The 66,629-nt window shown below is 37.4% G+C and overlaps 4 protein-coding genes across 10 annotated transcripts in view; all 4 read right to left on the reverse strand.

Moving 5' to 3' along the window:
* Positions 1-4,360, reverse strand: part of LOC135156171 (monocarboxylate transporter 9-like) — an 8,750-nt gene extending 4,390 nt beyond the window's left edge. The window contains exons 1-2 of the mRNA XM_064107781.1: positions 4,237-4,360; positions 1,521-1,661 (exon numbers count right to left, since the gene is read on the reverse strand). Coding sequence (XP_063963851.1) covers positions 1,521-1,661; positions 4,237-4,315 — 220 coding nt within the window. The 5' untranslated portion in view covers positions 4,316-4,360. The remainder of the gene's footprint in view (positions 1-1,520; positions 1,662-4,236) is intronic.
* Positions 4,361-23,597: 19,237 nt separating this feature from the next.
* LOC135156172 (monocarboxylate transporter 7-like) lies at positions 23,598-31,604 on the reverse strand. Of its 2 annotated transcripts, none has more exons than XM_064107782.1 (4): positions 31,237-31,604; positions 28,639-28,779; positions 25,621-26,637; positions 23,598-25,052 (listed from the first exon to the last, which is right to left on the reverse strand). In XM_064107782.1, the coding sequence occupies exons 1-4, from the start codon at positions 31,439-31,441 to the stop codon at positions 24,919-24,921; spliced, it is 1,497 nt and encodes a 498-aa protein (XP_063963852.1). In that variant the 5' UTR covers positions 31,442-31,604; the 3' UTR covers positions 23,598-24,918. The 2 variants fall into 2 exon arrangements, with proteins under 2 accessions (XP_063963852.1, XP_063963854.1); XM_064107784.1 differs by having other exon boundaries at positions 23,599-25,052; positions 25,621-26,529; positions 31,237-31,567.
* Positions 31,605-32,125: 521 nt separating this feature from the next.
* On the reverse strand, positions 32,126-42,275 carry LOC129272599 (monocarboxylate transporter 7-like). Of its 2 annotated transcripts, none has more exons than XM_064107566.1 (4): positions 40,933-42,275; positions 37,136-37,276; positions 34,126-35,034; positions 32,126-33,557 (listed from the first exon to the last, which is right to left on the reverse strand). In XM_064107566.1, the coding sequence occupies exons 1-4, from the start codon at positions 41,135-41,137 to the stop codon at positions 33,424-33,426; spliced, it is 1,389 nt and encodes a 462-aa protein (XP_063963636.1). In that variant the 5' UTR covers positions 41,138-42,275; the 3' UTR covers positions 32,126-33,423. The 2 variants fall into 2 exon arrangements, with proteins under 2 accessions (XP_063963636.1, XP_063963635.1); XM_064107565.1 differs by having other exon boundaries at positions 34,126-35,142.
* Positions 42,276-42,945: 670 nt separating this feature from the next.
* On the reverse strand, positions 42,946-60,283 carry LOC129272600 (monocarboxylate transporter 7-like). 5 transcript variants are annotated; one of them, XR_010295361.1, is made up of 7 exons: positions 60,076-60,283; positions 57,356-57,496; positions 54,341-55,249; positions 51,376-53,772; positions 48,651-48,791; positions 43,895-44,911; positions 42,946-43,324 (listed from the first exon to the last, which is right to left on the reverse strand). XR_010295361.1 is itself a non-coding variant. In XM_064107969.1 (5 exons), exons 2-5 carry the CDS (start codon positions 51,578-51,580, stop codon positions 43,191-43,193), a joined length of 1,389 nt encoding a protein of 462 aa, XP_063964039.1. In that variant the 5' UTR covers positions 51,581-53,772; positions 54,341-54,657; the 3' UTR covers positions 42,946-43,190. The 5 variants fall into 5 exon arrangements, 2 of the variants coding, with proteins under 2 accessions (XP_063964039.1, XP_063964038.1); XR_010295360.1 differs by having other exon boundaries at positions 43,895-44,803; positions 54,341-55,357; XR_010295359.1 differs by having other exon boundaries at positions 54,341-55,357.
* Between the last annotated feature and the right edge of the window lie 6,346 nt (positions 60,284-66,629).

A 66,629-nucleotide genomic window follows, 5' to 3' on the forward strand; every position in this document is an offset into this window, starting at 1 on the left:
AGCCTTTACGTCTTAACCAGGTACTATTCCAGTATTGATCGAATGGGATATATTCATCGATAGACACACAGATATTTAGAACTATGCAAATCTTCAAACAATGATGACAGTGGTTCCAACTCTGCATCAGTTCCTATCTCGTCTTCCTATCACGTCCTATACTCTGGCCTATCTATACTATTGTAAGTATATTTACCCAGGGAAGCCACTCCAGTTCTGAAAACTGTTCCCCCAGTGGGACCTGCCATTATTATTACCCCGGCTTTAGCTGGGCTGCCTATAGGCACTCAAGCATTCAAGGAATATCTTCCTACCGGGTACCCATTCACCTCACCTGGATTGAGTGCAGTACAATGTGGATTAATTTCTTGCTGAAGGAAATTACGCCATGGCTGGGATTCGAACCCATGACCCTCTGTTTCAAAGTCAGGAGACTAGTCCACTGGGCCATAACGCTCCACAAATCTATCATGGACTTCACAAAATACATTAAGCTTTAATATTTTAAGACCCGGTCCCACTGCTCTTACGGATGCAGAGAGGATTAAAACGGAAAAGAATCTTGCCATCCGTTGGAAAACGGTATGTATCTGCTGTCTACTCTTTGCATACTTGTTTCATACGCTCTATATTCATCGAGCACCCGTCCACTGTGATTTCATTCATTTCGCCCATTCTGTCCATTGTCTGGAGCGGATGAAAACGGATGGAAATTTTGCTTGTCCGCTGTATCCGTTATGAATACGTTTTGTGTCCATCGGCCAGTGGGACCAAGCCTTTACCAAGATTTCGGAGATCGCCATAAACTCATTTTCTCACTACTTTTTTAGAAATAGAGACGAGTCTACATGAATAAGGCAACCTTTTCAGTCGATCAGAACAAACCAGTTCTTCAGAACGTGGGCCCTGTTCTTAAGCTTCGTTTTTAAGCGATTCTGACTCTGGCCTTGAAATCAGAGGGTAGTGTGTTCTAATCCCAACGCTGCCGCGCGTCCTTTGGCAAAGAACGAATCCAACATTTGCCATTTTACACCCAGGTGTTAAATGGGTACCCGGTAGGATGCAAAAGCCCATGTTGTAAGCCCAGGCCAAGCACTAACAACTGAGTCTTAAAACTCGTGTTGGAATGATCCACAGGGAGTGGAAAAAGTGCTTTTTCTGCGGGCATGCTCGGATTCAAAGACCCGGTAATATATCTAAAGTGCTTAGAGACGTTGATCCGATGTATTAAGCGATATATTAAAAAAAACAGCATTATCATAATGACTTACGATCTTGGTCATTACAATCGTTAAATCATGTTTGCTGTACATTAGTGTATATATATATATATTATTTTGTCAAGTGCATCGTGTGTGAATATTGAGTGATCATAATGATATAGTTTCATACTTTTCATCCAATCAACATAAAACTGATCCATGATAGTTAATGAGTTCAATGGTTACGCTGTATTTTATTTTTGACGATGATGATAATGAAATGGTTTAAATATATTCATCGCCTGTAATCTCCCTTACCTGTTAATGCAAGACACACGCCCACAACTACAACATTAGTTGAAAAGGCACATATGAGCATGCAAGTCGAGCCGAGTATTGCTCCTCCTCCGGCGACCAGTCGGTCGTTCACCCTTTCTAGTATTAGAGATACAAGTGGACCTGCCAAAATAAATAAATAAACTTGTTCTTATTCTTCAAAAGGACGAATTAGGTGGTCTGTCATCATTTTTCATTCGGTGTCGGTTGATGTATGAAATGACTTATTTAGATAATTATTATTTACTTGATAATCTTGGTCATAGACATCATGGGAATCAACTTTGACCATGTTAAACGTGATTATTACAATTGTCATGATAATCGTGATGATTATCATGACAGGAAGATAGGATTTATGAAATGAAGTTTGAGGCACATAATATACTTTGATGAATTCCTCCAAAAGTTCAGACTATTTTACCCAAATTGGCTCGCTCAAAATTGCAAAATGCGCGCCTGAAATTTCACAGCAAGTACTTTTTACTTGTCAGTTCATTATTGATGTTTATCAATTAGAAAAAAAAATGGTGAGAAACTTTTGAAAGATTTGTGTAAAATTTTCGCAAATCTGCTAAATTTCAATAAAGTTTCCTGCAAGAATTGTAACAATGCCAGTAGGTTTCAATTTCCCAGCATTTACTTGAAAATTCATTGGTGATGTTTTTATTTTATGTAGATGTAATGCAAAATTTCCACAAAATTTCCAACCAAAATTTTTACGATAATTTCAATGGCTGTCAACTTTACATCATTTACTTGAAATATCATCGGTTATGTTTTTTAATGAAAAAAAAATCATATGGAAATATTTTATGTATTTTTTTGTAAAATTTCCGTAAACTTTCAGCAGAATTTACACGAAATTTCCGACAAGAATTTTCACGATGCCAGTGGGTATCAATTTCACAGCATTTATTTGAAAATTCATTGGTGTTGATTTTTAATGAAATATTATGTACAAACAAAATCGTATACAAATTTTTCCGCAAAATTTCGGTAAAATGTCCAAGAAATTTCACAAAGCTTCAAAAAAGAAAGAAAACTCTGGGAAATTCCGTAAAATGTCCAAAAAGAAATTTGTAACCCAAGAGCGTTTCAATGTCACATGACCTACATAAAAGTATGCAAAGCAAGTGGGCTTCAAATTCAAAGCTAGCACATAATGACGTTAAGCGTATACTTGTTGTTATTTGTCTATGGCTTAAAATGACCTAGATCGTACCCAAACTTAACCATGGTCGGTTTGAGGCATTTCAAATTTTTGACACGGGCGTGCGTGTGCGTCATGACCTTTGCATGACCTTTGATGTCATTTCCTGATGACCTGTAACCTGAGCTGGATATGATGTAAATATGAATGGTTTTTAACGATTTGTTACGATGATGTGATCAATTGTAATATTTTACAAAATGGCGTCTAGATGGTGTCAACATGATTTGTTGACCTTGAAAAGCTTCTTTAGACATGTCCATAATGACGTCTATCCATGACATGAAAATCAAGGGAATTAACGTGCCAGGATTCTAGATAAAGTGGGAATAACATTTTGCTATCAAAATAACTGGTGAAAGAAAGAAAATGCGAAAATTACGAAATTAATAGGTGGTATGTCATATACATGACAGACCACCTAATAAATAATGTATGATTTGTATAGTACACGTAATCACCTTGTTAGGAATCATGGCGCTCCTATATTTCCCCGACTTAGCTAGTCTACCGATTCCGGTGCTTACAGCTATTTGACAAGTTACGTCCTGCCCTTACCCATCATAATTTTAGAACATAAATAGGGATTTGACGTCTTGATTAAATTTCTCACTGAATATTTACAAATATTCAACACTCGGCAAAATGCGCCTTTGCATACATATAATAAAAATCATAAGTTACAATGAAATTGGGGGGGAAACCCACGATATTACAGTGAAACCCATGGATTGCATGATTATCAGAACTAAAACAGAGAGAAATTTGCCTTTAAAGGGATGTTCCGGGCTGAAACTTGTATGATTTAAACAGATGAAGAAAAATCAAAGAGAACACTGAAAACTTGATCAAAATCAGGAACAACAAAGTTATGGCAATTCAAAGATTTGCATTTTGTCCGGTGAAACAGTTCTAGGCATGTCTTCATGAATATTCAATGAGCAACTTGATGTCATATCCCCACGTGTTCTTTTGTATTTTATTATATGAAATTGGGTTTATTCAAACTTTTTTAACCAAGAACTGAAAAAATTGGATTGACAACTGATTAAGTGCATTAGATATTCATTGCTGCAACTTATTTCATTATAAAGCAGACTCATTATTCACACATGACTTGTATGAAAAATGAAACAATTATCATTTCATGTAATAATATAAAAACTTTTGCTAAACTTAAAAATTATATAACTTCGTTATTTGTTTTCCGATTTTGATAAAATTTTCATCATTTTACTCTGCGAATTCTGCTCTATCAATTTAAATGTAAATATTTTCAGCCCGGAGTACCCCCCCCCCCCCCCCCATTTAAGCGGTTCGGTTGTGGAGCACACTTTAATTCGCACACAAGTGGATAGGGGGATATTCAAATTGCATGTGGGCAAAATGACCGTCTCCAGCTTTGTGAGTAAACAAATGCAAGAACTTGCATTGTAGTATTTCGCTTTGGAGCTCATCGACATTCAAACATGAAAACCTACTTACTTGCGAGAAGTGAGAGGGTGGATGGCAGGCTGCAGATGAACCCAATAATGGCGTAGTTTGAGTTTAATCTCACCACCATCTCATGGAGAAGAACACCAAACGATTTCGTGATGCCTGCATCGAATACCAGCAGGGTAAACTTACAAAATATGATAACGTATCCCCACCGCCAATTCAAAATGCTTCCTTCCGTTGGAGGCTTCATTATTATGTATTGTTATAAATACGAATGATTAAATCAAAGAAAAAGAGGTTGGTGTAATATACACGTTTGCTCCGTCGGACTTGGTATTTATGTTGCTTTACTAGTAAGACCTCTATAAAAGAAAGAGTGAGAGGAAGGGAGAGATAGACAGAGAGAAACAAAGTGGGAGAGGGACACAGAGAAAGCATGACTTCATAATCATGACAGTTCAGAGAGATTCCATTGACCTTTAACAGGTGCGGTATCACAACAATCTACATTCGCTAAAAGTGATGCAAATCTATGTCTTCCTGCCAACAACTTAGAAACCATGCAGGTGTTTCACCAATCTGCATATATAATGATTTTTACACAATATCTGGACTCGTTTGCATACGTCACTTGTTGCTAGGTCCAGTAAGCATCTGGTAGAATTTCAGGTTGGCAAGAAAACCCTTTGTGTGAAAAGTATATAGGCCTGTGCATTTTTATTAATAAAAGATGCTACTCTAGATCTAATGTGAGAATGGAAACGCATCCAGTTTGCATTCTCACAAAAGACCTGGTGGGTGTTTCATAAAGCTGTTCGTAAGTTAGGAGCGACTTTAAGAACGACTGGTGAACCTTTCTTACGCGCTAAACCATTGTCAATGATGTATAGCATTTACCAAAAGAAAGGATCACCAGTCGTTCTTAAAGTCGCTCTTGTCTTACGAACAGCTTTATGAAACACCCACCAGTTTTTATATACTCATGAATAAAATTCAATAGTTGACTTTGAATGATCTGCATATATTTATTGGTGCTAATGAATGTGCTGAAGGCGATCAGACTTAACCGGGGGGGCGGTTCACGGCGGTTTGGCTCAGAGGTTGGATGCAATCAAAGCGCTTTCTCGTGTTTATTTTCTAATAGTTTGGGCAAATCACATTTAATGGGCAGTAAAGTGTTGTGTTTATTCCTTTCTTAGGCAAGCACGAAATTAAAACTTGCAAAACGTAAAAAGGTTAATGTCAATGGGATTGCAACTAGCTCGCCATTAGTTTGCGACTCCAGATTCTGCTGATTGCAGAGACGTCTCCGATACATCTATGAAACTTATTATTAACTTGTATTCTCCGAGGAGTCGCAAGAAAATCGAACATGCTCGATTTTTTCACGACATTTTCCAGTCGACGCACTGGCATTCAGATGAGCTTGGGGTGCCATGCCCCCTCCCCCTCCCCTGAAAAATGTTTAATTCCGAGAAAACAAATATTAACATTATTTTTTAAGTAATATGTCAAAAACTACCATAAAATTATAGTATCGAATGAGACGGGTCTTCTTTTTTTTTACTCGCTCGCTTCGCTCACTCGCAGATTCTTAGAAATATTGTCCGCTACCCCTACAGCATATTTGACCCTTTTAATTTGTGTGGGCTTGTTACGCTACGTCTCCAAGACATGACGATCAACTGCAGAAGCGTCGTGGAGACTAATTTCATCCCCGACTGCTAAGACGACTCCGATGTCTCTATGGAGTCTGTGCGAAATATTTTTTTAAAGAGTACATAAAATGTTATAGCGGCTTTTTTCGAGGAAATGTGACTGAGGTATTAATGAAATATGTCTGTTAACGTCTCAAGAGACTACAAACATTCTAAGATATTATTGTGAAGTTATTATTGGATTAAGCTAAACCTTGCAAAATTCTTCGAATTTATTTGTTCCTAAATTATATATTTTCCATTGAATTGGGGCAATTTATCATCCAATGTCTTGATTTTCTCCCCACCCCTCCTCAAAAAAGACCAGCTCGGCAAGTATTAAAGGGCAATGTGCCCGATATCAACTAAAATACAAAAAAAAAATTGTTCATTTTCTGACAAGAGTATTTAATATCTTTCTTAGGGGAGGGCAATCGATAGCTTAATGTCGTCCTATTAGTTGCCGGATTATCCAAGTGGAAATATTCATATCTACATAGATCACATCTTAGCCTCTAATTATGACACGATGTACGTATTCCTATTGTCCACGTCTACTCCTATTTGTGTTTATTCCACTGTAAGGTTCATAGTCACGGATCTTTTACGTATTAGGATGGTCAGATGACGTCACATGTTTCATTTCGTGTTGATCCTAGATTGAACTCTCAATAGGACAGCTGTGGTGGTCAAGATCACCAAAACAACAAAAAGAAGAACACCATTAACCATGAAGACTTTGGTGTAGGACTGGGTTAGGTCGAACAGAGATCCTGTTGGAGGAGGGGATAAAAAAAAAATGCTATTCGATAAATACCATCGTTGCAAGTTGAGTTTATCATCCTTTACTACTAGTATTTCATATCACATACCATATATACTGTCGAAGGAACGTAGTACATAATTGATTAAAATCATGTATTTTGAGTTTTTAATGTATTTTCGAATCGAAATGCATACCTGCCAGAAATTCATTCCTCGAAATGCATGTGCGCTGTAGAATACTTGCCGGGACTAATTCTATGGTAATAATCGCATAGAGACGTTAGATAATAACGTGATAATAATGCCTTTTTACGAGAACTGAACATTATCATTATAACTATTGTAATAGCATAATTATGAAAATTATCATCACAGTCACTTAAATGTAACTGGCATGACAGTAAATTTATTCAATACCGGGAGTCCTTTGTTAATCTTTATAATTATAACGTTAAAATGAAAATAAGTATATAAATACAAGTACCTGTCATATAGCCTGCTGAGGTAGCTCCTAATCCAGTAAAGAAAAACAGCATTGCATAAGCTCGTCTGAATTTGACTGGGTCAAATGTAATCTTCTTTACCACGGCAGAGGGCATAGTATCTTCAGTAAAGAAACAGATGCCTTGGACGAACGCCAAACCAGCCCGTACAGGATACCCTGATCCGACGAAGTCAAGGAGAAAAGTCAGGATGCAGACAATACTGACGGGGATGTATATCAGAAAAGGATCGACGTTTTTAGAAATGAGAATAATGAATACTGTTCTTCCTAAGATACCACCAATTCCTGCTAGAGTGGATAATAATACCGCATGGGAACTGATAATCCCAAGGGATTCGGCATGGGGTACCAAGAACAGCATCCAACCGTACAATGCATATGAGAAGAGGAAAATCGACGGCATGTTAAACAAGACCAGCCAGTCATGAAACGTAAGACCTCTGCAACAGAACTTGTACCAAGGTTCGGTATTGCCCTTCGATGTCCCTGCAGACGCCCCGGCCAGTTTGTCGTCGTCGTCTTCTTCTTCGGTGATCAATGGTAAGTGTTCGGTTAACACAGCAGTTTCGACGTCATCAAGCCCAATCTCTGAATGATCAGATCCTGTACTGCTTGACTGATGTTCCTTATGATTTTTTTCACCCCTTGATCCCAGAGCGCTGTTGTTTTTCGGTCGTGTAAGCTTACTTGTCATCTCGCTATCTGTTCGGACCAGTCCCATTGTCTTAGCTTCAGGACAATTAATTTTAATTTTCTTCATGATTGGTTTACGGATTACAGCAGCACACACCATGGCGTGAAGACCAATACCGGCTAAGATCAGAAAACTTCCGTGGTACCCGTAAGCCTCTTCCGATCTTTCTACGATGAACGGTATAAAGGTTGCACCTGCAGTCAGACCATACAAGGAAAGCGTATTCATCATGACAAAATCATCAGGGAAATAGTCGTTTATGATGAGCGTTGTGGGCAGGTGAATACAGGCAAAACCGGTCCCTAAAAGTAAAATGAAAATAGAGCGAGATGGGGGAATAGTAAACGATAGGTAAACTAAATAATAATAAAACTTATAATAGTAAAAGTATTTTTAAAAAAACATTTATAAACCGCTAAATAAATTAAAAAAACATTTATAAACCGCTAAATAAAATGTTTCTAATCATTGTATTACTACTATTCAGCTTAAGCACGGCTACCCTAATCAGGCGCTCGAGCATTCAAGTTTTTTTTCCCTACGCGGTACCCATTCACAACACTTGGGTGGAGAGTGGCAAGTGTAGATAAATGACTTGCCAGAAGACGCAAGTGCTGCAGCGGGGTTTGACCCCCAAGACACTGTGGTTAAATTTCTTATCTACTGAGCAACACCTTTACACGTATGGTATCGGTCCTTAAAAATTAATGAAGAAAACCAACAAGATTTACAAGTTGCATGAATCCTTCAAATAAAGTGAAATAAACTGATACATCGACCCAGTCTTAACCAGGTACTACTCCAGTATTGATCGAATGGGATATATTCATCGATAGACACACAGATATTTAGAACTATGCAAATCTTCAAACAATGATGACAGTGGTTCCAACTCTGCATCAGTTCCTATCTCGTCTTCCTATCACGTCCTATACTCTGGCCAATCTATACTATTGTATTAGAGTATATTTACCCAGGGAAGCCACTCCAGTTCTGAAAACTGTTCTCCCAGTGGGACCTGCCATTATTATTACCCCGGCTTTAGCTGGGCTGCCTAGGCGCTCAAGCATTCAAGGAATATCTCCTACCGGGTACCCATTCACCTCACCTGGATTGAGTCCAGTACAATGTGGATTAATTTCTTGCTGAAGGAAATTACGCCATGGCTGGGATTCGAACCCATGACCCTCTGTTTCAAAGTCAGGAGACTAGTCCACTGGGCCATAACGCTCCACAAATCTATCATGGACTTCACAAAATACATTAAGCTTTAATATTTTAAGACTCGGTCCCACTGCTCTTACGGATGCAGAGAGGATTAAAACGGAAAAGAATATTGCCATCCGTTAGAAAACGGTATGTATCTGTTGTCTACTCTTTGCATACTTGTTTCATACGCTCTATATCCATCGAGCATCCGTCCACTGTGATTTCATTCATTTCGCCCATTCTGCCCATTGTCTGGAGCGGATGAAAACGGATGGAAATTTTGCTTGTCCGCTGTATCCGTTATGACTACGTTTTGTGTCCATCGGCCAGTGGGACCAAGCCTTTACCAAGATTTCGGAGATCGCCATGAACTCATTTTCTCACTACTTTTTTAGAAATAGAGACGAGTCTACATGAATAAGGCAACCTTTTCAGTCGATCAGAACAAAGCAGTTCTTCAGAACTTGGGCCCTGTTCTTAAGCTTCGTTTTTAAGCGATTCTGATTCTGGCCTTGAAATCAGAGGGTAGTGTGTTCTAATCCCAACGCTGCCGCACGTCCTTTGGCAAAGAACGAATCCAACATTTGCCATTCTACACCCAGGTGTTAAATGGGTACCCGGTAGGATTCAAAAGCCCATGTTGTAAGCCCAGGCCAAGCACTAGCAACTGAGTCTTAAAACTCGTGTTGGAATGATTACAGGGAGTGGGAAAAGTGCTTTTTCTGCGAGCATGCTCGGATTCAAAGACCCGGTAATATATCTAAAGTGCTTAGAGACGTTGATCCGATGTATTAAGCGATATATTAAAAAAAACAGCATTATCATAATGACTTACGATCTTGGTCATTACAATCGTTAAATCATGTTTGCTGTACATTAGTGTATATATATATATATTATTTTGTCAAGTGCATCGTGTGTGAATATTGAGTGATCATAATGATATAGTTTCATACTTTTCATCCAATCAACATAAAACTGATCCATGATAGTTAATGAGTTCAATGGTTACGCTGTATTATATTTTTGACGATGATGATAATGAAATGGTTTAAATATATTCATCGCCTGTAATCTCCCTTACCTGTTAATGCAAGACACACGCCCACAACTACAACATTAGTTGAAAAGGCACATATGAGCATGCAAGTCGAGCCGAGTATTGCTCCTCCTCCGGCGACCAGTCGGTCGTTCACCCTTTCTAGTATTAGAGATACAAGTGGACCTGCCAAAATAAATAAATAAACTTGTTCTTATTCTTCAAGAGGACGAATTAGGTGGTCTGTCATCATTTTTCATTCGGTGTCGGTTGATGTATGAAATGACTTATTTAGATAATTATTATTTACTTGATAATCTTGGTCATAGACATCATGGGAATCAATTTTGACCATGTTAAACGTGATTATTACAATTGTGATGATAATCGTGATGATTATCATGACAGGAAGATAGGATTTATGAAATGAAGTTTGAGGCACATAATATACTTTGATGAATTCCTCCAAAAGTTCAGACTATTTTACCCAAATTGGCTCGCTCAAAATTGCAAAATGCGCGCCTGAAATTTCACAGCAAGTACTTTTTACTTGTCAGTTCATTATTGATGTTTATCAATTAGAAAAAAAAATTGTGAGAAACTTTTGAAAGATTTGTGTAAAATTTTCGCAAATCTGCTAAATTTCAATAAAGTTTCCTGCAAGAATTGTAACAATGCCAGTAGGTTTCAATTTCCCAGCATTTACTTGAAAATTCATTGGTGATGTTTTTCTTTTAATTATGAAGATGTAATGCAAAATTTCCACAAAATTTCCAATCAAAATTTTTACAATGTCAATGGCTGTCAACTTACATCATTTACTTGAAATATCATCGGTTATGTTTTTTAATGAAAAAAAATCATATGGAAAATTTTTTTTGTATTTTTTTTGTAAAATCTCCGTAAACTTTCAGCAGAATTTACACGAAATTTCCGACAAGAATTTTCACGATGCCAGTGGGTATCAATTTCACAGCATTTATTTGAAAATTCATTGGTGTTGATTTTTAATGAAATATTATGTACAAACAAAATCGTATACAAATTTTTCCGCAAAATTTCGGTAAAATGTCCAAGAAATTGCACAAAGCTTCAAAAAAGAAAGAAAACTCTGGGAAATTCCGTAAAATGTCCAAAAAGAAATTTGTAACCCAAGAGCGTTTCAATATCACATGACCTACATAAAAGTATGCAAAGCAAGTGGGCTTCAAATTCAAAGCTAGCACATAATGACGTTAAGCGTATACTTGTTGTTATTTGTCTATGGCTTAAAATGACCTAGATCGTACCCAAACGTAACCATGGTCGGTTTGAGGCATTTCAAATTTTTGACACGGGCGTGCGTGTGCGTCGTGACCTTTGAATGACCTTTGATGTCATTCGTCCTGATGACCTGTAACCTGAGCTGGATATGATGTAAAAATGAATGGTTTTTAACGATTTGTTACGATGATGTGATCAATTGTAATATTTTACAGAATGGCGTCTAGATGATGTCAACATGATTTGTTGACCTTGAAAAGCTTCTTTAGACATGTCCATAATGACGTCTATCCATGACATGAAATTCAAGGAAATTGACGTGCCAGGATTCTAGATAAAGTGGGAATAAACTTTTGCTATCAAAATAACTGGTGATAGAAAGAAAATGCGAAAATTACGAAATTAATACAGTCAGTCCGCAAGCCCCTGTGTTAATGAGCAAATGAGCAAGATTTATCCAAGTCCTCTCGTGGCTGAATTCATGTGCCTGCAAAATTTCGTGAATTGTGAGACTTTCTTTCTCAAAGAATTTAACCACTTTTTCCTTGAGAAATATTGATTATTTGAGTACCATAGGCAAGAGTAAATATTACTCTTTTATATTGGTCATTTCTTTTTAATGAAATATTTTGATAAATAAGTGAATTTTTTACCTGAAAAGATGCATCAAACAGAATTTTCTTCCTCTGTTTTCACTTGCAAATTGTGCAACATTTTGTGTTTTAGGCACCAACATTATTTATATCATCAGAAAGCTCAAACTCTATACTTTCTTACAATGTCACTCTTGATATGTGGCATCTTTTAGATGGGTCAGCAGCCAGCTTTTTCCATCAAGATGCAAGACGAGATTTCTGAAATTTCTGAGTAACATAAAATCCAGAGTTCTGATTGGCTGAATACTGTTTTCAAAACAAACAGGGGCGGGTAATTTGAAGAGATTACCACATGGTGAGTGTGACCTTGCAGAGGCCCAGTGTGGGGAACATTGGAATTTGCGTGGGTGTGTGGTCTCTATGACCAATCAGAGCGCAGTATTCTTGTTTTTGAGCTGCAAAATGTACTTGGCCTATGAAAAGCTGGCTGCTGACCCATCTAAAATACATCTTCTTATAGAAATTATATCATATTAAAGCTTAGATCTTCAGCTTTATCATGATTTAAAAATCATTTGTGCCCAAATAGAAATTAAGTGTGAAAACAACAACTTTTGTTGCATGAAAAAAAATATTTTGTTTCATGTTTTAGATCAAAAGTTTTTCCTATATTAGAACATTTTTTTAGAAATTCAAACACATGACCTGAAAGAATAATTCTTCTTCTTTACAAAGATACCAAAAACGTGAAATTTTGTCAATATTTAGAGCAGCAATGGCCGAATAAAAAGAGGTGTTTTGGTTCGCACCAAGCTCATTAACTATGCAAAAACCCTCTAGTAAAAGAAGCTACTTTTTCAGGGCTTGCGGACTGCCTGAATAGGTGGTATGTTATATACATGACAGACCACCTAATAAATAATGTACGATTTGTATAGTGCACGTAATCACCTTGTTAGGTGATCATGGCGCTCCTATATTTCCCCGACTAAGCTAGTCTACCGAATCCGGTGCTCACAGCTTTTTGACAAATTACGTCCTGCCCTTACCCATCATAATTTTAGAACATAAATAGGGATTTGACGTCTTGATTAAATTTCTTACCGAATATTTACAAATATTCAACAGTCGGCAAAATGCGCCTTTGCATATATATGATAAAAATCATACGTTACAATGAAATTTGGGGGGAAACCCACGATATTACAGTGAAACCCATGGATTGCATGATTATCAGAACTAAAACAGAGAGAAATTTGCCTTTAAAGGTATGTTCCGGGCTGAAACTTGTATGATTTAAACAGATGAAGAAAAATCAAAGAGAACACTGAAAACTTGATCAAAATCAGACAAGGAACAACAAAGTTATGGTAATTCAAATATTTGCATTTTGTCCGGTGAAACAGTTCTAGGCATGTCTTCATGAATATTCAATGAGCAACTTGATGTCATATCCCCACTTGTTCTTTTGTATTTTATTATATGAAATTGGGTTTATTCAAACTTTTTTTACCAAGAACTGAAAAAAATGGATTGACAACTGATTAAGTGCATTAGATATTCATTGCTGCAACTTATTTCATTATCAAGCAGACTCATTATTCACACATGACTTGTATGAAAAATGAAACAATTATCATTTCATGTAATAATATAAAAACTTTTGCTAAACTTAAAAATTCTATAACTTCGTTATTTGTTTTCCGATTTTGATAAAATTGTCATCATTTTACTCTGCGAATTCTGCTCTATCAATTTAAATGTTAATATTTTCAGCCCGGAATACCGCCCCCCCCCCCCCATTTAAGCGGTTCGGTTGTGGAGCACACTTTAATTCGCACACAAGTGGATAGGGGAATATTCAAATTGCATGTGGGCAAAATGACCGTCTCCAGCTTTGTGAGTAAACAAATGCAAGAACTTGCATTGTAGTATTTCGTTTTGGAGCTCATCGACATTCAAACATGAAAACCTACTTACTTGCGAGAAGTGAGAGGGTGGATGGCAGGCTGCAGATGAACCCAATAATTGCGTAGTTTGAGTTTAATCTCACCACCATCTCATGGAGAAGAACACCAAACGATTTCGTGATGCCTGCAGCGTATACCAGAAGGGTAAACTTACAAAATATGATAACGTATCCCCACCGCCAATTCAAAATGCTTCCTTCCGTTGGAGGCTTCATTATTATGTATTGTTATAAATACGAATGATTAAATCAAAGAAAAAGAGGTTGGTGTAATATACACGTTTGCTCCGTCGGACTTGGTATTTATGTTGCTTTACTAGACCTCTATAATAGAGAGAGTGAGAGGAAGGGAGAGATAGACAGAGAGAAACAATGTGGGAGAGGGACACAGAGAAAGCATGACTTCATAATCATGACAGTTCAGAGAGATTCCATTGTTTAACAGGTAGCTACATTCGCTAAAAGTGATGCAAATCTATGTCTTCCTGCCAACAACTTAGAAACCATGCAGGTGTTTCACCAATCTGCATATATAATGATTTTTACACAATATCTGGACTCGTTTGCATACGTCACTTGTTGCTAGGTCTGGCAAGCATCTGGTAGAATTTCAGGTAGGCAAGAAAACTCTTTGTGTGAAAAGTATATAGGCCTGTGCATTTTTATTAATAAAAGATGCTACTCTAGATCTAATGTGAGAATGGAAACGCATCCAGTTTGCATTCTCACAATAGACCTGGTGGGTGTTTCATAAAGCTGTTCGTAAGTTAGGAACGACTTTATGAACGACTGGTGAACCTTTCTTACGCACTAAACCATTGTCAATGATGTATAGCATTTACCAAAAGAAAGGATCACCAGTCATTCTTAAAGTCGCTCTTATCTTACGAACAGCTTTATGAAACACCCACCAGTTTTTATATACTCATGAATAAACTTCAATAGTTGACTTTGAATTGGTGCTAATGAATGTGCTGAAGGCGATCAGACTTAACCGGGGGGGGGGGCGGTTAACGGCGGTTTGACTCAGAAGTTGGATGCAATCAAAGCGCTTTCTCGTGTTTATTTTCTAATAGTTTGGGCAAATCACATTTAATGGGCTGTAAAGTGTTGTGTTTATTCCTTTATTAGGCAAGCAAAAAATTAAAACTTGCAAAACGTAAAAAGGTTAATGTCAATGGGATTGCAACTAGCTCGCCATTAGTTTGCGACTCCAGATTTTGCTGATTGCAGAGACGTCTCCGATACATCTCTGAAACTTATTATTAACTTGTATTCTCCGAAGAGTCGCAAGAAAATCGAACATGCTCGATTTTTTCACGACATTTTCTAGTCGACGCACTGGCATTCAGATGAGCTTGGGGTGCCATGCCCCCTCCCCCCCCCCCTGAAAAATTTTCAATTCCGAGAAAAAAAATATTAACATTATTTTTTAAGTAATATGTCAAAAACTACCATAAAATTATAGTATCGAATGAGACGGGTCTTCTTTTTTACTCGCTCGCTTCGCTCACTCGCAGATTCTTAGAAATATTGTCCGCTACCCCTACAGCATATTTGACCCTTTTAATTTGTGTGGGCTTGTTACGCTACGTCTCCAAGACATGACGATCAACTGCAGAAGCGTCGTGGAGATTAATTTCATCCCCGACTGCTAAGACGACTCCGATGTCTCTATGGAGTCTGTACTGTGCGAAATATTTTTTTAAAGAGTACATAAAATGTTATAGCGGCTTTTTTCGAGGAAATGTGACTGAGGTATTAATGAAATATGTCTGTTAACGTCTCAAGAGACTACAAACATTCTAAGATATCATTGTGAAGTTATTTTTGGATTAAGCTAAACCTTGCAAAATTCTTCGAATTTATTTGTTCCTAAATTATATATTTTCCATTGAATTGGGGCAATTTATCATCCAATGTCTTGATTTTCTCCCCACCCCTCCTCAAAAAAGACCAGCTCGGCAAGTATTAAAGGGCAATGTGCCCGATATCAACTAAAATACCAAAAAAAATTGTTCATTTTCTGACAAGAGTATTTAATATCTTTCTTAGGGGAGGGCAATCGATAGCTTAATGTCGCCCTATTAGTTGCCGGATTATCCAAGTGGAAATATTCATATCTACATAGATCACATCTTAGCCTCTAATTATGACACGATGTACGTATTCCTATTGTCCACGTCTACTCCTATTTGTGTTTATTCCACTGTAAGGTTCATAGTCACGGATCTTTTACGTATTAGGATGGTCAGATGACGTCACATGTTTCATTTCGTGTTGATCCTAGATTGAACTCTCAATAGGACAGCTGTGGTGGTCAAGATCACCAAAACAACAAAAAGAAGAACACCATTAACCATGAAGACTTTGGTGTAGGATTGGGTTAGGTCGAACAGAGATCCTGTTGGAGGAGGGGATAAAAAAAAATGCTATTCGATAAATACCATCGTTGCAAGTTGAGTTTATCATCCTTTACTACTAGTATTTCATATCACATACCATATATACTGTCGAAGGAACGTAGTACATAATTGATTAAAATCATGTATTTTGAGTTTTTAATGTATTTTAGAATTTAATGCATACTATTCTTTAGATTTGCTAATCGTATCATGAGTTGAGACCCTTAGTCCCCCGAGGGTTGAAACGGAGGGTCGTATTTTCGAATCGAAATGCATATACCTGCCAGAAATTCATTCCTCGAAATGCATGTGCGCTGTAGAAGACTTGCCGGGACTAATTCTATGGTAATAATCGCATAGAGACGTTAGATAATAACGTGATAATAATGCCTTTTTACGAGAACTGAACATTATCATTATAACTATTGTAATAGCATAATTATGAAAATTATCATCACAGTCACTTAAATGTAACTGGCATGACAGTAAATTTATTCAATACCGGGAGTCCTTTGTTAATCTATATAATTATAACGTTAAAATGAAAATAAGTATATAAATACAAGTACCTGTCATATAGCCTGCTGAGGTAGCTCCTAATCCAGTAAAGAAAAATAGCATTGCATAAGCTCGTCTGAATTTGACTGGGTCAAATGTAATCTTCTTTACCACGGCAGAGGGCATAGTATCTTCAGTAAAGAAACAGATGCCTTGGACGAACGCCAAACCAGCCCGTACAGGATACCCTGATCCGACGAAGTCAAGGAGAAAAGTCAGGATGCAGACAATACTGACGGGGATGTATATCAGAAAAGGATCGACGTTTTTAGAAATGAGAATAATGAATACTGTTCTTCCTAAGATACCACCAATTCCTGCTAGAGTGGATAATAATACCGCATGGGAACTGATAATCCCAAGGGATTCGGCATGGGGTACCAAGAACAGCATCCAACCGTACAATGCATATGAGAAGAGGAAAATCGACGGCATGTTAAACAAGACCAGCCAGTCATGAAACGTAAGACCTCTGCAACAGAACTTGTACCAAGGTTCGGTATTGCCCTTCGATGTCCCTGCAGACGCCCCAGTCAGTTTGTCGTCGTCGTCTTCTTCTTCGGTGATCAATGGTAAGTGTTCGGTTAACACAGCAGTTTCGACGTCATCAAGCCCAATCTCTGAATGATCAGATCCTGTACTGCTTGACTGATGTTCCTTATGATTTTTTTCACCCCTTGATCCCAGAGCGCTGTTATTTTTCGGTCGTGTAAGCTTACTTGTCATCTCGCTATCTGTTCGGACCAGTCCCATTGTCTTAGCTTCAGGACAATTAATTTTAATTTTCTTCATGATTGGTTTACGGATTACAGCAGCACACACCATGGCGTGAAGACCAATACCGGCTAAGATCAGAAAACTTCCGTGGTACCCGTAAGCCTCTTCCGATCTTTCTACGATGAACGGTATAAAGGTTGCACCTGCAGTCAGACCATACAAGGAAAGCGTATTCATCATGACAAAATCATCAGGGAAATAGTCGTTTATGATAAGCGTTGTGGGCAGGTGAATACAGGCAAAACCGGTCCCTAAAAGTAAAATGAAAATAGAGCGAGATGGGGGAATAGTAAACGATAGGTAAACTAAATAATAATAAAACTTATAATAGTAAAAGTATTTTAAAAAAAACATTTATAAACCGCTAAATAAATTTAAAAAAACATTTATAAACCGCTAAATAAAATGTTTCTAATCATTGTATTACTACTATTCAGCTTAAGCACGGCTACCCTGATCAGGCGCTCGAGCATTCAATTTTTGTTTTCCATACGCGGTACCCATTCACAACACTTGGGTGGAGAGTGGCAAGTGTAGATAAATGACTTGCCAGAAGACGCAAGTGCTGCAGCGGGGTTTGACCCCCAAGACACTGTGGTTAAATTTCTTATCTACTGAGCAACACCTTTACACGTATGGTATCGGTCCTTAAAAATTAATGAAGAAAACCAACAAGATTTACAAGTTGCATGAATCCTTCAAATAAAGTGAAATAAACTGATACATCGACCCAGCCTTTACGTCTTAACCAGGTACTATTCCAGTATTGATCGAATGGGATATATTCATCGATAGACACACAGATATTTAGAACTATGCAAATCTTCAAACAATGATGACAGTGGTTCCAACTCTGCATCAGTTCCTATCTCGTCTTCCTATCACGTCCTATACTCTGGCCAATCTATACTATTGTAAGTATATTTACCCAGGGAAGCCACTCCAGTTCTGAAAACTGTTCCCCCAGTGGGACCTGCCATTATTATTACCCCGGCTTTAGCTGGGCTGCCTATAGGCGCTCAAGCATTCAAGGAATATCTTCCTACCGGGTACCCATTCACCTCACCTGGATTGAGTGCAGTACAATGTGGATTAATTTCTTGCTGAAGGAAATTACGCCATGGCTGGGATTCGAACCCATGACCCTCTGTTTCAAAGTCAGGAGACTAGTCCACTGGGCCATAACGCTCCACAAATCTATCATGGACTTCACAAAATACCTTAAGCTTTAATATTTTAAGACCCGGTCCCACTGCTCTTACGGATGCAGAGAGGATTAAAACGGAAAAGAATCTTGCCATCCGTTGGAAAACGGTATGTATCTGTTGTCTACTCTTTGCATACTTGTTTCATACGCTCTATATTCATCGAGCACCCGTCCACTGTGATTTTATTCATTTCGCCCATTCTGTCCATTGTCTGGAGCGGATGAAAACGGATGGAAATTTTGCTTGTCCGCTGTATCCGTTATGAATACGTTTTGTATCCATCGGCCAGTGGGACCAAGCCTTTACCAAGATTTCGGAGATCGCCATAAACTCATTTTCTCACTACTTTTTTAGAAATAGAGACGAGTCTACATGAATAAGGCAACCTTTTCAGTCGATCAGAACAAACCAGTTCTTCAGAACGTGGGCCCTGTTCTTAAGCTTCGTTTTTAAGCGATTCTGACTCTGGCCTTGAAATCAGAGGGTAGTGTGTTCTAATCCCAACGCTGCCGCGCGTCCTTTGGCAAAGAACGAATCCAACATTTGCCATTCTACACCCAGGTGTTAAATGGGTACCCGGTAGGATGCAAAAGCCCATGTTGTAAGCCCAGGCCAAGCACTAGCAACTGAGTCTTAAAACTCGTGTTGGAATGATCCACAGGGAGTGGAAAAAGTGCTTTTTATGCGGGCATGCTCGGATTAAAAGACCCGGTAATATATCTAAAGTGCTTAGAGACGTTGATCCGATGTATTAAGCGATATATTAAAAAACAGCATTATCATAATGACTTACGATCTTGGTCATTACAATCGTTAAATCATGTTTGCTGTACATTAGTGTATATATATATATATTATTTTGTCAAGTGCATCGTGTGTGAATATTGAGTGATCATAATGATATAGTTTCATACTTTTCATCCAATCAACATAAAACTGATCCATGATAGTTAATGAGTTCAATGGTTACGCTGTATTTTATTTTTGACGATGATGATAATGAAATGGTTTAAATATATTCATCGCCTGTAATCTCCCTTACCTGTTAATGCAAGACACACGCCCACAACTACAACATTAGTTGAAAAGGCACATATGAGCATGCAAGTCGAGCCGAGTATTGCTCCTCCTCCGGCGACCAGTCGGTCGTTCACCCTTTCTAGTATTAGAGATACAAGTGGACCTGCCAAAATAAATAAATAAACTTGTTCTTATTCTTCAAAAGGACGAATTAGGTGGTCTGTCATCATTTTTCATTCGGTGTCGGTTGATGTATGAAATGACTTATTTAGATAATTATTATTTACTTGATAATCTTGGTCATAGACATCATGGGAATCAACTTTGACCATGTTAAACGTGATTATTACTATTGTCATGATAATCGTGATGATTATCATGACAGGAAGATAGGATTTATGAAATGAAGTTTGAGGCACATAATATACTTTGATGAATTCCTCCAAAAGTTCAGACTATTTTACCCAAATTGGCTCGCTCAAAATTGCAAAATGCGCGCCTGAAATTTCACAGCAAGTACTTTTTACTTGTCAGTTCATTATTGATGTTTATCAATTAGAAAAAAAAATTGTGAGAAACTTTTGAAAGATTTGTGTAAAATTTTCGCAAATCTGCTAAATTTCAATAAAGTTTCCTGCAAGAATTGTAACAATGCCAGTAGGTTTCAATTTCCCAGCATTTACTTGAAAATTCATTGGTGATGTTTTTAGTTTATGTAGATGTAATGCAAAATTTCCACAAAATTTCCAACCAAAATTTTTACAATAATTTCAATGGCTGTCAACTTTACATCATTTACTTGAAATATCATCGGTTATGTTTTTTAATGAAAAAAAAATCATATGGAAAAATTTTATGTATTTTTTTGTAAAATTTCCGTAAACTTTCAGCAGAATTTACACGAAATTTCCGACAAGAATTTTCACGATGCCAGTGGGTATCAATTTCACAGCATTTATTTGAAAATTCATTGGTGTCGATTTTTAATGAAATACTATGTAAAAAAATCGTATACAAATTCTTCCGCAAAATTTCGGTAAAATGTCCAAGAAATTGCACAAAGCTTAAAAAAAGAAAGAAAACTCTGGGAAATTCCGTAAAATGTCCATAAAGAAATTTGCAACCCAAGAGCGTTTCAATATCACATGACCTACATAAAAGTATGCAAAGCAAGTGGGCTTCAAATTCAAAGCTAGCACATAATGACGTTAAGCGTATACCTGTTGTTATTTGTCTATGGCTTAAAATGACCTAAATCGTACCCAAACTTAACCATGGTCGGTTTGAGGCATTTCAAATTTTTGACACGGGCGTGCGTGTGCGTCATGACCTTAGCATGACCTTTGATGTCATTTCCTGATGACCTGTAACCTGAGCTGGATATGATTTAAATATGAATGGTTTTTAACGATTTGTTACGATGATGTGATCAATTGTAATATTTTACAAAATGGCGTCTAGATGGTGTTAACATGATTTGTTGACCTTGAAAAGCTTCTTTAGACATGTCCATAATGACGTCTATCCATGACATGAAAATCAAGGGAATTAACGTGCCAGGATTCTAGATAAAGTGGGAATAACATTTTGCTATCAAAATAACTGGTGAAAGAAAGAAAATGCAAAAATTACGAAATTAATAGGTGGTATGTCATATACATGACAGACCACCTAATAAATAATGTATGATTTGTATAGTACACGTAAACACCTTGTTAGGAATCATGGCGCTCCTATATTTCCCCGACTTAGCTAGTCTACCGATTCCGGTGCTTACAGCTATTTGAAAAATTACGTCCTGCCCTTACCCATCATAATTTTAGAACATAAATAGGGATTTGACGTCTTGATTAAATTTCTCACCGAATATTTACAAATATTCAACACTCGGCAAAATGCGCCTTTGCATACATATAATAAAAATCATAAGTTACAATGAAATTGGGGGGGAAACCCACGATATTACAGTGAAACCCATGGATTGCATGATTATCAGAACTAAAACAGAGAGAAATTTGCCTTTAAAGGGATGTTCCGGGCTGAAACTTGTATGATTTAAACAGATGAAGAAAAATCAAAGAGAACACTGAAAACTTGATCAAAATCAGACAAGGAACAACAAAGTTATGGCAATTCAAAGATTTGCATTTTGTCCGGTGAAACAGTTCTAGGCATGTCTTCATGAATATTCAATGAGCAACTTGATATCATATCCCCACTTGTTCTTTTGTATTTTATTATATGAAATTGGGTTTATTCAAACTTTTTTTACCAAGAACTGAAAAAATTGGATTGACAACTGTTTAAGTGCATTAGATATTCATTGCTGCAACTTATTTCATTATAAAGCAGACTCATTATTCACACATGACTTGTATGAAAAATGAAACAATTATCATTTCATGTAATAATATAAAAACTTTTGCTAAACTTAAAAATTCTATAACTTCGTTATTTGTTTTCCGATTTTGATAAAATTTTCATCATTTTACTCTGCGAATTTTGCTCTATCAATTTAAATGTAAATATTTTCAGCCCGGAGTAACCCCCCCCCCCCCCCCATTTAAGCGGTTCGGTTGTGGAGCACACTTTAATTCGCACACAAGTGGATAGGGGGATATTCAAATTGCATGTGGGCAAAATGACCGTCTCCAGCTTTGTGAGTAAACAAATGCAAGAACTTGCATTGTAGTATTTCGCTTTGGAGCTCATCGACATTCAAACATGAAAACCTACTTACTTGCGAGAAGTGAGAGGGTGGATGGCAGGCTGCAGATGAACCCAATAATTGCGTAGTTTGAGTTTAATCTCACCACCATCTCATGGAGAAGAACACCAAACGATTTCGTGATGCCTGCATCGAATACCAGAAGGGTAAACTTACAAAATATGATAACGTATCCCCACCGCCAATTCAAAATGCTTCCTTCCGTTGGAGGCTTCATTATTATGTATTGTTATAAATACGAATGATTAAATCAAAGAAAAAGAGGTTGGTGTAATATACACGTTTGCTCCGTCGGACTTGGTATTTATGTTGCTTTACTAGACCTCTATAAAAGAAAGAGTGAGAGGAAGGGAGAGATAGACAGAGAGAAACAAAGTGGGAGAGGGACACAGAGAAAGCATGACTTCATAATCATGACAGTTCAGAGAGATTCCATTGACCTTTAACAGGTGCGGTATCACAACAATCTACATTCGCTAAAAGTGATGCAAATCTATGTCTTCCTGCCAACAACTTAGAAACCATGCAGGTGTTTCACCAATCTGCATATATAATGATTTTTACACAATATCTGGACTCGTTTGCATACGTCACTTGTTGCTAGGTCCAGTAAGCATCTGGTAGAATTTCAGGTTGGCAAGAAAACCCTTTGTGTGAAAAGTATATAGGCCTGTGCATTTTTATTAATAAAAGATGCTACTCTAGATCTAATGTGAGAATGGAAACGCATCCAGTTTGCATTCTCACAAAAGACCTGGTGGGTGTTTCATAAAGCTGTTCGTAAGTTAGGAGCGACTTTAAGAACGACTGGTGAACCTTTCTTACGCGCTAAACCATTGTCAATGATGTATAGCATTTACCAAAAGAAAGGATCACCAGTCGTTCTTAAAGTCGCTCTTATCTTACGAACAGCTTTATGAAACACCCACCAGTTTTTATATACTCATGAATAAACTTCAATAGTTGACTTTGAATGATCTGTATATATTTATTGGTGCTAATGAATGTGCTGAAGGCGATCAGACTTAACCGGGGGGGGGGGGCGGTTCACGACGGTTTGGCTCAGAAGTTGGATGCAATCAAAGCGCTCTCGTGTTTATTTTCTAATAGTTTGGGCAAATCACATTTAATGGGCTGTAAAGTGTTGTGTTTATTCCTTTCTTAGGCAAGCACAAAATTAAAACTTGCAAAACGTAAAAAGGCTAATGTCAATGGGATTGCAACTAGCTCGCCATTAGTTTGCGACTCCAGATTCTGCTGATTGCAGAGACGTCTCCGATACATCTATGAAACTTATTATTAACTTGTATTCTCCGAGGAGTCGCAAGAAAATCGAACATGCTCGATTTTTTCACGACATTTTCCAGTCGACGCACTGGCATTCAGATGAGCTTGGGGTGCCATGCCCCCCCCCCCCCTCCCCTGAAAAATGTTCAATTCCGAGAAAAAAAATATTAACATTATTTTTTAAGTAATATGTCAAAAACTACCATAAAATTATAGTATCGAATGAGACGGGTCTTCTTTTTAACTCGCTCGCTTCGCTCACTCGCATATTCTTATTGTCCGCTACCCCTACAGTATATTTGACCCTTTTAATTTGTGTGGGCTTGTTACGCTACGTCTCCAAGACATGACGATCAACTGCAGAAGCTTCGTGGAGACTAATTTCATCCCCGACTGCTAAGATGACTCCGATGTCTCTATGGAGTCTGTGCGAAATATTTTTTTAAAGAGTACATAAAATGTTATAGCGGCTTTTTTCGAGGAAATGTGACTGAGGTATTAATGAAATATGTCTGTTAACGTCTCAAGAGACTACAAACATTCTAAGATATTATTGTGAAGTTATTATTGGATTAAGCTAAACCTTGCAAAATTCTTCGAATTTATTTGTTCCTAAATTATATATTTTCCATTGAATTGGGGCAATTTATCATCCAATGTCTTGATTTTCTCCCCACCCCTCCTCAAAAAAGACCAGCTCGGCAAGTATTAAAGGGCAATGTGCCCGATATCAACTAAAATACAAAAAAAAATTGTTCATTTTCTGACAAGAGTATTTAATATCTTTCTTAGGGGAGGGCAATCGATAGCTTAATGTCGCCCTATTAGTTGCCGGATTATCCAAGTGGAAATATTCATATCTACATAGATCACATCTTAGCCTCTAATTATGACACGATGTACGTATTCCTATTGTCCACGTCTACTCCTATTTGTGTTTATTCCACTGTAAGGTTCATAGTCACGGATCTTTTACGTATTAGGATGGTCAGATGACGTCACATGTTTCATTTCGTGTTGATCCTAGATTGAACTCTCAATAGGACAGCTGTGGTGGTCAAGATCACCAAAACAACAAAAAGAAGAACACCATTAACCATGAAGACTTTGGTGTAGGACTGGGTTAGGTCGAACAGAGATCCTGTTGGAGGAGGGGATAAAAAAAAATGCTATTCGATAAATACCATCGTTGCAAGTTGAGTTTATCATCCTTTACTACTAGTATTTCATATCACATACCATATATACTATCGAAGGAACGTAGTACATAATTGATTAAAATCATGTATTTTGAGTTTTTAATGTATTTTAGAATTGAATGCATACTATTCTTTAGATTTGCTAATCGTATCATGAGTTGAGACCCTTAGTCCCCCGAGGGTTGAAACGGAGGGTCGTATTTTCGAATCGAAATGCATACCTGCCAGAAATTCATTCATCGAAATGCATGTGCGCTGTAGAAGACTTGCCGGGACTAATTATATGGTAATAATCGCATAGAGACGTTAGATAATAACGTGATAATAATGCCTTTTTACGAGAACTGAACATTATCATTATAACTATTGTAATAGCATAATTATGAAAATTATCATCACAGTCACTTAAATGTAACTGGCATGACAGTAAATTTATTCAATACCGGGAGTCCTTTGTTAATCTATATAATTATAACGTTAAAATGAAAATAAGTATATAAATACAAGTACCTGTCATATAGCCTGCTGAGGTAGCTCCTAATCCAGTAAAGAAAAATAGCATTGCATAAGCTCGTCTGAATTTGACTGGGTCAAATGTAATCTTCTTTACCACGGCAGAGGGCATAGTATCTTCAGTAAAGAAACAGATGCCTTGGACGAACGCCAAACCAGCCCGTACAGGATACCCTGATCCGACGAAGTCAAGGAGAAAAGTCAGGATGCAGACAATACTGACGGGGATGTATATCAGAAAAGGATCGACGTTTTTAGAAATGAGAATAATGAATACTGTTCTTCCTAAGATACCACCAATTCCTGCTAGAGTGGATAATAATACCGCATGGGAACTGATAATCCCAAGGGATTCGGCATGGGGTACCAAGAACAGCATCCAACCGTACAATGCATATGAGAAGAGGAAAATCGACGGCATGTTAAACAAGACCAGCCAGTCATGAAACGTAAGACCTCTGCAACAGAACTTGTACCAAGGTTCGGTATTGCCCTTCGATGTCCCTGCAGACGCCCCAGCCAGTTTGTCGTCGTCGTCTTCTTCTTCGGTGATCAATGGTAAGTGTTCGGTTAACACAGCAGTTTCGACGTCATCAAGCCCCATCTCTGAATGATCAGATCCTGTACTGCTTGACTGATGTTCCTTATGATTTTTTTCACCCCTTGATCCCAGAGCGCTGTTATTTTTCGGTCGTGTAAGCTTACTTGTCATCTCGCGATCTGTTCGGACCAGTCCCATTGTCTTAGCTTCAGGACAATTAATTTTAATTTTCTTCATGATTGGTTTACGGATTACAGCAGCACACACCATGGCGTGAAGACCAATACCGGCTAAGATCAGAAAACTTCCGTGGTACCCGTAAGCCTCTTCCGATCTTTCTACGATGAACGGTATAAAGGTTGCACCTGCAGTCAGACCATACAAGGAAAGCGTATTCATCATGACAAAATCATCAGGGAAATAGTCGTTTATGATAAGCGTTGTGGGCAGGTGAATACAGGCAAAACCGGTCCCTAAAAGTAAAATGAAAATAGAGCGAGATGGGGGAATAGTAAACGATAGGTAAACTAAATAATAATAAAACTTATAATAGTAAAAGTATTTAAAAAAAAACATTTATAAACCGCTAAATAAATTAATAAAACATTTATAAACCGCTAAATAAAATGTTTCTAATCATTGTATTACTACTATTCAGCTTAAGCACGGCTACCCTGATCAGGCGCTCGAGCATTCAAGTTTTTTTTTCCCTACGCGGTACCCATTCACAACACTTGGGTGGAGAGTGGCAAGTGTAGATAAATGACTTGCCAGAAGACGCAAGTGCTGCAGCGGGGTTTGACCCCCAAGACACTGTGGTTAAATTTCTTATCTACTGAGCAACACCTTTACACGTATGGTATCGGTCCTTAAAAATTAATGAAGAAAACCAACAAGATTTACAAGTTGCATGAATCCTTCAAATAAGGTGAAATAAACTGATACATCGACCCAGCCTTTACGTCTTAACCAGGTACTATTCCAGTATTGATCGAATGGGATATATTCATCGATAGACACACAGATATTTAGAACTATGCAAATCTTCAAACAATGATGACAGTGGTTCCAACTCTGCATCAGTTCCTATCTCGTCTTCCTATCACGTCCTATACTCTGGCCAATCTATACTATTGTAAGTATATTTACCCAGGGAAGCCACTCCAGTTCTGAAAACTGTTCCCCCAGTGGGACCTGCCATTATTATTACCCCGGCTTTAGCTGGGCTGCCTATAGGCGCTCAAGCATTCAAGGAATATCTTCCTACCGGGTACCCATTCACCTCACCTGGATTGAGTGCAGTACAATGTGGATTAATTTCTTGCTGAAGGAAATTACGCCATGGCTGGGATTCGAACCCATGACCCTCTGTTTCAAAGTCAGGAGACTAGTCCACTGGGCCATAACGCTCCACAAATCTATCATGGACTTCACAAAATACCTTAAGCTTTAATATTTTAAGACCCGGTCCCACTGCTCTTACGGATGCAGAGAGGATTAAAACGGAAAAGAATCTTGCCATCCGTTGGAAAACGGTATGTATCTGTTGTCTACTCTTTGCATACTTGTTTCATACGCTCTATATTCATCGAGCACCCGTCCACTGTGATTTTATTCATTTCGCCCATTCTGTCCATTGTCTGGAGCGGATGAAAACGGATCATGGAAATTTTGCTTGTCCGCTGTATCCGTTATGAATACGTTTTGTGTCCATCGGCCAGTGGGACCAAGCCTTTACCAAGATTTCGGAGATCGCCATAAACTCATTTTCTCACTACTTTTTTAGAAATAGAGACGAGTCTACATGAATAAGGCAACCTTTTCAGTCGATCAGAACAAACCAGTTCTTCAGAACGTGGGCCCTGTTCTTAAGCTTCGTTTTTAAGCGATTCTGACTCTGGCCTTGAAATCAGAGGGTAGTGTGTTCTAATCCCAACGCTGCCGCGCGTCCTTTGGCAAAGAACGAATCCAACATTTGCCATTCTACACCCAGGTGTTAAATGGGTACCCGGTAGGATGCAAAAGCCCATGTTGTAAGCCCAGGCCAAGCACTAGCAACTGAGTCTTAAAACTCGTGTTGGAATGATCCACAGGGAGTGGAAAAAGTGCTTTTTCTGCGGGCATGCTCGGATTCAAAGACCCGGTAATATATCTAAAGTGCTTAGAGACGTTGATCCGATGTATTAAGCGATATATTAAAAAACAGCATTATCATAATGACTTACGATCTTGGTCATTACAATCGTTAAATCATGTTTGCTGTACATTAGTGTATATATATATATATTATTTTGTCAAGTGCATCGTGTGTGAATATTGAGTGATCATAATGATATAGTTTCATACTTTTCATCCAATCAACATAAAACTGATCCATGATAGTTAATGAGTTCAATGGTTACGCTGTATTTTATTTTTGACGATGATGATAATGAAATGGTTTAAATATATTCATCGCCTGTAATCTCCCTTACCTGTTAATGCAAGACACACGCCCACAACTACAACATTAGTTGAAAAGGCACATATGAGCATGCAAGTCGAGCCGAGTATTGCTCCTCCTCCGGCGACCAGTCGGTCGTTCACCCTTTCTAGTATTAGAGATACAAGTGGACCTGCCAAAATAAATAAATAAACTTGTTCTTATTCTTCAAAAGGACGAATTAGGTGGTCTGTCATCATTTTTCATTCGGTGTCGGTTGATGTATGAAATGACTTATTTAGATAATTATTATTTACTTGATAATCTTGGTCATAGACATCATGGGAATCAACTTTGACCATGTTAAACGTGATTATTACTATTGTCATGATAATCGTGATGATTATCATGACAGGAAGATAGGATTTATGAAATGAAGTTTGAGGCACATAATATACTTTGATGAATTCCTCCAAAAGTTCAGACTATTTTACCCAAATTGGCTCGCTCAAAATTGCAAAATGCGCGCCTGAAATTTCACAGCAAGTACTTTTTACTTGTCAGTTCATTATTGATGTTTATCAATTAGAAAAAAAAATTGTGAGAAACTTTTGAAAGATTTGTGTAAAATTTTCGCAAATCTGCTAAATTTCAATAAAGTTTCCTGCAAGAATTGTAACAATGCCAGTAGGTTTCAATTTCCCAGCATTTACTTGAAAATTCATTGGTGATGTTTTTAGTTTATGTAGATGTAATGCAAAATTTCCACAAAATTTCCAACCAAAATTTTTACAATAATTTCAATGGCTGTCAACTTTACATCATTTACTTGAAATATCATCGGTTATGTTTTTTAATGAAAAAAAAATCATATGGAAAAATTTTATGTATTTTTTTGTAAAATTTCCGTAAACTTTCAGCAGAATTTACACGAAATTTCCGACAAAAATTTTCACGATGCCAGTGGGTATCAATTTCACAGCATTTATTTGAAAATTCATTGGTGTTGATTTTTAATGAAATACTATGTAAAAAAATCGTATACAAATTCTTCCGCAAAATTTCGGTAAAATGTCCAAGAAATTGCACAAAGCTTCAAAAAAGAAAGAAAACTCTGGGAAATTCCGTAAAATGTCCATAAAGAAATTTGCAACCCAAGAGCGTTTCAATATCACATGACCTACATAAAAGTATGCAAAGCAAGTGGGCTTCAAATTCAAAGCTAGCACATAATGACGTTAAGCGTATACCTGTTGTTATTTGTCTATGGCTTAAAATGACCTAAATCGTACCCAAACTTAACCATGGTCGGTTTGAGGCATTTCAAATTTTTGACACGGGCGTGCGTGTGCGTCATGACCTTAGCATGACCTTTGATGTCATTTCCTGATGACCTGTAACCTGAGCTGGATATGATTTAAATATGAATGGTTTTTAACGATTTGTTACGATGATGTGATCAATTGTAATATTTTACAAAATGGCGTCTAGATGGTGTCAACATGATTTGTTGACCTTGAAAAGCTTCTTTAGACATGTCCATAATGACGTCTATCCATGACATGAAAATCAAGGGAATTAACGTGCCAGGATTCTAGATAAAGTGGGAATAACATTTTGCTATCAAAATAACTGGTGAAAGAAAGAAAATGCAAAAATTACGAAATTAATAGGTGGTATGTCATATACATGACAGACCACCTAATAAATAATGTATGATTTGTATAGTACACGTAAACACCTTGTTAGGAATCATGGCGCTCCTATATTTCCCCGACTTAGCTAGTCTACCGATTCCGGTGCTTACAGCTATTTGAAAAATTACGTCCTGCCCTTACCCATCATAATTTTAGAACATAAATAGGGATTTGACGTCTTGATTAAATTTCTCACCGAATATTTACAAATATTCAACACTCGGCAAAATGCGCCTTTGCATACATATAATAAAAATCATAAGTTACAATGAAATTGGGGGGGAAACCCACGATATTACAGTGAAACCCATGGATTGCATGATTATCAGAACTAAAACAGAGAGAAATTTGCCTTTAAAGGGATGTTCCGGGCTGAAACTTGTATGATTTAAACAGATGAAGAAAAATCAAAGAGAACACTGAAAACTTGATCAAAATCAGACAAGGAACAACAAAGTTATGGCAATTCAAAGATTTGCATTTTGTCCGGTGAAACAGTTCTAGGCATGTCTTCATGAATATTCAATGAGCAACTTGATGTCATATCCCCACTTGTTCTTTTGTATTTTATTATATGAAATTGGGTTTATTCAAACTTTTTTTACCAAGAACTGAAAAAATTGGATTGACAACTGTTTAAGTGCATTAGATATTCATTGCTGCAACTTATTTCATTATAAAGCAGACTCATTATTCACACATGACTTGTATGAAAAATGAAACAATTATCATTTCATGTAATAATATAAAAACTTTTTAACCCCCCCCCCCCCCATTTAAGCGGTTCGGTTGTGGAGCACACTTTAATTCGCACACAAGTGGATAGGGGGATATTCAAATTGCATATGGGCAAAATGACCGTCTCCAGCTTTGTGAGTAAACAAATGCAAGAACTTGCATTGTAGTATTTCGCTTTGGAGCTCATCGACATTCAAACATGAAAACCTACTTACTTGCGAGAAGTGAGAGGGTGGATGGCAGGCTGCAGATGAACCCAATAATTGCGTAGTTTGAGTTTAATCTCACCACCATCTCATGGAGAAGAACACCAAACGATTTCGTGATGCCTGCATCGAATACCAGAAGGGTAAACTTACAAAATATGATAACGTATCCCCACCGCCAATTCAAAATGCTTCCTTCCGTTGGAGGCTTCATTATTATGTATTGTTATAAATACGAATGATTAAATCAAAGAAAAAGAGGTTGGTGTAATATACACGTTTGCTCCGTCGGACTTGGTATTTATGTTGCTTTACTAGACCTCTATAAAAGAAAGAGTGAGAGGAAGGGAGAGATAGACAGAGAGAAACAAAGTGGGAGAGGGACACAGAGAAAGCATGACTTCATAATCATGACAGTTCAGAGAGATTCCATTGACCTTTAACAGGTGCGGTATCACAACAATCTACATTCGCTAAAAGTGATGCAAATCTATGTCTTCCTGCCAACAACTTAGAAACCATGCAGGTGTTTCACCAATCTGCATATATAATGATTTTTACACAATATCTGGACTCGTTTGCATACGTCACTTGTTGCTAGGTCCAGTAAGCATCTGGTAGAATTTCAGGTTGGCAAGAAAACCCTTTGTGTGAAAAGTATATAGGCCTGTGCATTTTTATTAATAAAAGATGCTACTCTAGATCTAATGTGAGAATGGAAACGCATCCAGTTTGCATTCAATTGTCAATGATGTATAGCATTTACCAAAAGAAAGGATCACCAGTCGTTCTTAAAGTCGCTCTTATCTTACGAACAGCTTTATGAAACACCCACCAGTTTTTATATACTCATGAATAAACTTCAATAGTTGACTTTGAATGATCTGTATATATTTATTGGTGCTAATGAATGTGCTGAAGGCGATCAGACTTAACCGGGGGGGGGGGGGCGGTTCACGGCGGTTTGGCTCAGAAGTTGGATGCAATCAAAGCGCTCTCGTGTTTATTTTCTAATAGTTTGGGCAAATCACATTTAATGGGCTGTAAAGTGTTGTGTTTATTCCTTTCTTAGGCAAGCACAAAATTAAAACTTGCAAAACGTAAAAAGGCTAATGTCAATGGGATTGCAACTAGCTCGCCATTAGTTTGCGACTCCAGATTCTGCTGATTGCAGAGACGTCTCCGATACATCTATGAAACTTATTATTAACTTGTATTCTCCGAGGAGTCGCAAGAAAATCGAACATGCTCGATTTTTTCACGACATTTTCCAGTCGACGCACTGGCATTCAGATGAGCTTGGGGTGCCATGCCCCCCCCCCCCCTGAAAAATGTTCAATTCCGAGAAAAAAAATATTAACATTATTTTTTAAGTAATATGTCAAAAACTACCATAAAATTATAGTATCGAATGAGACGGGTCTTCTTTTTAACTCGCTCGCTTCGCTCACTCGCATATTCTTATTGTCCGCTACCCCTACAGTATATTTGACCCTTTTAATTTGTGTGGGCTTGTTACGCTACGTCTCCAAGACATGACGATCAACTGCAGAAGCTTCGTGGAGACTAATTTCATCCCCGACTGCTAAGACGACTCCGATGTCTCTATGGAGTCTGTGCGAAATATTTTTTTAAAGAGTACATAAAATGTTATAGCGGCTTTTTTCGAGGAAATGTGACTGAGGTATTAATGAAATATGTCTGTTAACGTCTCAAGAGACTACAAACATTCTAAGATATTATTGTGAAGTTATTATTGGATTAAGCTAAACCTTGCAAAATTCTTCGAATTTATTTGTTCCTAAATTATATATTTTCCATTGAATTGGGGCAATTTATCATCCAATGTCTTGATTTTCTCCCCACCCCTCCTCAAAAAAGACCAGCTCGGCAAGTATTAAAGGGCAATGTGCCCGATATCAACTAAAATACAAAAAAAAATTGTTCATTTTCTGACAAGAGTATTTAATATCTTTCTTAGGGGAGGGCAATCGATAGCTTAATGTCGCCCTATTAGTTGCCGGATTATCCAAGTGGAAATATTCATATCTACATAGATCACATCTTAGCCTCTAATTATGACACGATGTACGTATTCCTATTGTCCACGTCTACTCCTATTTGTGTTTATTCCACTGTAAGGTTCATAGTCACGGATCTTTTACGTATTAGGATGGTCAGATGACGTCACATGTTTCATTTCGTGTTGATCCTAGATTGAACTCTCAATAGGACAGCTGTGGTGGTCAAGATCACCAAAACAACAAAAAGAAGAACACCATTAACCATGAAGACTTTGGTGTAGGACTGGGTTAGGTCGAACAGAGATCCTGTTGGAGGAGGGGATAAAAAAAAATGCTATTCGATAAATACCATCGTTGCAAGTTGAGTTTATCATCCTTTACTACTAGTATTTCATATCACATACCATATATACTGTCGAAGGAACGTAGTACATAATTGATTAAAATCATGTATTTTGAGTTTTTAATGTATTTTAGAATTGAATGCATACTATTCTTTAGATTTGCTAATCGTATCATGAGTTGAGACCCTTAGTCCCCCGAGGGTTGAAACGGAGGGTCGTATTTTCGAATCGAAATGCATACCTGCCAGAAATTCATTCATCGAAATGCATGTGCGCTGTAGAAGACTTGCCGGGACTAATTATATGGTAATAATCGCATAGAGACGTTAGATAATAACGTGATAATAATGCCTTTTTACGAGAACTGAACATTATCATTATAACTATTGTAATAGCATAATTATGAAAATTATCATCACAGTCACTTAAATGTAACTGGCATGACAGTAAATTTATTCAATACCGGGAGTCCTTTGTTAATCTATATAATTATAACGTTAAAATGAAAATAAGTATATAAATACAAGTACCTGTCATATAGCCTGCTGAGGTAGCTCCTAATCCAGTAAAGAAAAATAGCATTGCATAAGCTCGTCTGAATTTGACTGGGTCAAATGTAATCTTCTTTACCACGGCAGAGGGCATAGTATCTTCAGTAAAGAAACAGATGCCTTGGACGAACGCCAAACCAGCCCGTACAGGATACCCTGATCCGACGAAGTCAAGGAGAAAAGTCAGGATGCAGACAATACTGACGGGGATGTATATCAGAAAAGGATCGACGTTTTTAGAAATGAGAATAATGAATACTGTTCTTCCTAAGATACCACCAATTCCTGCTAGAGTGGATAATAATACCGCATGGGAACTGATAATCCCAAGGGATTCGGCATGGGGTACCAAGAACAGCATCCAACCGTACAATGCATATGAGAAGAGGAAAATCGACGGCATGTTAAACAAGACCAGCCAGTCATGAAACGTAAGACCTCTGCAACAGAACTTGTACCAAGGTTCGGTATTGCCCTTCGATGTCCCTGCAGACGCCCCAGCCAGTTTGTCGTCGTCGTCTTCTTCTTCGGTGATCAATGGTAAGTGTTCGGTTAACACAGCAGTTTCGACGTCATCAAGCCCCATCTCTGAATGATCAGATCCTGTACTGCTTGACTGATGTTCCTTATGATTTTTTTCACCCCTTGATCCCAGAGCGCTGTTATTTTTCGGTCGTGTAAGCTTACTTGTCATCTCGCTATCTGTTCGGACCAGTCCCATTGTCTTAGCTTCAGGACAATTAATTTTAATTTTCTTCATGATTGGTTTACGGATTACAGCAGCACACACCATGGCGTGAAGACCAATACCGGCTAAGATCAGAAAACTTCCGTGGTACCCGTAAGCCTCTTCCGATCTTTCTACGATGAACGGTATAAAGGTTGCACCTGCAGTCAGACCATACATGGAAAGCGTATTCATCATGACAAAATCATCAGGGAAATAGTCGTTTATGATGAGCGTTGTGGGCAGGTGAATACAGGCAAAACCGGTCCCTAAAAGTAAAATGAAAATAGAGCGAGATGGGGGAATAGTAAACGATAGGTAAACTAAATAATAATAAAACTTATAATAGTAAAAGTATTTTTAAAAAAACATTTATAAACCGCTAAATAAATTAAAAAAACATTTATAAACCGCTAAATAAAATGTTTTAATCATGGTATTACTACTATTCAGCTTAAGCACGGCTACCCTGATCAGGCGCTCGAGCATTCAATTTTTGTTTTCCCTACGCGGTACCCATTCACAACACTTGGGTGGAGAGTGGCAAGTGTAGATAAATGACTTGCCAGAAGACGCAAGTGCTGCAGCGGGGTTTGACCCCCAAGACACTGTGGTTAAATTTCTTATCTACTGAGCAACACCTTTACACGTATGGTATCGGTCCTTAAAAATTAATGAAGAAAACCAACAAGATTTACAAGTTGCATGAATCCTTCAAATAAAGTGAAATAAACTGATACATCGACCCAGTCTTAACCAGGTACTACTCCAGTATTGATCGAATGGGATATATTCATCGATAGACACACAGATATTTAGAACTATGCAAATCTTCAAACAATGATGACAGTGGTTCCAACTCTGCATCAGTTCCTATCTCGTCTTCCTATCACGTCCTATACTCTGGCCAATCTATACTATTGTATTAGAGTATATTTACCCAGGGAAGCCACTCCAGTTCTGAAAACTGTTCTCCCAGTGGGACCTGCCATTATTATTACCCCGGCTTTAGCTGGGCTGCCTAGGCGCTCAAGCATTCAAGGAATATCTCCTACCGGGTACCCATTCACCTCACCTGGATTGAGTCCAGTACAATGTGGATTAATTTCTTGCTGAAGGAAATTACGCCATGGCTGGGATTCGAACCCATGACCCTCTGTTTCAAAGTCAGGAGACTAGTCCACTGGGCCATAACGCTCCACAAATCTATCATGGACTTCACAAAATACATTAAGCTTTAATATTTTAAGACTCGGTCCCACTGCTCTTACGGATGCAGAGAGGATTAAAACGGAAAAGAATCTTGCCATCCGTTAGAAAACGGTATGTATCTGTTGTCTACTCTTTGCATACTTGTTTCATACGCTCTATATCCATCGAGCATCCGTCCACTGTGATTTCATTCATTTCGCCCATTCTGCCCATTGTCTGGAGCGGATGAAAACGGATGGAAATTTTGCTTGTCCGCTGTATCCGTTATGACTACGTTTTGTGTCCATCGGCCAGTGGGACCAAGCCTTTACCAAGATTTCGGAGATCGCCATGAACTCATTTTCTCACTACTTTTTTAGAAATAGAGACGAGTCTACATGAATAAGGCAACCTTTTCAGTCGATCAGAACAAAGCAGTTCTTCAGAACTTGGGCCCTGTTCTTAAGCTTCGTTTTTAAGCGATTCTGATTCTGGCCTTGAAATCAGAGGGTAGTGTGTTCTAATCCCAACGCTGCCGCACGTCCTTTGGCAAAGAACGAATCCAACATTTGCCATTCTACACCCAGGTGTTAAATGGGTACCCGGTAGGATTCAAAAGCCCATGTTGTAAGCCCAGGCCAAGCACTAGCAACTGAGTCTTAAAACTCGTGTTGGAATGATTACAGGGAGTGGGAAAAGTGCTTTTTCTGCGAGCATGCTCGGATTCAAAGACCCGGTAATATATCTAAAGTGCTTAGAGACGTTGATCCGATGTATTAAGCGATATATTAAAAAAAACAGCATTATCATAATGACTTACGATCTTGGTCATTACAATCGTTAAATCATGTTTGCTGTACATTAGTGTATATATATATATATATTATTTTGTCAAGTGCATCGTGTGTGAATATTGAGTGATCATAATGATATAGTTTCATACTTTTCATCCAATCAACATAAAACTGATCCATGATAGTTAATGAGTTCAATGGTTACGCTGTATTATATTTTTGACGATGATGATAATGAAATGGTTTAAATATATTCATCGCCTGTAATCTCCCTTACCTGTTAATGCAAGACACACGCCCACAACTACAACATTAGTTGAAAAGGCACATATGAGCATGCAAGTCGAGCCGAGTATTGCTCCTCCTCCGGCGACCAGTCGGTCGTTCACCCTTTCTAGTATTAGAGATACAAGTGGACCTGCCAAAATAAATAAATAAACTTGTTCTTATTCTTCAAGAGGACGAATTAGGTGGTCTGTCATCATTTTTCATTCGGTGTCGGTTGATGTATGAAATGACTTATTTAGATAATTATTATTTACTTGATAATCTTGGTCATAGACATCATGGCAATCAATTTTGACCATGTTAAACGTGATTATTACAATTGTGATGATAATCGTGATGATTATCATGACAGGAAGATAGGATTTATGAAATGAAGTTTGAGGCACATAATATACTTTGATGAATTCCTCCAAAAGTTCAGACTATTTTACCCAAATTGGCTCGCTCAAAATTGCAAAATGCGCGCCTGAAATTTCACAGCAAGTACTTTTTACTTGTCAGTTCATTATTGATGTTTATCAATTAGAAAAAAAAATTGTGAGAAACTTTTGAAAGATTTGTGTAAAATTTTCGCAAATCTGCTAAATTTCAATAAAGTTTCCTGCAAGAATTGTAACAATGCCAGTAGGTTTCAATTTCCCAGCATTTACTTGAAAATTCATTGGTGATGTTTTTCTTTTAATTATGAAGATGTAATGCAAAATTTCCACAAAATTTCCAATCAAAATTTTTACAATGTCAATGGCTGTCAACTTACATCATTTACTTGAAATATCATCGGTTATGTTTTTTAATGAAAAAAAATCATATGGAAAATTTTTTTTGTATTTTTTTTGTAAAATCTCCGTAAACTTTCAGCAGAATTTACACGAAATTTCCGACAAGAATTTTCACGATGCCAGTGGGTATCAATTTCACAGCATTTATTTGAAAATTCATTGGTGTTGATTTTTAATGAAATATTATGTACAAACAAAATCGTATACAAATTTTTCCGCAAAATTTCGGTAAAATGTCCAAGAAATTGCACAAAGCTTCAAAAAAGAAAGAAAACTCTGGGAAATTCCGTAAAATGTCCAAAAAGAAATTTGTAACCCAAGAGCGTTTCAATATCACATGACCTACATAAAAGTATGCAAAGCAAGTGGGCTTCAAATTCAAAGCTAGCACATAATGACGTTAAGCGTATACTTGTTGTTATTTGTCTATGGCTTAAAATGACCTAGATCGTACCCAAACTTAACCATGGTCGGTTTGAGGCATTTCAAATTTTTGACACGGGCGTGCGTGTGCGTCGTGACCTTTGAATGACCTTTGATGTCATTCGTCCTGATGACCTGTAACCTGAGCTGGATATGATGTAAAAATGAATGGTTTTTAACGATTTGTTACGATGATGTGATCAATTGTAATATTTTACAGAATGGCGTCTAGATGATGTCAACATGATTTGTTGACCTTGAAAAGCTTCTTTAGACATGTCCATAATGACGTCTATCCATGACATGAAATTCAAGGAAATTGACGTGCCAGGATTCTAGATAAAGTGGGAATAAACTTTTGCTATCAAAATAACTGGTGAAAGAAAGAAAATGCGAAAATTACGAAATTAATACAGTCAGTCCGCAAGCCCCTGTGTTAATGAGCAAATGAGCAAGATTTATCCAAGTCCTCTCGTGGCTGAATTCATGTGCCTGCAAAATCTCGTGAATTGTGAGACTTTCTTTCTCAAAGAATTTAACCACTTTTTCCTTGAGAAATATTGATTATTTGAGTACCATAGGCAAGAGTAAATATTACTCTTTTATATTGGTCATTTCTTTTTAATGAAATATTTTGATAAATAAGTGAATTTTTTACCTGAAAAGATGCATCAAACAGAATTTTCTTCCTCTGTTTTCACTTGCAAATTGTGCAACATTTTGTGTTTTAGGCACCAACATTATTTATATCATCAGAAAGCTCAAACTCTATACTTTCTTACAATGTCACTCTTGATATGTGGCATCTTTTAGATGGGTCAGCAGCCAGCTTTTTCCATCAAGATGCAAGACGAGATTTCTGAAATTTCTGAGTAACATAAAATCCAGAGTTCTGATTGGCTGAATACTGTTTTCAAAACAAACAGGGGCGGGTAATTTGAAGAGATTACCACATGGTGAGTGTGACCTTGCAGAGGCCCAGTGTGGGGAACATTGGAATTTGCGTGGGTGTGTGGTCTCTATGACCAATCAGAGCGCAGTATTCTTGTTTTTGAGCTGCAAAATGTACTTGGCCTATGAAAAGCTGGCTGCTGACCCATCTGAAATACATCTTCTTATAGAAATTATATCATATTAAAGCTTAGATCTTCAGCTTTATCATGATTTAAAAATCATTTGTGCCCAAATAGAAATTAAGTGTGAAAACAACAACTTTTGTTGCATGAAAAAAAAAAATTTTGTTTCATGTTTTAGATCAAAAGTTTTTCCTATATTAGAACATTTTTTTAGAAATTCAAACACATGACCTGAAAGAATGATTCTTCTTCTTTACAAAGATACCAAAAACGTGAAATTTTGTCAATATTTAGAGCAGCAATGGCCGAATAAAAAGAGGTGTTTTGGTTCGCACCAAGCTCATTAACTATGCAAAAACCCTCTAGTAAAAGAAGCTACTTTTTCAGGGCTTGCGGACTGCCTGAATAGGTGGTATGTTATATATACATGACAGACCACCTAATAAATAATGTACGATTTGTATAGTGCACGTAATCACCTTGTTAGGTGATCATGGCGCTCCTATATTTCCCCGACTAAGCTAGTCTACCGAATCCGGTGCTCACAGCTTTTTGACAAATTACGTCCTGCCCTTACCCATCATAATTTTAGAACATAAATAGGGATTTGACGTCTTGATTAAATTTCTTACCGAATATTTACAAATTTTCAACAGTCGGCAAAATGCGCCTTTGCATATATATGATAAAAATCATACGTTACAATGAAATTTGGGGGGAAACCCACGATATTACAGTGAAACCCATGGATTGCATGATTATCAGAACTAAAACAGAGAGAAATTTGCCTTTAAAGGTATGTTCCGGGCTGAAACTTGTATGATTTAAACAGATGAAGAAAAATCAAAGAGAACACTGAAAACTTGATCAAAATCAGACAAGGAACAACAAAGTTATGGTAATTCAAAGATTTGCATTTTGTCCGGTGAAACAGTTCTAGGCATGTCTTCATGAATATTCAATGAGCAACTTGATGTCATATCCCCACTTGTTCTTTTGTATTGTATTATATGAAATTGGGTTTATTCAAACTTTTTTTACCAAGAACTGAAAAAAAAGGATTGACAACTGATTAAGTGCATTAGATATTCATTGCTGCAACTTATTTCATTATCAAGCAGACTCATTATTCACACATGACTTGTATGAAAAATGAAACAATTATCATTTCATGTAATAATATAAAAACTTTTGCTAAACTTAAAAATTCTATAACTTCGTTATTTGTTTTCCGATTTTGATAAAATTTTCATCATTTTACTCTGCGAATTCTGCTCTATCAATTTAAATGTAAATATTTTCAGCCCGGAGTACCCCCCCCCCCCCCCCATTTAAGCGGTTCGGTTGTGGAGCACACTTTAATTCGCACACAAGTGGATAGGGGGATATTCAAATTGCATGTGGGCAAAATGACCGTCTCCAGCTTTGTGAGTAAACAAATGCAAGAACTTGCATTGTAGTATTTCGCTTTGGAGCTCATCGACATTCAAACATGAAAACCTACTTACTTGCGAGAAGTGAGAGGGTGGATGGCAGGCTGCAGATGAACCCAATAATGGCGTAGTTTGAGTTTAATCTCACCACCATCTCATGGAGAAGAACACCAAACGATTTCGTGATGCCTGCAGCGTATACCAGAAGGGTAAACTTACAAAATATGATAACGTATCCCCACCGCCAATTCAAAATGCTTCCTTCCGTTGGAGGCTTCATTATTATGTATTGTTATAAATACGAATGATTAAATCAAAGAAAAAGAGGTTGGTGTAATATACACGTTTGCTCCGTCGGACTTGGTATTTATGTTGCTTTACTAGACCTCTATAATAGAGAGAGTGAGAGGAAGGGAGAGATAGACAGAGAGAAACAATGTGGGAGAGGGACACAGAGAAAGCATGACTTCATAATCATGACAGTTCAGAGAGATTCCATTGTTTAACAGGTAGCTACATTCGCTAAAAGTGATGCAAATCTATGTCTTCCTGCCAACAACTTAGAAACCATGCAGGTGTTTCACCAATCTGCATATATAATGATTTTTACACAATATCTGGACTCGTTTGCATACGTCACTTGTTGCTAGGTCTGGCAAGCATCTGGTAGAATTTCAGGTAGGCAAGAAAACTCTTTGTGTGAAAAGTATATAGGCCTGTGCATTTTTATTAATAAAAGATGCTACTCTAGATCTAATGTGAGAATGGAAACGCATCCAGTTTGCATTCTCACAATAGACCTGGTGGGTGTTTCATAAAGCTGTTCGTAAGTTAGGAACGACTTTATGAACGACTGGTGAACCTTTCTTACGCACTAAACCATTGTCAATGATGTATAGCATTTACCAAAAGAAAGGATCACCAGTCATTCTTAAAGTCGCTCTTATCTTACGAACAGCTTTATGAAACACCCACCAGTTTTTATATACTCATGAATAAACTTCAATAGTTGACTTTGAATTGGTGCTAATGAATGTGCTGAAGGCGATCAGACTTAACCGGGGGGGGGGGGGGCGGTTAACGGCGGTTTGACTCAGAAGTTGGATGCAATCAAAGCGCTTTCTCGTGTTTATTTTCTAATAGTTTGGGCAAATCACATTTAATGGGCTGTAAAGTGTTGTGTTTATTCCTTTATTAGGCAAGCAAAAAATTAAAACTTGCAAAACGTAAAAAGGTTAATGTCAATGGGATTGCAACTAGCTCGCCATTAGTTTGCGACTCCAGATTTTGCTGATTGCAGAGACGTCTCCGATACATCTCTGAAACTTATTATTAACTTGTATTCTCCGAAGAGTCGCAAGAAAATCGAACATGCTCGATTTTTTCACGACATTTTCTAGTCGACGCACTGGCATTCAGATGAGCTTGGGGTGCCATGCCCCCCCCCTGAAAAATGTTCAATTCCGAGAAAAAAAAAATTAACATTATTTTTTAAGTAATATGTCAAAAACTACCATAAAATTATAGTATCGAATGAGACGGGTCTTCTTTTTTTTTACTCGCTCGCTTCGCTCACTCGCAGATTCTTAGAAATATTGTCCGCTACCCCTACAGCATATTTGACCCTTTTAATTTGTGTGGGCTTGTTACGCTACGTCTCCAAGACATGACGATCAACTGCAGAAGCGTCGTGGAGATTAATTTCATCCCCGACTGCTAAGACGACTCCGATGTCTCTATGGAGTCTGTACTTTATTTTTGTATTTTTTTAAAGAGTACATAAAATGTTATAGCGGCTTTTTTCGAGGAAATGTGACTGAGGTATTAATGAAATATATCTGTTAACGTCTCAAGAGACTACAAACATTCTAAGATATTATTGTGAAGTTATTTTTGGATTAAGCTAAACCTTGCAAAATTCTTCGAATTTATTTGTTCCTAAATTATATATTTTCCATTGAATTGGGGCAATTTATCATCCAATGTCTTGATTTTCTCCCCACCCCTCCTCAAAAAAGACCAGCTCGGCAAGTATTAAAGGGCAATGTGCCCGATATCAACTAAAATACCCAAAAAAATTGTTCATTTTCTGACAAGAGTATTTAATATCTTTCTTAGGGGAGGGCAATCGATAGCTTAATGTCGCCCTATTAGTTGCCGGATTATCCAAGTGGAAATATTCATATCTACATAGATCACATCTTAGCCTCTAATTATGACACGATGTACGTATTCCTATTGTCCACGTCTACTCCTATTTGTGTTTATTCCACTGTAAGGTTCATAGTCACGGATCTTTTACGTATTAGGATGGTCAGATGACGTCACATGTTTCATTTCGTGTTGATCCTAGATTGAACTCTCAATAGGACAGCTGTGGTGGTCAAGATCACCAAAACAACAAAAAGAAGAACACCATTAACCATGAAGACTTTGGTGTAGGACTGGGTTAGGTCGAACAGAGATCCTGTTGGAGGAGGGGATAAAAAAAAATGCTATTCGATAAATACCATCGTTGCAAGTTGAGTTTATCATCCTTTACTACTAGTATTTCATATCACATACCATATATACTGTCGAAGGAACGTAGTACATAATTGATTAAAATCATGTATTTTGAGTTTTTAATGTATTTTAGAATTTAATGCATACTATTCTTTAGATTTGCTAATCGTATCATGAGTTGAGACCCTTAGTCCCCCGAGGGTTGAAACGGAGGGTCGTATTTTCGAATCGAAATGCATATACCTGCCAGAAATTCATTCCTCGAAATGCATGTGCGCTGTAGAAGACTTGCCGGGACTAATTCTATGGTAATAATCGCATAGAGACGTTAGATAATAACGTGATAATAATGCCTTTTTACGAGAACTGAACATTATCATTATAACTATTGTAATAGCATAATTATGAAAATTATCATCACAGTCACTTAAATGTAACTGGCATGACAGTAAATTTATTCAATACCGGGAGTCCTTTGTTAATCTATATAATTATAACGTTAAAATGAAAATAAGTATTTAAATACAAGTACCTGTCATATAGCCTGCTGAGGTAGCTCCTAATCCAGTAAAGAAAAATAGCATTGCATAAGCTCGTCTGAATTTGACTGGGTCAAATGTAATCTTCTTTACCACGGCAGAGGGCATAGTATCTTCAGTAAAGAAACAGATGCCTTGGACGAACGCCAAACCAGCCCGTACAGGATACCCTGATCCGACGAAGTCAAGGAGAAAAGTCAGGATGCAGACAATACTGACGGGGATGTATATCAGAAAAGGATCGACGTTTTTAGAAATGAGAATAATGAATACTGTTCTTCCTAAGATACCACCAATTCCTGCTAGAGTGGATAATAATACCGCATGGGAACTGATAATCCCAAGGGATTCGGCATGGGGTACCAAGAACAGCATCCAACCGTACAATGCATATGAGAAGAGGAAAATCGACGGCATGTTAAACAAGACCAGCCAGTCATGAAACGTAAGACCTCTGCAACAGAACTTGTACCAAGGTTCGGTATTGCCCTTCGATGTCCCTGCAGACGCCCCAGCCAGTTTGTCGTCGTCGTCTTCTTCTTCGGTGATCAATGGTAAGTGTTCGGTTAACACAGCAGTTTCGACGTCATCAAGCCCAATCTCTGAATGATCAGATCCTGTACTGCTTGACTGATGTTCCTTATGATTTTTTTCACCCCTTGATCCCGGAGCGCTGTTATTTTTCGGTCGTGTAAGCTCACTTGTCATCTCGCTATCTGTTCGGACCAGTCCCATTGTCTTAGCTTCAGGACAATTAATTTTAATTTTCTTCATGATTGGTTTACGGATTACAGCAGCACACACCATGGCGTGAAGACCAATACCGGCTAAGATCAGAAAACTTCCGTGGTACCCGTAAGCCTCTTCCGATCTTTCTACGATGAACGGTATAAAGGTTGCACCTGCAGTCAGACCATACAAGGAAAGCGTATTCATCATGACAAAATCATCAGGGAAATAGTCGTTTATGATGAGCGTTGTGGGCAGGTGAATACAGGCAAAACCGGTCCCTAAAAGTAAAATGAAAATAGAGCGAGATGGGGGAATAGTAAACGATAGGTAAACTAAATAATAATAAAACTTATAATAGTAAAAGTATTTTTTTTTAAATATTTATAAACCGCTAAATAAATTAAAAAAACATTTATAAACCGCTAAATAAAATGTTTCTAATCATTGTATTACTACTATTCAGCTTAAGCACGGCTACCCTGATCAGGCGCTCGAGCATTCAAGTTTTTTTTCCCTACGCGGTACCCATTCACAACACTTGGGTGGAGAGTGGCAAGTGTAGATAAATGACTTGCCAGAAGACGCAAGTGCTGCAGCGGGGTTTGACCCCCAAGACACTGTGGTTAAATTTCTTATCTACTGAGCAACACCTTTACACGTATGGTATCGGTCCTTAAAAATTAATGAAGAAAACCAACAAGATTTACAAGTTGCATGAATCCTTCAAATAAAGTGAAATAAACTGATACATCGACCCAGTCTTAACCAGGTACTACTCCAGTATTGATCGAATGGGATATATTCATCGATAGACACACAGATATTTAGAACTATGCAAATCTTCAAACAATGATGACAGTGGTTCCAACTCTGCATCAGTTCCTATCTCGTCTTCCTATCACGTCCTATACTCTGGCCAATCTATACTATTGTATTAGAGTATATTTACCCAGGGAAGCCACTCCAGTTCTGAAAACTGTTCTCCCATTGTGACCTGCCATTATTATTACCCCGGCTTTAGCTGGGCTGCCTAGGCGCTCAAGCATTCAAGGAATATCTCCTACCGGGTACCCATTCACCTCACCTGGATTGAGTCCAGTACAATGTGGATTAATTTCTTGCTGAAGGAAATTACGCCATGGCTGGGATTCGAACCCATGACCCTCTGTTTCAAAGTCAGGAGACTAGTCCACTGGGCCATAACGCTCCACAAATCTATCATGGACTTCACAAAATACATTAAGCTTTAATATTTTAAGACTCGGTCCCACTGCTCTTACGGATGCAGAGAGGATTAAAACGGAAAAGAATCTTGCCATCCGTTAGAAAACGGTATGTATCTGTTGTCTACTCTTTGCATACTTGTTTCATACGCTCTATATCCATCGAGCATCCGTCCACTGTGATTTCATTCATTTCGCCCATTCTCCCCATTGTCTGGAGCGGATGAAAACGGATGGAAATTTTGCTTGTCCGCTGTATCCGTTATGACTACGTTTTGTGTCCATCGGCCAGTGGGACCAAGCCTTTACCAAGATTTCGGAGATCGCCATAAACTCATTTTCTCACTACTTTTTTAGAAATAGAGACGAGTCTACATGAATAAGGCAACCTTTTCAGTCGATCAGAACAAAGCAGTTCTTCAGAACTTGGGCCCTGTTCTTAAGCTTCGTTTTTAAGCGATTCTGATTCTGGCCTTGAAATCAGAGGGTAGTGTGTTCTAATCACTGGCGTAAATCCGTGTTGAGGGGTGGGGGGGATGACTGAAATATTTTGGCATTTTTTTTGCATTCATGTTTTTAGATATGCAAGGAATTGTAATTGATATGTCCACAATGGCGTACCGTGGGTCACGGTATTGTGGGGGCACCAGCAAAATTTTTGAATCACTGAGTGAGCGCGCGAAGCGCGCTCAGTTGCTAGTTATTCTGACCTAATAGAGACATTTTAAGGACAATGTCATTGAACGGATATGTATCTCACTGATCAAATAATGCGAGCGCGAAGCGCGAGCTGAATTTTTTTATATTCACACCTAAAAAGGGACATTATAATCAAATTTGCGTAATCATGATAGTTACCTGTCTCGCTAAACAATGCGAGCGCGAAGCGCGAGCTGAAATTTTCGTATAATTTGACCCCAGCAAACAGCGAGATTTTAAGGAATATATTTTAGGAATCCATTAAGAGTATGCATATCTCACCATAGTCATCTAATGCGAGTGCCAAGCGCTTGCTGATTTTATTAGAATTACATCTGAACACATGAAACACTTTTTGTAGTCATTGCAATCATGATTATCATACGCACCTCACTAATCAAATATTGCGAGCGTGAAGCGTGAGCAGAAAATTTAGATAAGTTAGATAATTCAGACCTGAAGTGGGGCATTCTAAGGTTTCTTTGTAGGAATTAACTTGGACCATACGTATTTCATTAACCAAATGATGCGAGTGCGAAGCGCGAGCTGAAAATTTTTGATATTCAGATCAGAAAAAGGGACATTTTAAGGACTGATTTTAGGAATTCATGAAGAGCAGACATATCTCACCAATCCACTAATGCGAACGTAATCACAGACAGGAAATGTTTTTATATATACGAAGACCTTAACATGGGGCAATCACTTTTTGAGTTATGTAAAAGAAGCATATGCCTATGTCACTACATAAAACAATGATAACTCAAGTGCTAGGAAATATATTTGGTTTATATTGACTTGAAAACGGGATGTTTTAGTACAACAGGATTATATATCTCGTTGAACAGACAATGCGAGCACCAGGAACAATGAAGACGTAGGCCCTGGGCAAATTATGTTTCATAAAGTTATGATAAAAATGTTTCTTATGTAATGTAACATAACATAATTATAATATGATATAACATTATAATGAATAATACTTTCTTTTTTCCCACTACGTTTCTTTTCCTTTCTCCCTCTTTTCTCTTTTTCCCCATTTCCCCGGGGTTTTTTTTGTCAGCCGATGGGGGGAGCATGTGCCTCCCATGCCCCCCCCCCCCCCCCGTAGTTACGCCACTGTATGTCCATATGGCAAATACCCCTCCAATAGTATTATCTTTTACCCCATGATGGTTTAATGATTTTATTAGAGATTACATTCAAAAAATTTTGACATTCAATCTTAATCCCTTCCCAAAGACCCCAACATCGATGAATTGGAAGAAACGGGGGTTTCTCTTCAATGTTATAATAAGGACATAAGTATTTCGTTTGGAAATGGTGAACTGGCTCTTTATTTGCATTTTATGATTCAATAATATTGTTTTATTTGTTAAGCGGTATTTTAGGAAGAATTTTCACCAATAAAACAATTATCTCTTGTGATTTTTTTAAATTTCTTTCGTAAAAAGTGGGGGGGATGATTGTACAGGCCATCCCCCCCTCCTCGAAAAGTGGGGGGGATATATCCCCCCCATCCCCCCCGGGATTTACGCCAGTGGTTCTAATCCCAACGCTGCCGCACGTCCTTTGGCAAAGAACGAATCCAACATTTGCCATTCTACACCCAGGTGTTAAATGGGTACCCGGTAGGATTCAAAAGCCCATGTTGTAAGCCCAGGCCAAGCACTAGCAACTGAGTCTTAAAACTCGTGTTGGAATGATTACAGGGAGTGGGAAAAGTGCTTTTTCTGCGAGCATGCTCGGATTCAAAGACCCGGTAATATATCTAAAGTGCTTAGAGACGTTGATCCGATGTATTAAGCGATATATTAAAAAAAACAGCATTATCATAATGACTTACGATCTTGGTCATTACAATCGTTAAATCATGTTTGCTGTACATTAGTGTATATATATATATATTATTTTGTCAAGTGCATCGTGTGTGAATATTGAGTGATCATAATGATATAGTTTCATACTTTTCATCCAATCAACATAAAACTGATCCATGATAGTTAATGAGATCAATGGTTACGCTGTATTATATTTTTGACGATGGTGATAATGAAATGGTTTAAATATATTCATCGCCTGTAATCTCCCTTACCTGTTAATGCAAGACACACGCCCACAACTACAACATTAGTTGAAAAGGCACATATGAGCATGCAAGTCGAGCCGAGTATTGCTCCTCCTCCGGCGACCAGTCGGTCGTTCACCCTTTCTAGTATTAGAGATACAAGTGGACCTGCCAAAATAAATAAATAAACTTGTTCTTATTCTTCAAGAGGACGAATTAGGTGGTCTGTCATCATTTTTCATTCGGTGTCGGTTGATGTATGAAATGACTTATTTAGATAATTATTATTTACTTGATAATCTTGGTCATAGACATCATGGGAATCAATTTTGACCATGTTAAACGTGATTATTACAATTGTGATGATAATCGTGATGATTATCATGACAGGAAGATAGGATTTATGAAATGAAGTTTGAGGCACATAATATACTTTGATGAATTCTTCCAAAAGTTCAGACTATTTTACCCAAATTGGCTCGCTCAAAATTGCAAAATGCGCGCCTGAAATTTCACAGCAAGTACTTTTTACTTGTCAGTTCATTATTGATGTTTATCAATTAGAAAAAAAAATTGTGAGAAACTTTTGAAAGATTTGTGTAAAATTTTCGCAAATCTGCTAAATTTCAATAAAGTTTCCTGCAAGAATTGTAACAATGCCAGTAGGTTTCAATTTCCCAGCATTTACTTGAAAATTCATTGGTGATGTTTTTCTTTTAATTATGAAGATGTAATGCAAAATTTCCACAAAATTTCCAATCAAAATTTTTACAATGTCAATGGCTGTCAACTTACATCATTTACTTGAAATATCATCGGTTATGTTTTTTAATGAAAAAAAATCATATGGAAATTTTTTTTTGTATTTTTTTGGTAAAATCTCCGTAAACTTTCAGCAGAATTTACACGAAATTTCCGACAAGAATTTTCACGATGCCAGTGGGTATCAATTTCACAGCATTTATTTGAAAATTCATTGGTGTTGATTTTTAATGAAATATTATGTACAAACAAAATCGTATACAAATTTTTCCGCAAAATTTCGGTAAAATGTCCAAGAAATTGCACAAAGCTTCAAAAAAGAAAGAAAACTCTGGGAAATTCCGTAAAATGTCCAAAAAGAAATTTGTAACCCAAGAGCGTTTCAATATCACATGACCTACATAAAAGTATGCAAAGCAAGTGGGCTTCAAATTCAAAGCTAGCACATAATGACGTTAAGCGTATACCTGTTGTTATTTGTCTATGGCTTAAAATGACCTAAATCGTACCCAAACTTAACCATGGTCGGTTTGAGGCATTTCAAATTTTTGACACGGGCGTGCGTGTGCGTCATGACCTTAGCATGACCTTTGATGTCATTTCCTGATGACCTGTAACCTGAGCTGGATATGATTTAAATATGAATGGTTTTTAACGATTTGTTACGATGATGTGATCAATTGTAATATTTTACAAAATGGCGTCTAGATGGTGTCAACATGATTTGTTGACCTTGAAAAGCTTCTTTAGACATGTCCATAATGACGTCTATCCATGACATGAAAATCAAGGGAATTAACGTGCCAGGATTCTAGATAAAGTGGGAATAACATTTTGCTATCAAAATAACTGGTGAAAGAAAGAAAATGCAAAAATTACGAAATTAATAGGTGGTATGTCATATACATGACAGACCACCTAATAAATAATGTATGATTTGTATAGTACACGTAAACACCTTGTTAGGAATCATGGCGCTCCTATATTTCCCCGACTTAGCTAGTCTACCGATTCCGGTGCTTACAGCTATTTGAAAAATTACGTCCTGCCCTTACCCATCATAATTTTAGAACATAAATAGGGATTTGACGTCTTGATTAAATTTCTCACCGAATATTTACAAATATTCAACACTCGGCAAAATGCGCCTTTGCATACATATAATAAAAATCATAAGTTACAATGAAATTGGGGGGTAAACCCACGATATTACAGTGAAACCCATGGATTGCATGATTATCAGAACTAAAACAGAAAGAAATTTGCCTTTAAAGGGATGTTCCGGGCTGAAACTTGTATGATTTAAACAGATGAAGAAAAATCAAAGAGAACACTGAAAACTTGATCAAAATCAGACAAGGAACAACAAAGTTATGGCAATTCAAAGATTTGCATTTTGTCCGGTGAAACAGTTCTAGGCATGTCTTCATGAATATTCAATGAGCAACTTGATGTCATATCCCCACTTGTTCTTTTGTATTTTATTATATGAAATTGGGTTTATTCAAACTTTTTTTACCAAGAACTGAAAAAATTGGATTGACAACTGTTTAAGTGCATTAGATATTCATTGCTGCAACTTATTTCATTATAAAGCAGACTTATTATTCACACATGACTTGTATGAAAAATGAAACAATTATCATTTCATGTAATAATATAAAAACTTTTGCTAAACTTAAAAATTCTATAACTTCGTTATTTGTTTTCCGATTTTGATAAAATTTTCATCATTTTACTCTGCGAATTCTGCTCTATCAATTTAAATGTAAATATTTTCAGCCCGGAGTAACCCCCCCCCCCCCTCCCCCCATTTAAGCGGTTCGGTTGTGGAGCACACTTTAATTCGCACACAAGTGGATAGGGGATATTCAAATTGCATGTGGGCAAAATGACCGTCTCCAGCTTTGTGAGTAAACAAATGCAAGAACTTGCATTGTAGTATTTCGCTTTGGAGCTCATCGACATTCAAACATGAAAACCTACTTACTTGCGAGAAGTGAGAGGGTGGATGGCAGGCTGCAGATGAACCCAATAATGGCGTAGTTTGAGTTTAATCTCACCACCATCTCATGGAGAAGAACACCAAACGATTTCGTGATGCCTGCAGCGTATACCAGAAGGGTAAACTTACAAAATATGACAACGTATCCCCACCGCCAATTCAAAATGCTTCCTTCCGTTGGAGGCTTCATTATTATGTATTGTTATAAATACGAATGATTAAATCAAAGAAAAAGAGGTTGGTGTAATATACACATTTGCTCCGTCGGACTTGGTATTTATGTTGCTTTACTAGACCTCTATAATAGAGAGAGTGAGAGGAAGGGAGAGATAGACAGAGAGAAACAATGTGGGAGAGGGACACAGAGAAAGCATGACTTCATAATCATGACAGTTCAGAGAGATTCCATTGTTTAACAGGTAGCTACATTCGCTAAAAGTGATGCAAATCTATGTCTTCCTGCCAACAACTTAGAAACCATGCAGGTGTTTCACCAATCTGCATATATAATGATTTTTACACAATGTCTGGACTCGTTTGCATACGTCATTTGTTGCTAGGTCTGGCAAGCATCTGGTAGAATTTCAGGTTGGCAAGAAAACTACTTGTGTGAAAAGTATATAGGCCTGTGCATTTTTATTAATAAAAGATGCTACTCTAGATCTAATGTGAGAATGGAAACGCATCCAGTTTGCATTCTCACAATAGACCTGGTGGGTGTTTCATAAAGCTGTTCGTAAGTTAGGAGCGACTTTATGAACGACTGGTGAACCTTTCTTACGCGCTAAACCATTGTCAATGATGTATAGCATTTACCAAAAGAAAGGATCACCAGTCGTTCTTATAGTCGCTCTTATCTTACGAACAGCTTTATGAAACACCCACAAGTTTTTATATACTCATGAATAAACTTCTATAGTTGACTTTGAGTGATCTGCATATATTTATTGGTGCTAATGAATGTGCTGAAGGCAATCAGACTTAACCGGGGGGGGGCGGTTCACGGCGGTTTGGCTCAGAAGTTGGATGCAATCAAAGCGCTCTCGTGTTTATTTTCTAATAGTTTGGGCAAATCACATTTAATGGGCTGTAAAGTGTTGTGTTTATTCCTTTATTAGGCAAGCACAAAATTAAAACTTGCAAAACGTAAAAAGGTTAATGTCAATGGGATTGCAACTAGCTCGCCATTAGTTTGCGACTCCAGATTCTGCTGATTGCAGAGACGTCTCCGATACATCTATGAAACTTATTATTAACTTGTATTCTCCGAGGAGTCGCAAGAAAATCGAACATGCTCGATTTTTTCACGACATTTTCCAGTCGACGCACTCGCATTCAGATGAGCTTGGGGTGCCATGCCCCCCCCCCCCTGAAAAATGTTCAATTCCGAGAAAAAAAATATTAACATTATTTTTTAAGTAATATGTCAAAAACTACCATAAAATTATAGTATCGAATGAGACGGGTCTTCTTTTTTACTCGCTCGCTTCGCTCACTCGCATATTCTTATAAATATTGTCCGCTACCCCTAGAGTATATTTGACCCTTTTAATTTGTGTGGGCTTGTTACGCTACGTCTCCAAGACATGACGATCAACTGCAGAAGCTTCGTGGAGACTAATTTCATCCCCGACTGCTAAGACGACTCCGATGTCTCTATGGAGTCTGTGCGAAATATTTTTTTAAAGAGTACATAAAATGTTATAGCGGCTTTTTTCGAGGAAATGTGACTGAGGTATTAATGAAATATGTCTGTTAACGTCTCAAGAGACTACAAACATTCTAAGATATTGTTGTGAAGTTATTATTGGATTAAGCTAAACCTTGCAAAATTCTTCGAATTTATTTGTTCCTAAATTATATATTTTCCATTGAATTGGGGCAATTTATCATCCAATGTCTTGATTTTCTCCCCACCCCTCCTCAAAAAAGACCAGCTCGGCAAGTATTAAAGGGCAATGTGCCCGATATCAACTAAAATACAAAAAAAAAATTGTTCATTTTCTGACAAGAGTATTTAATATCTTTCTTAGGGGAGGGCAATCGATAGCTTAATGTCGCCCTATTAGTTGCCGGATTATCCAAGTGGAAATATTCATATCTACATAGATCACATCTTAGCCTCTAATTATGACACGATGTACGTATTCCTATTGTCCACGTCTACTCCTATTTGTGTTTATTCCACTGTAAGGTTCATAGTCACGGATCTTTTACGTATTAGGATGGTCAGATGACGTCACATGTTTCATTTCGTGTTGATCCTAGATTGAACTCTCAATAGGACAGCTGTGGTGGTCAAGATCACCAAAACAACAAAAAGAAGAACACCATTAACCATGAAGACTTTGGTGTAGGACTGGGTTAGGTCGAACAGAGATCCTGTTGGAGGAGGGGATAAAAAAAAATGCTATTCGATAAATACCATCGTTGCAAGTTGAGTTTATCATCCTTTACTACTAGTATTTCATATCACATACCATATATACTGTCGAAGGAACGTAGTACATAATTGATTAAAATCATGTATTTTTAGTTTTTAATGTATTTTAGAATTTAATGCATAATATTCTTTAGATTTGCTAATCGTATCATGAGTTGAGACCCTTAGTCCCCCGAGGGTTGAAACGGAGGGTCGTATTTTCGAATCGAAATGCATACCTGCCAGAAATTCATTCCTCGAAATGCATGTGCGCTGTAGAAGACTTGCCGGGACTAATTCTATGGTAATAATCGCATAGAGACGTTAGATAATAACGTGATAATAATGCCTTTTTACGAGAACTGAACATTATCATTATAACTATTGTAATAGCATAATTATGAAAATTATCATCACAGTCACTTAAATGTAACTGGCATGACAGTAAATTTATTCAATACCGGGAGTCCTTTGTTAATCTATATAATTATAACGTTAAAATGAAAATAAGTATATAAATACAAGTACCTGTCATATAGCCTGCTGAGGTAGCTCCTAATCCAGTAAAGAAAAATAGCATTGCATAAGCTCGTCTGAATTTGACTGGGTCAAATGTAATCTTCTTTACCACGGCAGAGGGCATAGTATCTTCAGTAAAGAAACAGATGCCTTGGACGAACGCCAAACCAGCCCGTACAGGATACCCTGATCCGACGAAGTCAAGGAGAAAAGTCAGGATGCAGACAATACTGACGGGGATGTATATCAGAAAAGGATCGACGTTTTTAGAAATGAGAATAATGAATACTGTTCTTCCTAAGATACCACCAATTCCTGCTAGAGTGGATAATATTACCGCATGGGAACTGATAATCCCAAGGGATTCGGCATGGGGTACCAAGAACAGCATCCAACCGTACAATGCATATGAGAAGAGGAAAATCGACGGCATGTTAAACAAGACCAGCCAGTCATGAAACGTAAGACCTCTGCAACAGAACTTGTACCAAGGTTCGGTATTGCCCTTCGATGTCCCTGCAGACGCCCCAGCCAGTTTGTCGTCGTCGTCTTCTTCTTCGGTGATCAATGGTAAGTGTTCGGTTAACACAGCAGTTTCGACGTCATCAAGCCCAATCTCTGAATGATCAGATCCTGTACTGCTTGACTGATGTTCCTTATGATTTTTTTCACCCCTTGATCCCAGAGCGCTGTTATTTTTCGGTCGTGTAAGCTTACTTGTCATCTCGCTATCTGTTCGGACCAGTCCCATTGTCTTAGCTTCAGGACAATTAATTTTAATTTTCTTCATGATTGGTTTACGGATTACAGCAGCACACACCATGGCGTGAAGACCAATACCGGCTAAGATCAGAAAACTTCCGTGGTACCCGTAAGCCTCTTCCGATCTTTCTACGATGAACGGTATAAAGGTTGCACCTGCAGTCAGACCATACAAGGAAAGCGTATTCATCATGACAAAATCATCAGGGAAATAGTCGTTTATGATAAGCGTTGTGGGCAGGTGAATACAGGCAAAACCGGTCCCTAAAAGTAAAATGAAAATAGAGCGAGATGGGGGAATAGTAAACGATAGGTAAACTAAATAATAATAAAACTTATAATAGTAAAAGTATTTAAAAAAAAAACATTTATAAACCGCTAAATAAATTAAAAAAACATTTATAAACCGCTAAATAAAATGTTTTTAATCATTGTATTACTACTATTCAGCTTAAGCACGGCTACCCTGATCAGGCGCTCGAGCATTCAAGTTTTTTTCCCTACGCGGTACCCATTCACAACACTTGGGTGGAGAGTGGCAAGTGTAGATAAATGACTTGCCAGAAGACGCAAGTGCTGCAGCGGGGTTTGACCCCCAAGACACTGTGGTTAAATTTCTTATCTACTGAGCAACACCTTTACACGTATGGTATCGGTCCTTAAAAATTAATGAAGAAAACCAACAAGATTTACAAGTTGCATGAATCCTTCAAATAAAGTGAAATAAACTGATACATCGACCCAGCCTTTACGTCTTAACCAGGTACTATTCCAGTATTGATCGAATGGGATATATTCATCGATAGACACACAGATATTTAGAACTATGCAAATCTTCAAACAATGATGACAGTGGTTCCAACTCTGCATCAGTTCCTATCTCGTCTTCCTATCACGTCCTATACTCTGGCCAATCTATACTATTGTAAGTATATTTACCCAGGGAAGCCACTCCAGTTCTGAAAACTGTTCCCCCAGTGGGACCTGCCATTATTATTACCCCGGCTTTAGCTGGGCTGCCTATAGGCGCTCAAGCATTCAAGGAATATCTTCCTACCGGGTACCCATTCACCTCACCTGGATTGAGTGCAGTACAATGTGGATTAATTTCTTGCTGAAGGAAATTACGCCATGGCTGGGATTCGAACCCATGACCCTCTGTTTCAAAGTCAGGAGACTAGTCTACTGGGCCATAACGCTCCACAAATCTATCATGGACTTCACAAAATACCTTAAGCTTTAATATTTTAAGACCCGGTCCCACTGCTCTTACGGATGCAGAGAGGATTAAAACGGAAAAGAATCTTGCCATCCGTTGGAAAACGGTATGTATCTGTTGTCTACTCTTTGCATACTTGTTTCATACGCTCTATATTCATCGAGCACCCGTCCACTGTGATTTTATTCATTTCGCCCATTCTGTCCATTGTCTGGAGCGGATGAAAACGGATGGAAATTTTGCTTGTCCGCTGTATCCGTTATGAATACGTTTTGTGTCCATCGGCCAGTGGGACCAAGCCTTTACCAAGATTTCGGAGATCGCCATAAACTCATTTTCTCACTACTTTTTTAGAAATAGAGACGAGTCTACATGAATAAGGCAACCTTTTCAGTCGATCAGAACAAACCAGTTCTTCAGAACGTGGGCCCTGTTCTTAAGCTTCGTTTTTAAGCGATTCTGACTCTGGCCTTGAAATCAGAGGGTAGTGTGTTCTAATCCCAACGCTGCCGCGCGTCCTTTGGCAAAGAACGAATCCAACATTTGCCATTCTACACCCAGGTGTTAAATGGGTACCCGGTAGGATGCAAAAGCCCATGTTGTAAGCCCAGGCCAAGCACTAGCAACTGAGTCTTAAAACTCGTGTTGGAATGATCCACAGGGAGTGGAAAAAGTGCTTTTTTCTGCGGGCATGCTCGGATTCAAAGACCCGGTAATATATCTAAAGTGCTTAGAGACGTTGATCCGATGTATTAAGCGATATATTAAAAAACAGCATTATCATAATGACTTACGATCTTGGTCATTACAATCGTTAAATCATGTTTGCTGTACATTAGTGTATATATATATATATTATTTTGTCAAGTGCATCGTGTGTGAATATTGAGTGATCATAATGATATAGTTTCATACTTTTCATCCAATCAACATAAAACTGATCCATGATAGTTAATGAGTTCAATGGTTACGCTGTATTTTATTTTTGACGATGATGATAATGAAATGGTTTAAATATATTCATCGCCTGTAATCTCCCTTACCTGTTAATGCAAGACACACGCCCACAACTACAACATTAGTTGAAAAGGCACATATGAGCATGCAAGTCGAGCCGAGTATTGCTCCTCCTCCGGCGACCAGTCGGTCGTTCACCCTTTCTAGTATTAGAGATACAAGTGGACCTGCCAAAATAAATAAATAAACTTGTTCTTATTCTTCAAAAGGACGAATTAGGTGGTCTGTCATCATTTTTCATTCGGTGTCGGTTGATGTATGAAATGACTTATTTAGATAATTATTATTTACTTGATAATCTTGGTCATAGACATCATGGGAATCAACTTTGACCATGTTAAACGTGATTATTACTATTGTCATGATAATCGTGATGATTATCATGACAGGAAGATAGGATTTATGAAATGAAGTTTGAGGCACATAATATACTTTGATGAATTCCTCCAAAAGTTCAGACTATTTTACCCAAATTGGCTCGCTCAAAATTGCAAAATGCGCGCCTGAAATTTCACAGCAAGTACTTTTTACTTGTCAGTTCATTATTGATGTTTATCAATTAGAAAAAAAAATTGTGAGAAACTTTTGAAAGATTTGTGTAAAATTTTCGCAAATCTGCTAAATTTCAATAAAGTTTCCTGCAAGAATTGTAACAATGCCAGTAGGTTTCAATTTCCCAGCATTTACTTGAAAATTCATTGGTGATGTTTTTAGTTTATGTAGATGTAATGCAAAATTTCCACAAAATTTCCAACCAAAATTTTTACAATAATTTCAATGGCTGTCAACTTTACATCATTTACTTGAAATATCATCGGTTATGTTTTTTAATGAAAAAAAAATCATATGGAAAAATTTTATGTATTTTTTTGTAAAATTTCCGTAAACTTTCAGCAGAATTTACACGAAATTTCCGACAAGAATTTTCACGATGCCAGTGGGTATCAATTTCACAGCATTTATTTGAAAATTCATTGGTGTTGATTTTTAATGAAATACTATGTAAAAAAATCGTATACAAATTCTTCCGCAAAATTTCGGTAAAATGTCCAAGAAATTGCACAAAGCTTCAAAAAAGAAAGAAAACTCTGGGAAATTCCGTAAAATGTCCATAAAGAAATTTGCAACCCAAGAGCGTTTCAATATCACATGACCTACATAAAAGTATGCAAAGCAAGTGGGCTTCAAATTCAAAGCTAGCACATAATGACGTTAAGCGTATACCTGTTGTTATTTGTCTATGGCTTAAAATGACCTAAATCGTACCCAAACTTAACCATGGTCGGTTTGAGGCATTTCAAATTTTTGACACGGGCGTGCGTGTGCGTCATGACCTTAGCATGACCTTTGATGTCATTTCCTGATGACCTGTAACCTGAGCTGGATATGATTTAAATATGAATGGTTTTTAACGATTTGTTACGATGATGTGATCAATTGTAATATTTTACAAAATGGCGTCTAGATGGTGTCAACATGATTTGTTGACCTTGAAAAGCTTCTTTAGACATGTCCATAATGACGTCTATCCATGACATGAAAATCAAGGGAATTAACGTGCCAGGATTCTAGATAAAGTGGGAATAACATTTTGCTATCAAAATAACTGGTGAAAGAAAGAAAATGCAAAAATTACGAAATTAATAGGTGGTATGTCATATACATGACAGACCACCTAATAAATAATGTATGATTTGTATAGTACACGTAAACACCTTGTTAGGAATCATGGCGCTCCTATATTTCCCCGACTTAGCTAGTCTACCGATTCCGGTGCTTACAGCTATTTGAAAAATTACGTCCTGCCCTTACCCATCATAATTTTAGAACATAAATAGGGATTTGACGTCTTGATTAAATTTCTCACCGAATATTTACAAATATTCAACACTCGGCAAAATGCGCCTTTGCATACATATAATAAAAATCATAAGTTACAATGAAATTGGGGGGGAAACCCACGATATTACAGTGAAACCCATGGATTGCATGATTATCAGAACTAAAACAGAGAGAAATTTGCCTTTAAAGGGATGTTCCGGGCTGAAACTTGTATGATTTAAACAGATGAAGAAAAATCAAAGAGAACACTGAAAACTTGATCAAAATCAGACAAGGAACAACAAAGTTATGGTAATTCAAAGATTTGCATTTTGTCCGGTGAAACAGTTCTAGGCATGTCTTCATGAATATTCAATGAGCAACTTGATGTCATATCCCCACTTGTTCTTTTGTATTTTATTATATGAAATTGGGTTTATTCAAACTTTTTTTACCAAGAACTGAAAAAATTAGATTGACAACTGTTTAAGTGCATTAGATATTCATTGCTGCAACTTATTTCATTATAAAGCAGACTCATTATTCACACATGACTTGTATGAAAAATGAAACAATTATCATTTCATGTAATAATATAAAAACTTTTGCTAAACTTAAAAATTCTATAACTTCGTTATTTGTTTTCCGATTTTGATAAAATTTTCATCATTTTACTCTGCGAATTTTGCTCTATCAATTTAAATGTAAATATTTTCAGCCCGGAGTAACCCCCCCCCCCCCCCCCCATTTAAGCGGTTCGGTTGTGGAGCACACTTTAATTCGCACACAAGTGGATAGGGGGATATTCAAATTGCATGTGGGCAAAATGACCGTCTCCAGCTTTGTGAGTAAACAAATGCAAGAACTTGCATTGTAGTGTTTCGCTTTGGAGCTCATCGACATTCAAACATGAAAACCTACTTACTTGCGAGAAGTGAGAGGGTGGATGGCAGGCTGCAGATGAACCCAATAATGGCGTAGTTTGAGTTTAATCTCACCACCATCTCATGGAGAAGAACACCAAACGATTTCGTGATGCCTGCATCGAATACCAGAAGGGTAAACTTACAAAATATGATAACGTATCCCCACCGCCAATTCAAAATGCTTCCTTCCGTTGGAGGCTTCATTATTATGTATTGTTATAAAAACGAATGATTAAATCAAAGAAAAAGAGGTTGGTGTAATATACACGTTTGCTCCGTCGGACTTGGTATTTATGTTGCTTTACTAGACCTCTATAAAAGAAAGAGTGAGAGGAAGGGAGAGATAGACAGAGAGAAACAAAGTGGGAGAGGGACACAGAGAAAGCATCAGAGAAAGCATGACTTCATAATCATGACAGTTCAGAGAGATTCCATTGACCTTTAACAGGTGCGGTATCACAACAATCTACATTCGCTAAAAGTGATGCAAATCTATGTCTTCCTGCCAACAACTTAGAAACCATGCAGGTGTTTCACCAATCTGCATATATAATGATTTTTACACAATATCTGGACTCGTTTGCATACGTCACTTGTTGCTAGGTCCAGTAAGCATCTGGTAGAATTTCAGGTTGGCAAGAAAACCCTTTGTGTGAAAAGTATATAGGCCTGTGCATTTTTATTAATAAAAGATGCTACTCTAGATCTAATGTGAGAATGGAAACGCATCCAGTTTGCATTCTCACAAAAGACCTGGTGGGTGTTTCATAAAGCTGTTCGTAAGTTAGGAGCGACTTTAAGAACGACTGGTGAACCTTTCTTACGCGCTAAACCATTGTCAATGATGTATAGCATTTACCAAAAGAAAGGATCACCAGTCGTTCTTAAAGTCGCTCTTATCTTACGAACAGCTTTATGAAACACCCACCAGTTTTTATATACTCATGAATAAACTTCTATAGTTGACTTTGAATGATCTGCATATATTTATTGGTGCTAATGAATGTGCTGAAGGCGATCAGACTTAACCGGGGGGGGCGGTTCACGGCGGTTTGGCTCAGAAGTTGGATGCAATCAAAGCGCTTTCTCGTGTTTATTTTCTAATAGTTTGGGCAAATCACATTTAATGGGCAGTAAAGTGTTGTGTTTATTCCTTTCTTAGGCAAGCACAAAATTAAAACTTGCAAAACGTAAAAAGGTTAATGTCAATGGGATTGCAACTAGCTCGCCATTAGTTTGCGACTCCAGATTTTGCTGATTGCAGAGACGTCTCCGATACATCTATGAAACTTATTATTAACTTGTATTCTCCGAGGAGTCGCAAGAAAATCGAACATGCTCGACATTTTCCAGTCGACGCACTGGCATTCAGATGAGCTTGGGGTGCCATGCCCCCTCCCCCTCCCCTGAAATTTTTTTTTAATTCCGAGAAAAAAAATATTAACATTATTTTTTAAGTAATATGTCAAAAACTACCATAAAATTATAGTATCGAATGAGACGGGTCTTCTTTTTTTTTACTCGCTCGCTTCGCTCACTCCGCTACCCCTACAGCATATTTGACCCTTTTAATTTGTGTGGGCTTGTTACGCTACGTCTCCAAGACATGACGATCAACTGCAGAAGCGTCGTGGAGACTAATTTCATCCCCGACTGCTAAGACGACTCCGATGTCTCTATGGAGTCTGTGCGAAATATTTTTTAAAGAGTACATATAATGTTATAACGGCTTTTTTCGAGGAAATGTGACTGAGGTATTTTTTATGAAATAATGAAATATGTCTGTTAACGTCTCAAGAGACTACAGTCGTGGAGACCTTTCCAACATAAATCTAACCATGGACCTATGAAGAGATGGACGATTAACGCGAGCATTTCTTTGGTCCAATGATAGTCACCGTCGCCTGGTTGGTGTTGTAACAATAGCAAAGACTACCAAGGCGTATCTGATCACCCAAAGACGGAACAGTTTCCCGGTCTTGATTTTTGTTGGCTGATACCCTGTTTCAGCATGTGCCTTCCAGTCAACATGCTTCTTATTTGGAGCAGCAAATTTGAGAAGCAGACGATTTTTATGATATAAAATATGATATTATTCGATCTGCTAACTACCGCTCACACATAAGGACCTCAATAACATTGAGAGATACACGATCTATACGTTATGTACCACGTATATCTGGAATATTATGGAGAAACTTGGGAAAATTAAATTTTAATTGGTAAACAATCACACTACTACCTCTATATTAAAATATGCAGACATTTCCCCAAATAAAACACATGGAACTAAGATTACCAAAGGTAAACAAGAACTGCACATCGATTTTCCGTGATTTAAGTGATTTGTTATCTATTGCGCATATAATTTGTGAAAAATAAAATAATGTCCAGTCACGAACTGCTTCATTCCCTTCTCACGGTGACGATCATAGGACCAAAGAAGACTAGTATGAAGAGAATGTTATTCAGATGACAATGACAGTCACCTGTTAGTGAATTCATTATCTACGCGATGAATGTCCATCTCTTCATAGGTCCATGATCTAACAAAGCGATGCATCGCTGATACGTCTGTTAAGGTCTTAAAGTGTTAACTACTGTTATAGCGTAACTCGCTCCCTAGCCTATTGAAAATGTGTCCAGTGTGTGTGCGCAGTGCCTCTGTGTTTGCTTCTGTGTTGTTTGGGATCGGATGCACGCATAGGATCCTCTACATGCACAAGCACACGATTGCCTCTAATATGCTGCACTTTTTTTTACCAAGTTACTATATGTCCTAAATTTCTTTTTATTTGTATTTTTAGAATGGACTTCAAACCAAAAAGGAGGAAAAACTTAACCAGAAGCATATAAAGTGGTTTGTGCGTGAATATTTTACAAATTAGAATAACATGGATTGAAAAAGGAAAGGCTGAAGCAGTGCTTAACATATTTTCATTTGGAGGGGGAGGCAAAGACATAAGGGAACTTATTTTCATCAGGTTATTATATGTATTGAATTTCTTTTATTTGTATTTTTAGAATGGACTTCAAACCAAAAAGAAGGAAAAACTTAACCACAAGCATATAAAGTGGTTTGTGCGTGAATATTTTACAAATTAGAATAACATGGATTGAAAAAGGAAAGGCTGGGGCAATGCTTAACATATTTTCATTTGGAGGGGGAGGCAAAGACATAAGGGAACTTATTTTCATCAGGTTATTATATGTATTGAATTTCTTTTATTTGTATTTTTAGAATTGACTAAAAACGAAAAAAAAGGAGAAAAAAACTTAACCAGAAGCCTATAGAGTGTTTCGTGCGTGAACATTTTACAAATTAGAATAACATGGATTCAAAAAGTAAAAGCTGGGGCGGTGCTTAACATATTTTTATTTGGAGGGGGGTAGGCAAAGACAATAAAGGTACTTTAATACCAGGTTATCATATGTCTTAAATCTCTTTTTTATTTGTATTTTTAGAATGGACTACAAACCAAAAAGGAAGAAAAACTTAACCAGAATTAATAAAGTGTATTGTCCGTGAATATTTTAAAAATTAGAATAACATGGATTTTAAAAGTAAATCTGGGCCGGCACTTAACATATTTTCATTTGGAGAGAGGGGAGGCAAAGATAATAAGGGTACATATGTTTCCATTTGCATCTGGTGCAAACGTATAATGTTCCTATATGACACTGCTATCTGCGTGGAGTAGTTGGTTGTTTTTGTAGTAATTTGTAAGTTGAGGAAAGCCTTTTTTAACTGATTGCTGAGATATATAGACTCTTTTTTCCGCGAGAGAGTAGCGCTTTGGAAAAATTCCAATCTGAAGTTTCAAAACTCGCTTCATGGTGCTATTCACTGTTGAGATAAAAGGGCATTAATTCTAATTATTGAGGTCGAATCACGACCTCAAACATTCGGACATTTCTTGTAATAAGACATGGAAATGAAACATTTCGAGTATTTTTTAAATATGAAAAAAGATGTGTACCTAACTAAGGAATTAATGCCAGCTGTAGGTTCGAGCTGATTTTGTTTATATATAGGACCTTCTGACCTGAAAAGGAACCTGATATGGTCAGCATTTAGTGACTTATGAATATGATAGGCCTACATATCTCGCCAATGAAATAATGCGAGCTCGAGGCTCGAGTTTAATATTTGTGATATCCCAACCCTGAAAACTGAAATTTTAAACATTTTTTTAACCAAAAATATATATAATGAACATTTGTTTAAAAAAAATAATTGATGCCAGCGCGAAACGCGAGGAAAAATTTGTTATTATTTCAAACTTAGATACTGGACATTCTAAACATTTTGAAAACCATAAACATGATAAGGTATACCTTACTCACTAATAATTGATAGAGCGCGAAGCACGTGCCAAAAATGTATTGATTTTCTAACCAAAAATGTATAATTTACTTCTAAAAACGTATATTCGTTAGAAAAAGACATATTTAATTTTGAAATGCATCCTATTTTGGAAAAGGATTAGTTTCCTGCGGCTATTATTATTTTTTTTTTTTTTGGGGGGGGGGTGGGGGGCACTTGGGGGTCATGTGTCCCCTGCTCCAAGTACGCGCCTCCCCTGTGATATAGTTATATCTCAATGTGTGACTAAATGATCAACACAGAACACTGAATTACCACTTAAAATATGAATTGGGCAATAGATTATTTCTGGATTTCATTAGCTAATAGATTAAAGGTTCCCCCAAAGCTTGCTTAGTTTAAACCATAGCTGAAAAGCATATCGTTTTCCAAATACATAAAACTCAACAGTGATTGACTTGAAGAATTATTTTCTCTCTGTCTCTCCCTCTCTTTTTTTTTAAATCTTGCATCAGCTTTTTCATTTAAATTATTTTTGCACTTTTATATAATTTTTATTTGTGCCTCTCATTTGTATTTACATATGTAACATTGTGTAATTGTTCAATATATGCAGTCATTGTAAGCAGTGTTGGGCTAATTATATATTTTGATTTTACGAAAAATTATAGTTATATGCCTACTATTCGTATTTTCGGGATCTAGGGACCTTCTCCGACTTATTGGACTTAGTTATTGAATACTTAGTTAATTTTCTATACACGTTCACTTTTTGAAATTGACATCTTAATCCAATTATTCTTTGTTTATCATGTATGTATGTATGTATGTATTATTGTGAATTGTAATTCATCCAGTCACGGCAAAGTGTCAGATCAAGTTGTGGGCGGACTTGCTCCAGGGGCGGATTAGCCCCGCTCTCCCATACCTGATTTGTTAGATGTATCCTATTCATCAGTCACTAAATGCTTGCGCTTCGCGCTTGCGTAAATTCTTTAGTTATTTAATTAGATCAGACATTTTTTTCATAACAAAAACTGGTCGTAATGTATTTTATTTTGTCTTATTACATAAAATATCCAGAAGTTTGAGATGGTGATTCGCGCTTGTAACATCTCGCAAAGGTGACATTTTGACATTAATATTCACCAAAAATCGAATTTCATTTTTTACAGATTTTTAAATTTTTCGGTAATCGTTTGCTCGCAGAAGAAATAAAGCATACATTTATGTGTAATCAATCACAAATCCCTTCAAAAAGGCTTTGCTCAAATTTAGTACCACAAAACTCACAATTACTTCACGCATATGATAATTTTTCGGTGAAAATATTCGTTTGCACCAAATGCCCATTTTGACATATAAGTTCCCTTTTTTGCTTCCCCCCCTCAACAAAAATACGTTCCACTGCCCAGCGGCGTAACAGAGGTCGGTGACCAGGGGGGGGGGGGCAAGAGCCAAAAATTTCCCGGTCATATAGCATACCGTATCCTCGTACTAGGCGTAATGGTGTAATGAGGCGACTATTTTGAGAGGGCCAGATATTGTGGATCGGGCAGAGTTTATCTTTTTAAAAATGTTGCGAGAATGCGAAGCGAGCGAGCAAAAAATTTGACATTTTTAAATACAAAGAATCAATTTTGTGATAGATTTTGACATGATATCCAGAGAATATATATCAATCTTCTCTCTTTCCATTTCTTTTGTTGTGGTCTGTATGCCACTGTGAATAGGATTTTTTGCAGCAGTAGCGTGAAGAGTAAAAAAAAAACAGGGGCGCAGTATGGCACATGTACTAAAAAGCTGCTTAATATAAATCCCGAGCGAAGCGAGCGAGAAAAAAAAATCACCTTTTCATGAGAATCTAACTTTGCTATATTTTTTTACAATATATTCAGTAAATAAAATCATAGTCCTACACTTTTTCTGTGCTTTTCTTTCCTCTTTTTTTGTTGCAGAACTTTTAGGGGCCATGGCCCAACCCTTCCATACTCACATACGACAGTGCTATGTGGTTGGGGTCCTGGGCGGAGCCCCCGGAACTTCTTGATATCAAAGCCATTTAAACCTCGCAGATTGCCGCCATTTTAATCGAATCGCGGGCATATACAGGATATAGCTTTTACACAAAACATTCATTCAACCCAGTTGCGTAATGAACCAAATGTTTTGAGGGGGCAAAACATAGCGATGTGGGAAAATTTGTAGAAAGTCGCCAGCGAGCAA

This window comes from Lytechinus pictus, chromosome 12 (assembly GCF_037042905.1).
Source record: "Lytechinus pictus isolate F3 Inbred chromosome 12, Lp3.0, whole genome shotgun sequence".
NCBI classification, from domain to species: Eukaryota; Metazoa; Echinodermata; class Echinoidea; order Temnopleuroida; family Toxopneustidae; genus Lytechinus; species Lytechinus pictus.

Excerpts from the sequence above, each read along its gene's own strand:
- LOC135156172 (XM_064107782.1), bottom strand. The coding sequence starts at position 31,441 with ATGAAGCCTCCAACGGAAGGAAGCATTTTGAATTGGCGGTGGGGATAC. Across the intron at positions 28,780-31,236 it reads CACCCTCTCACTTCTCGCAA|GTCCACTTGTATCTCTAATA; the intron begins GTAAGTAGGTTT and ends TTATTTTGGCAG. Across the intron at positions 26,638-28,638 it reads CGTGTGTCTTGCATTAACAG|GGACCGGTTTTGCCTGTATT; the intron begins GTAAGGGAGATT and ends TTTTACTTTTAG.
- LOC129272599 (XM_064107565.1), bottom strand. The coding sequence starts at position 41,137 with ATGAAGCCTCCAACGGAAGGAAGCATTTTGAATTGGCGGTGGGGATAC. Across the intron at positions 37,277-40,932 it reads CACCCTCTCACTTCTCGCAA|GTCCACTTGTATCTCTAATA; the intron begins GTAAGTAGGTTT and ends TTATTTTGGCAG. Across the intron at positions 33,558-34,125 it reads CTCAGCAGGCTATATGACAG|GATCTCTGTTCGACCTAACC; the intron begins GTACTTGTATTT and ends CTCCTCCAACAG.
- LOC129272600 (XM_064107968.1), bottom strand. The coding sequence starts at position 51,580 with ATGAAGCCTCCAACGGAAGGAAGCATTTTGAATTGGCGGTGGGGATAC. Across the intron at positions 48,792-51,375 it reads CACCCTCTCACTTCTCGCAA|GTCCACTTGTATCTCTAATA; the intron begins GTAAGTAGGTTT and ends TTATTTTGGCAG. Across the intron at positions 43,325-43,894 it reads CTCAGCAGGCTATATGACAG|GATCTCTGTTCGACCTAACC; the intron begins GTACTTGTATTT and ends CTCCTCCAACAG.